The 71,592-nt window shown below is 50.4% G+C and overlaps 2 protein-coding genes and 1 long non-coding RNA gene across 3 annotated transcripts; all 3 read right to left on the bottom strand.

The window, feature by feature from the left end:
- Window positions 1-25,511: 25,511 nt before the first annotated feature.
- Window positions 25,512-27,734, bottom strand: LOC122391311. The gene is made up of 4 exons (XR_006258326.1): window positions 27,475-27,734; window positions 26,427-26,752; window positions 25,885-26,024; window positions 25,512-25,531 (listed from the first exon to the last, which is right to left on the bottom strand). It is a non-coding gene; the product is annotated as an uncharacterized LOC122391311 (long non-coding RNA).
- A 2,297-nt stretch (window positions 27,735-30,031) lies between these two features.
- Window positions 30,032-38,041, bottom strand: LOC122391307 (histone-lysine N-methyltransferase PRDM9-like). The gene is made up of 6 exons (XM_043385105.1): window positions 37,985-38,041; window positions 33,656-33,749; window positions 33,261-33,367; window positions 32,588-32,730; window positions 32,079-32,215; window positions 30,032-31,779 (listed from the first exon to the last, which is right to left on the bottom strand). The coding sequence occupies exons 1-6, from the start codon at window positions 38,039-38,041 to the stop codon at window positions 31,082-31,084; spliced, it is 1,236 nt and encodes a 411-aa protein (XP_043241040.1). The 3' UTR covers window positions 30,032-31,081.
- On the bottom strand, window positions 36,809-48,953 carry LOC122391310. Its single transcript, XM_043385108.1, has 6 exons — window positions 48,555-48,953; window positions 39,524-39,765; window positions 39,066-39,226; window positions 38,700-38,776; window positions 38,398-38,484; window positions 36,809-38,224 (listed from the first exon to the last, which is right to left on the bottom strand). The coding sequence occupies exons 1-6, from the start codon at window positions 48,685-48,687 to the stop codon at window positions 38,121-38,123; spliced, it is 804 nt and encodes a 267-aa protein (XP_043241043.1). The 5' UTR covers window positions 48,688-48,953; the 3' UTR covers window positions 36,809-38,120.
- Window positions 48,954-71,592: the final 22,639 nt, after the last annotated feature.

The following is a 71,592-nucleotide window of genomic DNA, read 5'->3' as shown; positions in this document are numbered from 1 at the left end:
TACATAGGTATCAAACTGCATGTAACTGTGGTATATTTGGAGACAATAAAGACAACCATGAATGGAGACAACCTGAATGGAGACAACCATGACTTTTCAATATCACTAGAGTTAAACAACACTTTTTGACTAATAGCAAAACCAACGACGATTGGCTGTCCAAAGGTGAGGTACAACATGTTGTCCCGCCCGTCGTTAAAGTGCCACCTTTTTACGGTTTTCGGTTTAAAACGGTTTTCAGTAGACACCTATGACCTACCTGAAGTTCGTTTCCCGAAATTCGTCCTAGTTTTCGAGATATCCGCATTCGAACTTCACATTGATGCCATCACAAAAAGTGTGGGAGATGGGATTTTAACATGGTAATGTTACATTCCCATATTCCACACATTTGTGATGACTTTAATCTGAAGTCCAATCGCGGATATCTTGAAAACTAGGCCGAATTTCGGGAAACAGACTTCAGGGTAGGTCATAGGTGGGTTAGGTCTAGTGAAAACCGTTTTGTGTAAAAAATGTGGCAGTCTTCCTTTAAGCCAAAAAAAAAAATCATCAAGAAAATAAACAGTTGTCCTGCCCTCTGCTATTAATGTATTACGCCATTGGGATAGTGAAACGTCATTTCTCCATCGTGCAGGAAGAAGCATGCGTGGGAAATACCTTCCTACACTTGGCCTTGGCTAATGTTTTGGCCTGACCTCGTATTTATCAAAAATACCTCGGGCCTAACTTTACATTCGCTAAAAAAATCAGTCAGATCTAAACATTATTCCAGCCCTGGCCAGGAATATATTGTCTACGATGATCGGCTCGAGCCCAGTTATATAGAAGAAGAGTATCCCCCCCCCCGGCACGATGTGTTGCTAGCGGAACACCTCATCCGAAAAGGTGTGCTTGTGCCCGTTCAAAACTCACCGTCTTTGTCGGCCGACTCCACGTTTATCATCGTCTGGGCATACGAGTACTTCTTCGCGGTATGTCTGATTTTGTGCAGGACATGCTCCTTCACGTCCTCCTCGAGCCCCATGATCATTCCCAAATCAGTCCACACCTGGAAACATCGCAAAATTAATGAATGGAATTAGCATCAAGCAGCATCAAGTGAACATTATATCATTGTGGAAGGTCAGGTCAGGTCAGGTTAGGTCAGGTCAGACAAGGGAGCCCAGTTCTGACTCTCGGGCGGGCGCAGACTCAGAGCCGACTGCAGCGCGTGGGGTAACCGGTCAGATGACCCCGCGGGCGGCGACGGCGGCGACGGCAGGAGGCAGAAAGTTGTGCTATCATGCCATACCTAGGTATTTGGAGCATTTTCATACAGTGTCCCTGAGTGAGATGCTTATATTGTTACTTACACTGTGAGTTGCATGGTTTAAAAAATATCACAAAATCTATAACTTATTAGCTCTACATAACAATCTTGATCACAACTTGACCTAAATTAGGGTAATTGACATGGCTGTTTCCCCTGGTTTCAATGGCCTTGAGCATGTCATGGGTGACAATTTGTCTTCCAGAATTTCATCATCGCGGAAATCTTCGTCCGCAAATCTACGTCAACGCATTTCTTGGATTGTATGCTCATACTACGGATTACTGTAAAGTCATTACGGAGCGAGCGAAGCGAGCGTAGTCTTTCCTTAGATTAACAGAAATTTCTGAGTATGAGCGGCCGGCCGGCCGACCGGCCGGCCGGCCGTGCGGACGCTTTTGCGAGGCTTATATCTCAGCAACCACTTGGCCGATTTACACGCGGTAATTTTTGCAGGGTAGCTTCATTCCTTCTACCAAGTATTGGACTATTCCCGATGCATGTGGGTGACCCCTTATGCACGTGCCACGTGCAAAACGAAGAGGTGTCAGTTTTGTAATTGTTGCAATATCTCGGTAACTACTTGGCCGATTGCGCTGAAAGTTGGCATGTAGGTAGGCACCCACTAGGCACTGCATATCCATGTGCCAGAGTTGGGGTGCTGCTGCACGTGCGCACGTGCAGGGGTCGTTTCCAGATCTCGAGAACGGCTGGACCGATTGCGCTCAAATTTGGTACACGGTTAGGGACCGGTTAGTAGGGTGCCGTGCACAAGTCAGTCGGGACCCATTTTGCACGTGCGCACGTGCAGGGTGCCGCTTCCAGATCTCGAGAACGGCTGGGCCGATTGTGCTCAAATTTGGCACATCGCTAGAGACCGGTTAGTAGGGTGCCGTGCACAAGTCAGTTGGAGGTACCCCCTCGAAATTTCGCACGTGCAAGACCCACTCTCTCGCTCGCTCCGTTAGTCGCCCCAAAAGGCGTTATACTGGTACTAAAAAACACAAAGTATACAGTAATTTCAGCTTACCTTCGAGGACTGGGACGCTTGCTCGGTTCTCTGACAGAAGGCCTTGGTTCTGACGACTTGAGCACAATGGCGGTCGCAAATGGTCGCGAACTGCTGAGACATTCCGAAAATATTATTCTTGGAATAATACTGTGCTGGACGAATAGATTAATCACTTTTAGATTAGTTATGTCACAACAGAATAGGATTATCAAGAATGTGATACAGTATTGCTTGAAATACGCTCCCGAATACTCCCGAAGAATAATGTTAGTAATGCTACCACATAATATTACTCCATGGTTATAAAATTATTGTCCGGACATGATAGTTTTATCACGAAGGACGTAATTTTTACACCTACATGAGAATAGTTTTATTCTGTCGCGTCAATTTATCAGCCGTAATGGAGTATAAAAATTACCCTAAATACTCCACAGCGGTTTATTTTTATGCAGTTTTGATAAAAGTACTCTAGCTGTCAATTTTATTACCATCTAATGGGAGTTCAGCACAAATATATTCCAGTGACCTTGTTTATCACTGTGAAATAAGCTAAAATTACCCCATGCCTCTTTGAGACTGATATAAATTTATAACCCGAAAGAATAAAAAGGACGCGTGATAAAATTAGAAGATAAAATTAGCACTTGCTAAAACACAAAAGAGATGATTATAGTACCAGGTTTAAGAATAACTTTCAAAAACGCCCTTAATGCAATGCAGAGAGTAAGAATACGCTACAAAACATAATCATTATATGCCATTGGTGCGTGATTATTCGCCAAACTGGAGTGGAAAAACTCCAAAAATAACTCTCTAGGTGTAAGTTTTTTTCAGTGCAGTATGGTTATCTTGTTCCATGTTGATGTTAGGTTCTGACTCTGGTGAAGGCACTGCTCCAGCCTCCATGGATCCCCAGTTCACATCATTTTTAGCAGCTGTAGTAAAAGTGGCTTAGGTTAGCATGAAATTCATTGGTCTACTTACTTCTTATATTCTTAAATATGACCTGAATCTGGTTCTAAAATACAAACTGTGAAGCGAAGTGAAATGACCATGGCATGAGTTTTTTACTTTGCAACACAAGTAGGTATGCCCAATTGGAAAGAAACTATTTTCTTCTTGCTATACCTACAACTGTACACAATTTTCATAATGAATTTCGGGAACGGGTCCATCTGGTTCCAACGCTGACTTAGACCGGGTCTGACCGGTTCCGGAAATGTGCCAGTCAGACCGGGTCCGGGTCCCAAAATTTTCCAGTTTTGCCACCTCTAGTCAGTCGCCTCGTCGGCTGACTCCGGGATGTCGCTAATGATTAGGCAGTTGCGTCGGCTGTACGCGTCGGCGTCCTCGATCCGCCGTTCCGTCTGCTCCAGCTTGGTTTTGGTGGCTGTCAGCTCGTTCTCCAGTGCCACAATCCTCGCTTCCGTCGCCTCGTTTACACGGTTGGCTGCTCAGCCTCTGTCACGATATCCAGTAATCGTGCCGTGAAGGATTCCTCTTTCAGAATGTTCATCACAGCCGCGTGGAGATCGTGGTCACTCTGTCCTTTGTTAGCCATAGTCGATTTTGAGTCAACACTATATGGTATGGCCACCCGCCGCCGGCCGCACCGTTCATTCGCAGTCGTTCACTGTCTCTGACGCGCTCACAAAGGGTGGTACCTGGCGCGGAGGGGAGGGGACAGGTCCACTCCGGACGGCGATCGGGGGTCGACTGATAAAAGATCTCGTCTGCCATACCGGTAGGCTGAAGTTTAGCTCTTCGGGCAATGGAGTCGCCCAGAGCTAGGTGCATTTTACTAACTTCTCGAGAACGTAGGGGACTCTGATGGCAATTGGATTTCAGGCACAGCTTCTGCGAACCCAGCAGCTATCTTTAATATGGCAGCAGTTGGGCACACTGTAAGCTGCTCCAAGAACCCCGCCATTTTTTCGCAGAAGGGCTTGGTAGAGGATCAGGAGCAGAGCTGAACACTTACCGCTTTCCAGCTTTGTGAGAGGACTGTTGAAATCCGTCTCAGCTAGTCGCTGTCCTTTTCGCTTTGACCCAGGTGCCAGCCATGAACAGGGTAGAGATGTCCCTGCAGTTCCCTGGACCTTCTCCCAGCTGGTGCACACGAGCTGTGCGTACCTGTTTGGGAGGAGGGTCTGAAGAGTTTGTTTCTTTCACATTCTGGGCATACAAGGTCTTTGGGTGACTTGGGCTATGCATCTCCCGTGTATCTTTGAACGACAGATTTCTGGTAGTATTGATGATGCCTATCTCTTTCTCCTCGGCTTATGTAGGGGAGGACCAATCAGTCGCGGAGTGAGGCCCCCCCCCCCCCCCGCCTCTCTGCAGTTAATGCATCGAGGGGCCCGAGCGACTGTCCTGGTTGGGAGTCATTTTGGGACGCACACTAGCTTTCCTTGGCTGTTGCCCTCGCTGTGGCCGAACCTTTGGCAACGGAAGCAGCGCGTGGCATCGGAGACACGCGCACAGTTACAATAAACCTCAGACAGTTCTTCCTCTTGGTCCGAAGCAGGATCATCGGCTGCATTTGGGAAAGGACAGTGCATCTGAGAGGTCTGTGGTGCCTGATCGTCTGATACCGCATAGAGTTCTTCCTCTTGGTCCGAAGCAGGATCATCGGCTGCATTTGGGAAAGGACAGTGCATCTGAGAGGTATGTGGTGCCTGCTCGTCTGATACCGCATAGAGTTCTTCCTCTTGGTTCGAAGCAGGATCATCGGCTGCATTTGGGAAAGGACAGTGCATCTGAGAGGTCTGTGGTGCCTGCTCGTCTGTTACCGCATAGAGTTCTTCCTCTTGGTCCGAAGCAGGATCATCGGCTGCATTTGGGAAAGCACAGTGCATCTGAGAGGTTCGTGGTGCCTGCTCGTCTGATACCGCATAGAGTTCTTCCTCTTGGTCCGAAGCAGGATCATCGGCTGCATTTGGGAAAGGACAGTGTATCTGAGAGGTCTGTGGTGCCTGCTCGTCTGATACCGCTTAGAATTCTTCCTCTTGGTCCGAAGCAGGATCATCGGCTGCATTTGGGAGAGTACAGTGCATCTGAGAGGTCTGTTGGACCTGATCGTCTGATACCGCAGGCAGTTCTTCCTCTTGGTCCGAAGCAGGATCATCGGCTGTATTTGGGAAAGGACAGTGCATCTTAGAGGTCTGTGGTGCCTGCTCGTCTGATACCGCATAGAGTTCTTCCTCTTGGTCCGAAGCAGGATCATCGGCTGCATTTGGGAAAGGACAGTGTATCTGAGAGGTTTGTTGGACCTGATCGTCTGATACCGCATAGAGTTCTTCCTCTTGGTCCGAAGCAGGATCATCGGCTGCATTTGGGAAAGGACAGTGCATCTGAGAGGTCTGTTGGGCCTGATCGTCTGATACCGCAGGCAGTTCTTCCTCTTGGTCCGAAGCAGGATCATCGGCTGCATTGGCGATTTCCACAAGACACGATGGGCTGGGCGTTGTGGTTTCAGGGCCCTCACTACTGCACCGGACTGGTAAATGCAAGAATAGTGTTAAAACAAGTAATCAAAGCAAAGTTTACGTCACCAATGCATCCACTGCTGTTTCTTCGACAGCGCCATTAGACGGAATTTTTCGGAGCCGTGATATAGCTGGGAGAGACTGGTGGCCTTCTGCATTTTGGCGAAGAGCCACATGTAGCCGCCCAATCCATCAACTGTGTTTTGGATGGCTCATAAGTATCAAATAAATAGATAAATAAATACATCAAGCCTCTGTGCTTAACTCCAAAAATGATAAGCAAAAAGGTTGGTAAAAATACACTTCATCCAACTCCCTTGAGGTCGTCAACACCTTGCTGACGGTGTGACCAATTTTCAACGTCAAAGAGGGATCGCCGTGCCGCGTATTGTCAGACCAGAACACAAAGTAGCATATTTGAGGTATGCGATTAGGAAACAACAAGAGCTGCGAGCGACACGCAGGTGCAGCGAGACACACACAAAAAGCATCACGTATGCTGGCCCTGGGGACGGACATGTGAGAAAGTCTGGCGATTTGCGCGTTGCGGGACATGTTGGTCATCGCCTTCGCCAGGGCCTGCCATCCCGCAGCTGGCGGCTGCACGCCGTCGGGGCCAAGGAAGTCATCTGCAAACACAAATAGCCCGAACGTGACTTCAGGGTTGGCGCTGGGGCGGGAGAACTGCCGTCGCAGCACCTGGTTCGACAGTCGCCGCCTGCGCCGGTACACCGCAACCGACACATCACGGGCCCGAAGGCGAGAACGCAGCGGGAGCGGCATCACGACCACTCGGCCAGCACCGGCTGCCAGCATGCCCAATGGTCAGCCCTTAATGCAGCACAACCTCCGCGGTACAACCCCTCGACAGTTTTGTTAACCCCTCCCGGCACCGCTGGTAGGTGATCAGTGGTCCGAAGTTCCCCTCCCAGTTCTACTTCTCCTTCCGGTACCTCTCTCGCCACCAGTCCATCTTCCGCGGCACGGCCTCACTGAGGGCCCGCAGTAGCAGCTCGGACCGCAGCAGTAGCTCGGCCCGGCCCGCGGCTCCGCCGGCAGCCGCAGCAGCCGCCGGCACCACCAGGCGGCCACCGCAGCCGGGTCACCCAGCAGGGACTCCAGGTCAGAGTCGTTGAGGAACCGGGTGAGCGGCGTCACGTCGAGCGTGACGGCGTCACCGACCGGTGACATCATCGGCTCGCCGCCCACCAGATCCGCCGGGTTCACCACGCTCCAGGCCATGTACAGGTAGCACTGCTGTTGGTGTGTCCCCGAGTACATGTGGTGGTACCACTGGAGCAGGCGGGGGACGTGCGGGCCAGGCGGGGGATGGCGTAACTCCACCAGCTCTCCCAGCAGGGAGCCTCGGGGCGGAAACGGATGCCTTCAAACACAGCCAGCCGGAGGAGCAGCCGTACCAGACGGAGTCGCAGCTGGCGCTCTGAGGACGGCTCCGTCTCGCCTTCCAGCAGGATGTCCAGGTCCCAAAGCTCCTCACAGGAGGCCATCAGGAGGGATGTTAGGTGCTCCCTCACCAGTCGGAGGGAGCCGGTGATGGTCCGCCGTTGGTCCGAGAGCGCAGCGCTGCGCCGCCCAGAAGGCGAAGCTGTCGCCGATGAGCAGCTACATGAGCGCTGCACTGACTGGGACTGCGCTGACTGCACATTTCAGTGTGCTGATGCTCAAGCCCATTTGCAGTTCGATCGCCCCAGTTTCGTTCTTCAACCAAGCTGTCCACCCAGGAACGGTTGGGAAGCCTGTCCGACAAGCCACCACTTCGGTAACCGAGGCCAGTGCTGGTAAAGCCGACGGCCGGACCGCCACCGGTGAGATCTGCTGAAGGGCGAAACGGTACTAGAAATGAAACAATATAGACATAATATGGCATAGGAGGCCCAAGTATGCAAGTTGCACGAAAAGCAGAGGGCAAATATTGAGAAAACAGTACTTTTTTCTTGTTTACTTTGTCTTGAGGGTGCCTTAATGGCAAGGTCACTCTGCAGCCAATAGTACTGTCTCATCATTCTGTCAATAAGAACTCAAAGTTTATATAAAAGTACTGACCAGGGGTAATGGTCTCTTCGCCCACATCCACACCACCTTGTGCCGGAGGTCCAATTCCCGGTAGAGTTCGTATAGCACACTTCGCATGACAGTCGAAAACGTATTGTTCACTTCGCCTCCTTTGTGTAGGCGTCCAACGGAGCACAGTCGATCGCTTGCAGTACCCTAGGTCAAGGAGCACAACCATAAAAACGCACACGTGTGTCTGACTATCTCTACATACCTACGTACACAGCATATAACCCGAACAACTCGCGGGATTCCATCCCTTCCACGAATGAGAGCTAATACACGAGCCAGTGGCCAACGACTTCTGCTCCCTTCCCCGTGCACTAGGACGATTTCTCCAACTTGGGGGCTGCGGACTGGACATCCGCGGGGATTGTGCTCCAAGATGCATCTTCTTTTGAGCATATCTCACTGCTTTTTGGGACGCTCCTCTGAAAAACGCCCGCGATCGCGAGCACACTTCCCCAAGTGACGCCGTAGCACTTTCCCGGCGAGCGGGGCCGGGCTGCCACTGTTCGTGGCGCGGCCCAGCTGCAGTCTTGCCACGACTGCTCCGATAAGCTGGTCAGCACTGCACAGATCAGGGTTGTTCCAACGAATGGCCGGCTCCATGGCTGCATTTGCGTGGGTTAACTGCCGGCGCATGCCGAACACTTCTTTGACTGCGCTGACCATGCTTCCACTTTCGGGCGGACTTATGAGCCAGATACGGATGGCTAGGTCCAGGTACGGCTTTGAGACAGCAGTTTGGCGCAGTAAAAGATGTTTCAGGAGCTCCTGATTCGTTTTCATGCCTTTGCATGCATCGGAATTCGGAGCGCAGTTCATTAAAAGATGCTTGACGCTCTCCATAGAGTAGGTGATGGGGACGAGACCTAACCTGTGGACAGACAGACATCGTGACTGACATACCCATTTCTGTGAGGCGCCGGTCCTCTTGTTCAATCATAAACTCCATTGTAGTTGTTCAATCATAAACTCCATTGTAGAGCTCAATGGTACCTGAGAGAAGGGGACGGTCGTGGCGGAACGTGTGGAGCACCTCAACGGCATGCTGCAAACCACGTCTCTGGCCACATCATGGGCCGGAGGGTTTTTTTGTTTGATCGTATCTCCGCAGGACATAAGATCCATCACTTTCCGTAGGAGGACCGTTTGGTAACCGCCGTCATAACCTTTATTGTCTATTGAAGTTCGGTCTGTAGCTATCATCATTCGAGAATAATTGATGTTTCTCTGCATGGGGGGAGGCCGACTCGCTCGCCACAGCACTGAACACACGTTTGCCCTCCTGACCCAAACAGTGAAGGAACAGCGCCTTCTTCCCGTGAACATCCCTTGTCGTCCACCCAATGGTGACTGCATACAGCTCAAAATCATAATACCATACCGACCATGGCACTCCTAGTGACGCTGTAGCCAGATACGCTGCTGGAGGTCTGGTGCCGAGGACCCTGAATACACAATGGCGGTGACTATGGAGCTGTTAATTATTTACGTGTGCCCATATGGCCGGAAGGGTGAGTCCAAATGAATGGAAAAGGAATACCTTCGTTCCGCGGCCGCAGCAACTGTCTCAGCGACCCGGCGGCGGCGGCGACCTATGGGGGGGGGGAGGGGGATGTGCTGAGCTCAGTCACCAGGCCGAGGAACGGCCGTAGGTCGGTGATGCTGCCCGGCCTGGGGAAGTTCTGGATGGCACAAACCTTCTTGCCTTCGGCGGTGCAGCCTGTTGAATTGATGTGGAAACCGCAGAATTCAACCTCGTCTTCCGTGAACTGACATTTGTCCGGGTTAAGCGTGATGCCTTGCTGGTCACACCTCTGCAGAATCTGCTGGACCTGCTGCAGATGAGAGGCGCAGTCAGAACAGGCACCTAAATACATTGGTCAGATTTTAAAACTCCAAACTGACACATAGATACAGTGAAATGCATTATCGGTCAGGGTCATAAATGACTAGAACCAACTACCATGTTCTGTCGTCTTTGCGGATGCAATTAACTAGTTCAAAAGCTGACTCGACACTCACTGGGCACACCTCCACTGCATCCTGCTTCTACCCAATGATCAATCATGGACATAGACAAGCAGCTTGGCTGGATTAGGCACTGCAGGCCTTTGACCTCTCTTAATTTCTGTTCATCTAAGGTAGGCTGCTTGAGCTAAAGAGAAATTAAGTATTTGTTTCATTCCACATAAAACAAGGAAAACTTTAAGTTCTGTGGTAAATCATGATTGCAGTGTCCATTGCAATATCATCCGTAGTCGAATTTCCAGCATAAGCTGACATTTTAACGAAGTTTTAATATGATTTATGAACATTTTCTATGAACATTTTTATCGTGGCCCATGTGTTTAATCATTTACGATACGCTTGGAGTATTTTACCCTTCTTTGCTCTTTTTAACCAGCTTTTAGGCTTTTTTAAGCCTTTTATTACGTCGGTTTTCTTGTGACACACTTGCTTTACTTGTATATAGTTATGGGCGCAAAATGACCTTGTAGTCGGCGCACCCTTAAGCCCCAATAAACAAACAAACAAACATGTGTTTAATCAAATCCTCGAAGTACGAGTCCGACAGGGCCAACATTACAAAGGTCGTGCCGCAGTATTTTCGGAGGCGCGTGACAGTGAAGAGTTTGGGCTGATCGAGCTTCAGCTCCTCAACGACAGCCTTGAGGACCACGCCTCCGTCGTAGTGGCCACTCTTGTTGCTTGGCCAAGCCAGTATACGACAGCCTTGAGGACTACGCCTCCGTCGTAGTGGCCACTCTTGTTGCTTGGCCAAGCCAGTATACGACAGCCTTGAGGACTACGCCTCCGTCGTAGTGGCCACTCTTGTTGCTTGGCCAAGCCAGTATACGACAGCCTTGAGGACTACGCCTCCGTCGTAGTGGCCACTCTTGTTGCTTGGCGAAGCCAGTAGATACTTGTTTCCAGCTGGGATGCACTTTTCACGGACTTGCATCAACCTCGATATAGCCTGCGCCGCAACCTGCGATAGCTTGAGTATTATTCCTTTGAGAGAGAGAGAGAGAGAGAGAGAGAGAGAGAGAGAGAGAGGGGGGGAGAGGGGGAGAGAGAGAAACATTGGTTTTGGGTTGAACAATGAACAGCCCTTGTTGTTGTTCCGACAGCCCAGGTTGTCAGTTGAGCAGCCTAGGTTGTTGGTTGGTTAGCCTAGGTTGTTGCTTCAGCTTAGGTTGTTGGTTGGACAGCCTATGTAGTTGCTTGGGCAGCCTAGGTTGTTGGTTGGACAGCATAGGTTGTTGTTTGGACAGCCTAGGTTGTTGCTTAAACAATGAACAGCCAACTAATTTTCCTCTTCACTTCTATCTTCATTTGTCTCAAAGTCCGTAAAAACAGAGTCGTCAGCAACTGTTTACCTATTGAAAAAAAAAAAACAGAAACCGCTTCACGAATCTACAAAAGGGTACCGCTGCATCTGCTCTTTGGTCCTTGCCGTTGCCCACCTTAACCCAGGCCTAGATCCACACCTCCGCATCAGCAATCGTTTTGACGACCTTGCCATTTACGGTACTGTCCCGCTGAAGGTGAGACATCTTTTCTCGCAAGAACCAGTTGAGGTTGTTGGCAGCTTTTCCGCTGCATATGTTAAACACATTACAGGCGACCCCCCGCCCCAGCACAATTTCTTGTTGCCACACAGCACTGGGCTCCAACGAAGCCACTCCCACACCCTCCACGGCTAGTATAACGGCCGGTGACGGTGTGGGTCGCCAGCACCTCCTGCCCACAAGCCTTGTGATCAGAGTACACACCGCCAGGTGCTGCTCTTTCATAGGTCGGTTAACATTGATGGCCTTGAGCTGGGCCTTTTCAATATAGGTGTGGTTGCCGAGCAGCACCTGAGGGCAAGATGCATGAATATTGCATCAGTAGAAATATGTAGAGCTTGAAACATGACCTATGCTCGTCTTGTTTAGCTTTCTGGCAAAATTATGACACCCAGGTAGTTAGGTACCTATATCACTGCATCATACTCCAATGATGTTTATGATTGTATATGAATCTGAATTTGGTCAGCATGCAGCCCGGGATATAGTATTATATCCCTGGCAATATAGCACGTTGTAAAACAGTTTGGGGATAATACTGAGTAAAATACTCCGGCACTCAGCAATCATCAGTACACTTGTTTTAAATAATTAACAGCACTTGGGTAGCGGCAACCCATTAAGCAAAGCCAAGACAAAAGACACATTTTAAGCTGTTATAGCTGTTCAGGAAATAATTAATAGCTCACCACTGGCTCGGAGCTCCTCATTAGCTCACTACTGGTTCATAGCTCCGCTAATGTTTACCGATGGCTCGTAGCTCATAGCTCACTGCTGTGCTGTATCACCAAGGTTGACCGGATCCATTGTGACAAGCTCTTGTATGACAGAAAACAGATACAGCTGATATGAGGTGCAGTGATGACCTGATGGGAATGGTGACCTGATGTATGGGGAACTGATGTGACCTGACCTGATGTGACCTGACCTTGTGTCACACTGTGCGATCGACGCCAGCACCTGGTGCTGGTTCGTGTTGTTTGTGTGTGTGTCTGCTGGTGTGTGTTTGCTTTTCTGAAAGGTTTAAGACTCGCCGGTCGCAGTATTCATATCCTGTGTATTGACAGTGTTTTATTGGCGGCGACAAACAATACAAACAATGTTTGTTACCGTTTGATGTCGATGGCCTGTTGACGCATTGTGATTGATTTCGTACCAAACTCGATCATGTCGTACACGGTCGTCCATAAACAGCTTGGTTTGCGGTCGCCCTTATGGAAATAGAAGTTGCACAATGCTACGTAGTTGAACTGTGGGTTGAATAGGTACAAGGTATGCCTTGTGTATTGTACTAATGACGTCGGTTGTTCATGCTGTGTACTTACCTATATTTTCATGTTGATGATGTTAATACAATGATTCAGAACATTGGACAGCGGCGTCTCTTTACCTCTCGAATGTTCAGCTTTATTTAGTCAGGCGTGCTGTCCTGTAAGGGCCAAATATTCAGAGGATGACAGAGGTACACTTCAAATATAGGTTACCAGTATAACGCCTTTTGGGGCGACTAACGGAGCGAGCGAGAGGGTGAGCCTTGCACGTGCGAAATTTCGAGTGGGTACCTCCAGCTGACTTGTGCACGGCACCCTACTAACCGGTCTCTAACGATGTGCCAAATTTGAGCACAATCGGCCCAGCCGTTCTCGAGATCTGGAAGCGGCACCCTGCACGTGCGCACGTGCAAAATGGGTCCCGACTGACTTTTGCACGGCACCCTACTAACCGGTCCCTAACTGTGTACCAAATTTGAGCGCAATCGGTCCAGCCGTTCTCGAGATCTGGAATCGACCCCTGCACGTGCGCACGTGCAGCAGCACCCCAACTCTGGCACATGGATATGCAGTGCCTAGTGGGTGCCTACCTACATGCCAACTTTCAGCGCAATCGGCCAAGTAGTTACCGAGATATTGCAACAATTACCAAACTGACACCTCTTCGTTTTGCACGTGGCACGTGCATAAGGGGTCACCCACATGCATCGGGAATAGTCCAATACTTGGTAGAAGGAATGAAGCTACCCTACAAAAATTACCGCATGTAAATCGGTCAAGTGGTTGCTGAGATATAAGCCTCGCAAAAGCGTCCGCACGGCCGGCCGGCCGGCCGGCCGGCCGCTCATACTCAGAATTTTCTGTTAATATAAGGAAAGACTACGCTCGCTTCGCTCGCTCCGTAATCAGGAACTTTGATTGTTAAAGCGTAGTTTTTCCGTTCATGGCAATAAAACGATTTCTTATTTAACGTGTTAATAATTGATCTAACTTAAACTATACATATTCTGTAATGCTACTCGTTCATATCACACATTGCCCGTTCGCCAAGCCGTCTATTCAATTTTAGGACTGAGGCACTTATTCTGCAGCCGGGAAATCACATTTCCTGACTAGTGAAAGAGTCTGCCCTTGGGAACTGGGGACACGTGCTACGAAATCTATACTAGATAGTTTTATAATATACATGTAACATTGTAACACACACACCAGGATGCCGCACAACGCACCAACAGAGCAACGAACTCGGAACTCACGCCCTCGTGAATATACCGGTGTGCCGAGCATAGCTAGTTGATATGGGTGATTGTGTCATGCTGAATTTTCTGGTCGTATTCATGCGCACCCGCGAGGCTGTTTGGACCGACTGTGCAGCAGGTGGCTTAGTTCATGATCTGACCAACGAGGCACCGAGGTACCGTAGCTGACTGTCCAATGTCCATGGTAAGTCACCATTGCCAGGGAAGTAGGTATCTGTGGAGTGACCTGTAGTAAACGGATGGGCACTCCATTGCACACATACGAGTATAGGCACAGATATCTATTTGTTGGGAATATTCAACCCAGCTCACTGAAGTGGCTGGCTTATCCACCTTGGACAGGAATGAACTATAAATCACGTGTCAGTCAAAATGAAATGCATGTCAGCTAGCCTTATCATCAATGTCTTCAAGGGATGGTTCTGAATGGTATAACGAGTAGGTAGAGTACATCCAATTTCGGGAATTTAGTTTAGCTCGACATGCTTCGCAGCATAGTTCAGCTTGGCATGCCCCATGGCCCATACAATGTATGTGGCGACTTTATACCTAGTCAGGCAGTGTCGTCTACAAGGGAACGGCCGTATAATGACAATGCTGATAAAATTCGTATCTCTGTGCTATGAGCGGGTCCCATCTAATCCGTCATGTAATTCTATGTGATCAAGATATCAGACCAATGCAGGCCATGTGGTTATGTGCAGAGGACTGATGTCGAGCTGCGTAACGTCTTTACGTCTGCAGATAGTCAAATGTCGAGCATTGACAATGATTTATCCGTCGCTCTCGTGCTCGCAAAAACCGGACTGTGATTTTGGGACTGTATTTATCCAGGCCGGTTTTTGGTGAGGTGACCCATGCCCACAGTCCGACAGGCACTATGCACATTGACATTGGATGACGACACATTACATGTCCAGTGTCCATGACTACGCAATGTAGATGTACAGACATATATATGACGGTATGTTGACAACAACCCGTGACGAGGCGGCGACTGGGGTTGGCGGTGGGATTGTGCAATGTGCAGATGTGCGCGTCTCAGTCGACGGCTGCACACTGCGATACTTGGAACCATAGGGCACCCGCACCGAGTTGATGACGTCACCTCCTTCGCTGACGTCACACTCTCACTCCTTTGTACCTCCTTAGCCTGGTGCGGGTCGACGACCGAACTTGTGCGTGACCGAGGCGACCGATAAAGGACTTCAGACAACGTGGTCGTCTGAATTGTCATTTACTAGCCGTTAGGGACAGGGACAAAATGCAATTCAAGGAATTGCTCGCTCCGTAGTTGGTTAGCATCCAGTCTTAGGGTTATGTTCCCTGTTTAGGGGAAAAGCATTTAATGAAAGTTTGTTGTCCGTTGACAAGCAGATTATTTCTCTGGCAACAAAAATTCCTGAGTGCAAATTATAAGCAGGTGCCATGTGACATAGGAAACCACAGGGGCCTCCCCATATCGAATTATTTGCCTCCTGGCCCCTACGATCCTGGCCCCTACCGACCGAGTCTCACAGTACTCGCTCTGTCTTGATGTCTTCAACCAAACTGACCGGGTCGCCAGCGCTCGCCGTTTGTAACCCGATGCCTGTCGTCCCAGCCCAACTATCCCAATTCCCAGCACACAAGCTCGGTACCTGTCGGTGTGGACTAGTGATGTCAATCGGTTACCGAAAATTTCGGTTACCGAAAAGATATGCTGACCGATTCGGTAATCGGTCGGTCAGGCCCCCCAAAAATCGGACACTTTCGGTCACCCTGCCAGTGAAGCCATTTTCAAAAAGAAAAAGTATTCCATTTTTGCCTAGTTAAAATGAAATTTATTGGGATGTTAATGATAAAGAGTTGCAAAATTTCCCCCAAAAGCTACAAGAGATGCCACATTTTGGCAACTTCAGTAGGGGAGAGTGGGGAAAGATGCCCAGGGTTTTACTATGTCATATATTATTCGAAAATGACGATCGGAAAGCAAAAATTTGGAGTTTCAACGGAAGCCGACATCATTTTTCTCCAAAAATATCACACTTTCGTGCCTGAAATATGATAACTTTTTTTGCTATTAAGCATTTTCCTGAAGAAGTGAAAGGGGGCATCTTACCCCACAGGGTGGGAAAGACGCCCCCTGGCGTTGGGTAAGATGCCCCCTGCACTATAAATGACATAAATGGGCGCGTGAATCGCCTGAACGAATCAGTAGTCCCTTCGGGCCTGCAGTAGACACCAAACGTCATCGTAAGGGCCCTCAAAAGTAGTCGTAAGGGGCTTCAGAGGTCATCGTTAGGGCCATCATAGTCCAGCGCGGCCAAACAAGCCTCCGTGGTGGCGTTCGGAGACCACTGTGGGGCCCTTATAGGTCTTCATGATGCTTGAGGGCCCTCGAGCCCATCGTGGGGACCTCAGATGCCAGCGCGGCCCGTGGAGCCAACGTGGGAGCCCTCAAAGGATGTCGTGAGGGGCCCTGGAGCCAATAATGGGGCCCACAGAGGCCGTCGTGAGGGCTCTCAGAGTCAGATGCCGCCCAAAAAGTCGCTGTGTGGGCCGAGAGACCGGCAGGGGGAGCACCCGACCGTACTGGACTCTCAATAGCCCCAGATCGGCTTTTGTCTCTCATCACAAGTATGTAATAAATGATTTGACGGGCTGCTTGAAGGACAGCCTAGTGATTTAGGGGGGCGTCTTTCCCCATCAGGACAGGGGGCATCTTACCCAAAGGTACCGAAGTAACATTAAATCAGTACAATTTGTTAGCCATAAAACTACACCCTGAAACAAACTGTTTGGGACACAGTACACGCATGTTTATGTATCACGACTATAGCAAGGGACGCAAAAATTATCTACCTTCTTTCATATTTACAATGTTTTGACACCAAAATATTTTTTGAAAGCAGCAAATAAAAAACATGCAATCACCAGCCAGCCGTTGCCCAACTGAGCTTCGCAAATTTTTGTGCAGTTAACAAGGCAGGCTTCCGCTTTACGCTAAGAACATTAATTTCCAGATTCGATTCTTTGTTTCGCCGCCAGAGGGGGTGGGGCGTCTTTCCCACCCTGGGCATCTTACCCCACTCTCCCCTACCCATCCTGATCCCACCCAGCAGGCAGCAGCCACCCATTGTGCAACCACAACTACAAGCAGGCTTATTTTGACTCAGTTGGCCCCACAATTACACACAATTTCGAAACTCAATCCCAGTCTAACTGTTAAGATATCACCTGTAATCAAAGAAGTATTGCCTACAAAAATCATTATACAGTGATCAAAAATGCAAGGACAAAAAGAACTTGAATTACTGAAATGTGTTTCTGAAGACTGGACAGTTAGCACTAAGCACTTAGCAGTGATCACATTTCAATTTACATTTCACAGGTGTTCTAGGTACCTACTATTCCACATTCTCCTTAAATATTGCAGGTACCAACCAAATGTTTGAAATCTAGATGACCACAACATAAAAATTAAAAACATAGGAATCTTGATAAAAACTACAGAGGGCCATGTCCGCTTTCTGGAATCTTCCACATCATCTCCAAACACAAGGGATTTTGAAACAGATGCGCCATAACAGAGACTTTAAACCAGCTGATTAAGTTGCTGCAAAAAAAGGTTTTGGATTGTTACATGCTGCATCGTGAATGATTTTATTGATGTAAATGTTCCAACACGATTTTGATTTGAAGTCTAATGAAATCAACATTGTAAGTGTAATTCACTTCAAGAAAATTAGTTTCACTTCAATAATTCAACCAAAAGGGCATATAAATAAATATTACGTCATCGTCTTACATCCTTTAGTTAGGGAAGAGAGGATCTTAAAAGTCAATCCTTGGCTCTACTTGGGTTCTACTGGGTTCTACTATTGTTTTGCGCCACTTGTATTAATTTTGTCTGCATATTGTGTTTTCTTGTAAAGATAAGACAAAGTGCCAGTTTAACCCGCGCCCCAGTGGCGGTCTCGGCCAACTTCGCCCTAGTGAGGGGGGGCATATGTTACCACCCACCTCTAACTCAAAAACTAAAAGGGCTAGAAAGACGCGGTAAAAAGCAGTCGATAGCTCGCAATACGTGCGTTTGAAAGTATTTCGGTCATTTTTCACCTTAGAGCAATATTGGGGTCACCAGAGGTCATCAAAGGACAAAATTTGCCAATTGTCATTATATTTTTCAGAAAACATGCCGCTATCTCAGGAACTATGGTAGCTAGAAAAACGCATGAAAATGCAATCGATAGCTTTTGAACTCTTCTTTTGAAAAGGTCATTATCAATATTGTCCTCAGGTCAACGGTTTAGCCTCCAGAGGGCAAAAACTCCAAAAATAGCTGTTTTTACGAAAAGTGTTTTTCGACAATAACTTTCGACTACAAAAAGCCACGACATTTCTATTGCCAGAATCGTGTTCCCCTCACCGAGACGCGTCGAATGAACTATAATTTGACCTTGAAAGGTCAACTTAAAAATTTGACCTCAGGTCAAGGTCATGACCTGACCGGAAAAGGTCATGTTGCATATCAGTCGATGCGTCTCAACAAGACAAACACAATGAGACCATCCCCAGCGTTCTATCTTTTTCCAATCGCGAGTTATTGGCAAAAAACTGTTTGTAGCCTCAAATGACCTCGGATGACCTTTCTAGAGGCTATCAGCAAAAATGACACCTTGGTCATCACGAGTGGACTAAATCATTGTGATTCTGAAATATTTGGACTGTTCCTATGCGTACACACGGATCTAGAGGCATTTTCATTTTTCTCCATTGACTTGTAATGGAAAGGTCATGCCACTGACCTGACCTTAGGTCACGGATATAAAAAATCCGAGCTATACAAATTGTAGGCTCCCATAACAGCATGCAATCCACCAAGTTTAAAACCTTTCTGACAAACACTGCAGGCTGGACATGATTGCAAACTTTTTTTAAGGCTTGGTCAGTTAACTTGACCTGGTGACCTGACCTGACATGACCTGGGGTCAAAAATTTCACACATTGTCCAAAATTGATGTACCAAAAGCTACCCCAAGCGGCGCGGCGCTACGCGCCGCGGTTTTTTATTCACACGCGAAAAACGCGACAGGGTGGTAACATATGCCCCCCCCCACTGGGGCGAAGGTTAATGAATTTTCATTTCATTTTTGGGACGAAATTCAGGCTCAGAGCTACCTAATACCTGCCTTGTCAGCTGGATTTTCAGTGTCAAATTCTTCGTAGAGTGTCTCAGACCACATCTCAAGACTCAAGGCCAGTTCCCAAGCAGTGTTGATGTGTTTTGTGGTGTTTTGATTCTGCCTTTTCTCCTAGGGAATGTTGTCATGAACATACCTATTACCAACCTTTGGACTTACTAATTGATCGTGCTTTTGCACCATGAATGAGTATTCTTCCTTACACAGACCACAGCAGATTCTTGACAATTCTAATTAACCAAATCTGTGAAATGCTGAGGTCCATGTGTTCCTAGTCTACCCTTAGCAATGTAACTTCTACCACAAAATGTATTTTGCAGTGGCTAGGAATTGACTGAATTTGGACTGAAATGCCATTTCCCATTATTTTCCATCAGAATTTACCAATTATTTTAATTTTGGGGTATTTCGGTCAAATTTCGGTCAAACTTTGGCTTGGGATGTTATCGGTCGGTATTCAGTCGGAAATTTTTTCCCAAATTTTGGTTTCGGTCGGTATCGGTCAGACATTTTTTGGAAAATGACACCACTAGTGTGGACCGTAGGGCCCCAACTACGAACACCCCGGCTTATGACACCCAGCCAGCTGACACAGATAGTAATACGTTCTTGTGCACTCCGCATCCGCCCACGGCCTACTCCCTCCCGTCATGACGCAATTCTCTCCACCAGTGACGTCACTCGGCTCACCCGGCTGCCACCAGTTGGTGGGGATAGTCATCACCCCTAGACCATCCTCACCAACATAAGCACCCTCTGTAGCCTCATCAGTGGCACCCACCCAGCCGTACTTGGAGCCCAGGGTACACTGGTGTTCGGCCTCGGACCGAGCGGTCGCCAGGTGAGCGCCCATCTGCTGGCACCCGGACCGCGCGGAGGAGAAACTAGCGGACGTTGTTCGCCAGGAGATACAGCGGCCGGCACAGAGGAGCCAGCCGTCCGGACAGGCGCAGGGGTCGGTGAGTGTGCCTGAAAACGGGAGCGGGACGTAAGCAGAGGTCAGAGTGGAGCCTGTGACGATGTAGGAGCACAGCTAGGAACAGACGTGAACACGGGTCGAAAAGGGGCCCTAAACTGTGATGCAGATGACGTAATGGTAAAACATCGGGTCGAAAATGGAGTCTGGAACGACATGGGACTATGGGAGCTTTTTGGCGGAGAGACATCAGCACGGGACGAAAGGAACCCTGAAATATTAAATATATGATATACAGCATGCGAGAGAAGACTGGCACTCTCGTCAGCCCAAAGTATCCCAGGGATGCGCATGGCGTAACCAGGGCGTAAGTTCTTTACCTGGACAAGACGAAGGCGTCGTGGTGGTCGACTCCGCTGTTGTAGAAGTTGTCGGTTGTGACGTCGTAGTCATTGCTGTTACTATAATAGGCTTTGCTGACAGATAGCTCCGAACTTCACCAGCAGCGGTTTCCAAAGGCCTTACGCGCTGCGGTACAGTATACCATTCAGGCGACGACGTCTCCTGCCATCTAGCGGGCGGAGGTGAAAATACTCTTGGTGAGCGCTGCGGTACAGCATACTATTCAGGCGACGACGTCTCCTGCCATCTAGCGGGCGGAGGTGAAAATACTCTTGGTGAGCGCTGCGGTACAGTATACCATTCAGGCGACGCGTCTACTGCCATCTAGCGGGCGGAGGTGAAAATACTCTTGGTGAGCGCTGCGGTACAGCATACTATTCAGGCGACGACGTCTCCTGCCATCTAGCGGGCGGAGGTGAAAATACTCTTGGTGAGCGCTGCGGTACAGTATACCATTCAGGCGACGCGTCTACTGCCATCTAGCGGGCGGAGGTGAAAATACTCTTGGTGAGCGCTGCGGTACAGTATACCATTCAGGCGACGTCTCCTGCCATCTAGCGGGCGGAGGTGGAAATACTCTTGGTGAGCGCTGCGGTACAGTATACCATTCAGGCGACGCGTCTACTGCCATCTAGCGGGTGGTAGTGAAAATACTCTTGGTGAGCGCCGCGGTACAGTATACCTATCAGGCGACGCTTCTACTGCCATCTAGCGGGCGGAGGTGTAAATACTCATGGTGAGCGCTGCGGTACAGTAGCATACGGTTGGTTGGTTTGGGTTAAAGGGACTATCCCACCTTTACATTAGGTTTGAGTTGAGATAGCCAAGTTTTCGGCGAGGTTCAGAAACCACTATTTATCTAGGTTGCAACCCCCGCGGCCTCGTGGTGTTGAAGAAATTCGTTCCCTTCATTTGAAAATGGGCCTTGTACAAGGCCCAATCTCTTAACCATTAACGGCATTCTGATGACGTCATTTGCCCTTTGAACGCCTCTTACGCATTCGAGTAGAGTATCACTTGATTTACGAATAAGCTGGCGTTGGCTGACTCGGCGCCCCGGCGGCACCCAGCGGCGGCCTCGGCGATAATAATTGGGTTCGGACTTGGGTTTGGATAAATTTACCGTTTGTTTTATTTTTTCAATTTGTTTCCATTTCCGGAAATGGAAACAAGTTGAAGATTTGCTTGTCTAAGGCAGCAAGATTTATAAACATCGCCAAATTTATCATATGCAATTGGAGCTTGTTTCAGTTTTTATAGCAGGGTCATGAATATGATACAATTTTCTTTCAATGGTAGATTCGTCATGGTACAGTACAATTTCAATGGTTATTTCGAGTAATTTATGTCATTGAATTGAAACTGCAAGTACATCCCACAAAAGAGCTTATCCTCTTCAAGTTTCAGTCTTGATCCGACTGATTTGTCAAGAGTGCGAAAAGTGAGGTGACAAAAGAGAGCTACAGGTTTTTCAAGATTTAAGTGTTCTTGAATAGCAGGTTATACAACATTGTGCTGTGACATAACCACTGGGCCTTGTGCCGAGCCCCTGCATCAGCTGGTCTGACACGGCTGGGCTCGCAAGTCGCAAAGAACGTCTTGGTGCTCTTAAAGGAAATAGTTCACTTTCACGAAATTATTTTTTTTTGCAACGATTTATTATTTTTTATGTTCAAAATAATCAGCAAAGAAAATAAAACCCTTTTATAACAAAATATTTTTTTTCTATATTTTGAAATAGGAAGAACTTTTCAGTTTCTGTAAGGCACACGCGATCCAGTATGAAAAGAGCATGGGTCCCGAAAATTCTTCAGAAACAGATAAATTATCGCAGCCACCGACATTTGGGCGATCTGCTCGATCTGATAATGTTCCCCTGAATGTCCTAATTGATCAGTACGAGAATTTCTCTAGAGTTCTCGTAGATAATTTCTCTAGTTTCTGAAGAATTTTCGGGACCCATGCTCTTTTCATACTGGATGGAAATATATGCAAGGCACACATCCTCAACGCAAGACACCTTTTTCGGGACGAGAAATAGAATATCTTTGCCTAGGGTGATCGTTGGGCTGTAAAAGCTCCTGATTTATGCTCGTCTCAGCCCAAGCTACGGAACTGCTATTCCAGTTCAAAACCCATGTTAAAAAGTGAACTATTTCCTTTAATTATGATTGATGCTTGTGCTGTAAAAGAAGGGTACCTACATGGCAAAATACATTTGTATGTAATTTCTTGCCACAGCACCCACCTACATGTACATTTTTGTTGTCTTTGTGTGAAAAATGAATATATTTTAAGGAAATTAAGGCATTTCTGTTTAAAGCATGCAGAAATTCATGTGTGATGCTGTCCCGGTAACTCATGTGGAACAGAACAGGCTGCAGACTCAGATCGTGCTTGAACAGAGACAATCATCAGTTATCTACATATGCGCATGCTTTGTAAGTTCCCTGCCTTTTCCCAGATTCTACTTGCTAGTTGTGAAAAGGATCGGACAAGGCAAGGTACTTATGCTCATGGTGCCACCATATGCAATTACTGACAGGTGAATTCGGTGACTAAAATCCTTAACGCTCTATGGATAATTATTCTGCTCTTATGTTCAGTATGTTGATATCAGAAACTCACCGAGGTAACCTGCCCTGTGGCATTTCTTAGTTCAAAAATGTAAGCATTACACTCATCAGTCATGTAACTTGTATTTACATCCATGAACAAACAATGTGCAAAGGAGCTACCCAACCAGGTACAAGCAGTAGTGTCCACAGCGTAGCGCGTACCGCCTCCGCAAGGGGCGCGCCCCTCTACAATGGGCATGCGCGAACCCCTTCTCTGCAATGGGCGCGCCGGCGAACGTACGCGAGCGATCACGGGTCGCCACCACCAGCTGGCGAGTGACGGCGCAAGGCCATAAAACTACGACGGCGGGCCCGGCAGCAGCCGGCGCTCGGCAGGCGCTACAGCGCGCGTTGGGGGGGGGGGGGGAGGCGTTGGACGCGGGATGGGCGCACAGTCGCGCACCACGACCGACGGCGACATCACCTGCTGCGTCTGGCTCGGCAAGCGCAGCTGGGAGCCCGCTGGAACAGACAGAGCGGCGTCACCCGGCGGAGAGACACGCGGGGGACGGGATAGACAGACACACGGGCCGACAAAATGGGAGAGATTCGAACGCCCGCACGGCAGCAGGGCAGGGAGCAAACATGCCCGCTATATTCACGTGTCGATTTTCATGACGTCAGTCTTGAGCACAAGCTGACTTCATCCCTACATCCCGTTTTACTTATAATCATAATTGAGGTCCTGGATCGGTACACCGGCTCAGTCACCTGTTGACGGCGGCGCACAGCGTGACCTACCCGCCCTTCAGCCGGCCCCAGCAGGGTGAGTAGTGAGTACTAATACCCGCCCCCATGCCAATGCCAAAATCACTAGCACTGAGAGTTTTATGGAAAAGCCCTCCTCAGCGGCCGGTATGAGCTGGCCGTGCGGCGGCCGCGACTGACCTGCGGCCGCTGAAGGTCTGGTGAGTCGGACGGGCACCTCCGGCACTGTCGGCAGGGCGGCCGATTTGAGCGCAGCGCTGTCCAGTCGGACTGACGGCAGCACAGAGACCAGCTGTCCGTGCAGGCAGTACCGGTGGCCCGAGTCGCTACTGCTGCGGACCCGGCCCGGTACCGGCGCCGGGTGGTGGCCGGCCGCGGCGGGGAGCGGGTCCGCCGTCCGCTCCGCGTCCCCGGCCGCCCCGCCGCCGCTCTCTGGACCGGCCGGAACGGTGACGGTGACCGCGCTGATCTGAAGGCACACCTCCAGACGCTCCAGGGCCGGCAGCCAGGCCAAAGTCGGAGCGGCGGGCGGCGCCGGCGGAGTGGGGGAGACGGCCGCCGCAGCGGGGGTGTTGGGTGACACTGCAGGTAGGACGCCGCCGCCCGGTCCTCCGCTGGCGGCGGCGGCGGCGGCGGCGGCGGCTGGGGCAGTGGCGGCGGCGCCGGGCCACTCAGCTGCTGGCCAGCTGAGTGGCCAGGGACAGCCAGAGCAGCAGTGCCGGCTCGGAGACGACCACCAGCAGCGGGCAGCTGTCCGCGGCGGCGGCAGCTGTCGGCAGCTGCAGCAGCGCCCGTACCGCCCGCTCGCCGCCGGGAGCCGGCGCGTCGGCCGCCTGGGGCGCGGCCAGCACGGGCCGGCCGTCCAGCTGACAGCGCACCGGGCGGCGCCGGCCCAGCACCAGCCGGTCTGACACAGCCGCACGTCCAGGTCCCACAGGTCCGTCTCTAGTGGCAGGTCCAACTGCGAGCCGGCCGGCTCGGCGCCGGCGGTCCCCCGGCCGGGCGCCAGCAGGCTCCGGTGCAGCCGAAGCAGGCGGCCGCCCTGGCGCACGCTCAGCTCGCAGTAGTGGCACACCTGCTGTGAGCGGGTGCTGGGAGCCGGCCCACAGGGCCGGCGCCAGCAGCGCCTTTCAGTAGACCCAGGCTGAGGAGAGCGAGGCGACCTGGTGCTCCTGGGCGGGCTGGCCGTCGGTCGCGGCCGAGACCAGCACCGCCTGGTCAGCCGTCACCTGTAGGGCGCACGGGGAAAAGGGATACAGTCAGGAGCCGCGGCCGTAGTTATTCATTTCCAATCGACAATAGGGCATTGGAGCAGTGTTCCCGCCACTTCTAATGAGTAGTTATGTCGAGCCTACCACAGTGTACTTCACAACTAGAAAACGCACTCAACATTAATCACACAACAACGGCACACTCAGGGCCATTCTAACAAAACACCCGCGGTTATAATTAGCATTACTCGGTATAATGACTGACCGTGCATCGTGTGTGGACGTGGCAGTTGTAGAGCAGCGCAGCGGTCGGCCGGCGCCGCTCAAGCTGGGAGACACACCGGCACAGCCGGGACGGGTACATGGGCTGCTGCTCGTTCCACTGGATCGTCTGACAGCGCAGCTGGAGACGCACCTCACCGGCCTGAGGACGGGGGAACCGGGACAGATAAACAATACACCAGCAATGCTGGGAGACGCACCTCACCGGCCTGGGGACGGGGGAAGACTGGGTGATACAACCGGGACAGACAAATAACACAGCTGCTGTAGACGTATATACCTCCCCGGCCTGGTGACCGCGCGCGGGTGATGCGACCTCATAGATCAACAGCGATCAGCCGGATCATCGGAGCAAAAAAGCACGCATCTCAGGAGCCCATCTCCTTGCAAGTCTGCGATCATATCTCAACGCCTAACTGCAGCAGCTCTTCAAACAATGCAGCTGATGCTGCCTTTTCGAACATCCCCGCTATGCACGGGCCACGGACCCACGCCGCCCAGCTCCCCGTTGGCGGCCACCACTGTCAGCCGCCGCCCCTTCCTCCGCTGCGCGGAGAACCACCTTTTCCAAGTCTCCATGGCCAGCCACCACGGTGACTCGCGGCTCCAGCACCGTCAGCTACAGGCCGCGAGCCGGGGTGTTGGCCTCCAGCGCCGCCGCCTCTCCGTGCGGCACTGGGCCCGGGCGGGCCTCTCCGTCCGCTGCGGGAGAGGGCAGAGGGTAGAGGAGAAGGTCAGGGCGGGCCTCCCCGCCTGCAGCAAAACAGGGGGAAGGAGCGGTCAGGTGGGTCTCCCCGGCCGCTGCAGGAGAGGGCAGAGGGGCGTTAGTGATAGTGGGCAGATGAAACGGAATGTTTATTTCAAAGATATACGCTTTTTCACTAGTACGGCAACTACACTTCTCAGAGGTGAAAATCGCTGATATAATTGGGACGCACTGCCGAAAAAGAAGGAACTTGCAAGTCACAAGTAGCGATGGGGACGACTCATGAAGAACAGTGCATCATGTTAAACAACTTCAAGCTAACTCTGAGCGCTACTCAGTACACACTACTCACCCTGCTGGGGCCGGCTGCAGGGCGGGTATTGGTACTCACTACTCACCCTGCTGGGCCGGCTGTAGGGCGGGTAGGTGACGCTGTGCGCCGCCGTCAACAGGTGACTGAGCTGTCAGAAAGTCACACGTCAATAAACGAGTCCTTTCTACACGCTGCGTCTAAATCACTCTAATGGACGTTACAAAAACACGCCAGGATTCTACGATCCTTATCCAGTTTCTGCAGCAGCAGCGCGAGTCACTGGCAGCGCTGTTGCTGCCAGACGACGGCCGTCGGCGCCCGGCACACGCGCGCCGCGCACCGGTCGGCGTGTCAGCTGGTAGCGGCTGTGCGCTGCCAACGCCGGCGCAGCAGCTGGCGGAACACGACAACCTGGCGGGACGCATGGCCGGGTCAGAGGGGGAGTGGGAGCCGACAGGGTCAGTCACATCACAGTGGATGCCTACCTCACCCCACACTGACAAAGTGCCACCATGCCAGGAAAATGTTTCACCTCAGAACAGCATGAACCTAGAAAGAAAACAGGATTGCATAGCTCCTGTATAGAATAGTCATAGACATAAAGCATAGACTCAAATTATTGAGCCATAGCCAAGATTTTACTGAGGGAGGGGCCACAGGTCGCGGCCTAGTGTCGTACCCCCTCCAAAAAGGAAAACTCGGATTTGGCCCACTATTTTTGGGGGTATGGTACAGCTGTTTTTATTTATCTTTATTTTATTTTATTTAATTTCTCGCCTTTGGGGTAGACCATGACAGCCGTGGCCACTCCCTTGGCTACATCCCTAGATTGAACGAAGAAGCAAATTGAAGAAGCAGCTTTGACCATAGGCGCAAACATAATATGGAACAGACTACATTTTTATGCAGTATGTTATGAAGTCAACATTGCATGCTCTATATAGGCAATCTAATCTTCACCAATCCATTTTGTTAAGCACTTATCTACTTTTCTAGTTTCAATTGATTGGTCAATGCTCGTATACATAATTATCAGCATTCAAATATATGATGCTGAGACATGTTCAATCTCTGACCAACTCCCTGTATACAAAAGAAATAATTGTAGCATTATGCATAGGGTCATAACTTACTGATCACTTTCTGTCAACAGCCTGCAAGCAGCATTGCGATCTTCCCTCCGCAGTGACGGAGACCTCTGTCATGTGCGCATGGTGTGTTGTGTTGTGTTTGCATTCAAGAAATTTCAACAGCTAAAAAGGAAAAACAAAACATTTCTTTAAATACCTGCATGTTTGCTATAATAGCAAGCTAGGATGCAATGAGTATAAAAGTATACAAAAATCCCAATCAATAGGTTCGGAATGGAATAGGTTGTGAGGTGTTAGGTACTGTAGTAGGCTGATTGAAAGGTTTGTATGTTGTAGACATCTGGCATGGGGGTTTTAGGTTGGTATTAAGGGTATTACAAACTTTTTAGGAAAGTAGGTAAGGTTAGGTCAGGAATGTTGGTTATTTTCATTCAAATTTCACACTTGTTCACTTTAATTGTATTCCAAATTGACACAAATTTTTAAAAGTTATGGTGAAAATATGTTCCTTTCCTATGTGAATTGTGATGTTAGTATTTGAATTTTATATGCAGGAAGTCAAACATACTTACATTGACTATCATACCACCAACTACAAAATGCCCAATCAGAGACACTTTTGTTATTGTATGAGCCGCGTCATATTTGAAAGCAAATATATTTGCTGCCAAGTTTCCCCCTTCATTGGCATGAAGTAAATCCTTCATTACGTCACAGATCCGATCTAAATGACGTCACGATGAAATATAAAAGTCGCAATATTTCAAAAAGTATACAATGAAAACGCGTAAAAACTTGCAGAATTCGTCACAGTGCCCTAAGTAACATTTCCGAATCCTAAACGGGATTTTTTCGAAGGTGGGATAGTCCCTTTAAGCACCACATCCAGTGGACCAAGGTGCTAACCGGAACTCTCACGCTGTTCCAAGCGGTCAGGTAGCGGCAATGCCACGTGCATTGCCCGGGAATCGAACCCGGATGGCCGAATCTAGAGGCAAGTATCTTACCCCTAGACCGGAATGCTCCCCGACAGTACCATACCATTCAGGCGACGCGTCTACTGCCATCTAGCGGGTGAAGGTGTAAATACTCTTGGTGAGGTACGTTCAATTGTCTGAACTTAATGGTTGATTTTTCTGTTCAATCCAATATTGTGAGCTCGGTATAATCACGACCACCACAGAGCCTTGCTGAACTGTCCCATTTCCTCGTCAGTGTAAACCAAAGCCCATCGTCAGGACCCGGATCTCCCGTGATATAACCCGTCTCTGTGTTGGCGGTATGACCACACACAGACTATAGTGCCGCGGGCGGTGTGGCGCCGGCATGGTGCACCGAGACAGGTCACCACGAACGGCCGGACGGTAATGCACCGGCACTGTGCACCACGGCTGTCCAGCCGTATATAAAGAGACTGTATAGGATAGACTGTTTTACCACAGCCAATGGTATGTGAACGGCATGTTTGAAACGGCCGAGATGTGCTAACACCAAATATATTGAACGGACGAAACTGTAAAACATCAACACAACGCTCCATGAGACATACCATTGCAGTATGAGCGAGCCATTTATCGATAGGGCCCAGTAATACAGCGAATAAAACTATAATCACAAGGTTATTTATAGTCACAAGGTTATTATAATCACAAGGTTATTTAATAACGTAGCGCAATGTCATTGAGTCGTGTGCGTGCGACTAAGTCCAAAATTGATCAAGCAGCATGCACCAACGCCCCTAATCAACGATCACAGCCAACAGTCACATTGTCACAATAAGATGATCCACCGGCAATATCATGCAATATAAAATCACAACAGGCTCGTAACAACATATACACTGTGGTAACAACCAGCTGCCGGACATTGGTCACGTGACCATATTTTCCGTTTGACCTTGAGTTGGCACCAGATTTTGTCGACAGATGTGGCGCAGCTTATTTTACTGCATTATTTTAGATAATAAATATTTAGACGTGTGGTAGCAAATGATACCGTGCAAATAATATTGAATCATCGGTGACAGAGTTACCATTGAAACTCGAATAGCATCAATAAAATACAATTCAACTATTATTACTCTTCCATTGAGTTTATTGTGTTTGCTGGTATAGGTAGAAACTGTAGAGCTGAGCCTGCAGCTTACAGTTGTTCTAATTTCTATGACTCTTAAATGCATAAATCAAGGCTACTGAGGGCTGCAAATTTGTTTCACTTATCTCTAATAACTTATACCCTACTTTCATCAACCATTATCTGTAAGAATCTTGCATCAATCATCCCCACTTATTAGTTTTTTTTACATACCTACGCCCCGGCCGCAAGAGTGGGCGGGTACGACTCCCTCGCCCTAATTGATCTAGCCTCGCGGGAAAAACAAGCATGTGTGCCGTTACGGGACAGGGGACGCAGCGATTGATGCACGGTTTAAAAGTCTCAGGTCAACTGGTGGCCTCTGAAGGTCAGGTCAAGTGCCCCGGGCCAAAATACGATTTCGGGTTTTGAGAAATAACTGCCAAAAAACGGCGCAGAGTCGCGATTTTAGTGCCATCATGTTTGTCATGCTCCGGTGCGTCAAATGGTACACTTTTTGGGGGTGTTTTTTTTTTTTTGTTTGGGTGGGGTCAACATAAGGTGTTCACATCGAGTCAAAGTCAGGTCAGAGGCACTCAGATCACGAAGTTGGTCGGAGGAGGTTATATCGTATATCATTCGATTCGGTAGGTCTTCGCGAGTCCAACGGTGACTTTTCCGACTTGCCAATTCAATTTTATCAGGAGTTATTGACGAAAAAACTTGTGACCTATGACGTCACGCTAGGTTAAATATGCAAAAGTGAAGCATTGGGCATTGCAAGAAGTGCATGAAATTGCGAGATTCCATGTGCTTGAGCTAGGTTTAGATCATTCTCGGCGTCAAAATTATAGTTTCCATATTTTCCCCATTGACTTGTAATGGTGACGTCACGCGATCGGCCTGACCTCATGTGACCTCTAGGAAAAATCCGAGATATACAAGTTTTGTGACTTCTAGAGGATACTAGGTCCTGTAAGTATCATCTCGCTGTGACAGCTCCTCTGGCACCGAGGGCATTGCGAAGTTTCGGTATTTTGGGACTATTGCAGAGGTTCACGTGTGACGTCATAAGTCAGTGATCTGACCTGAGACGGAAATGCAATTGGTTTCCAAAGATGCGTATGGAAGCAAAGATAAGGTGTGCCAGATAGCAGCCCTCTAGCTGTAAGGTGTTTTGAGCTATCGCCAAAAGTCGTAAGTGGAGCGCTACTGACTCCTCCGGTCGGCCGCCGGGGGTTAGGAGGCGTGCAGCGTATCGGAAAACCACCTGGTACTTAGCGAATTTTGCCGATAAAAATACGTTTCTTATGCCGACTTATAGCCAAAAGACGACTGAATCTCAAACCAGTCGTATCCTTGCACTAAATGGCTTGGTTTGGACACGATAGGTCTGAAAAGAAAAGGCCCCATGTATTCTCTATGGGCGCCGCGAGGCCGTTGGCACCAGAGTTTCGGGAAGTGCCCTCGCCACAACCGCACGTGCAGATTTGGTCACGTGACCAAGCGCATTTGCCGCCACTGAATTTATATACACTGTGGTAACAACCACCCCGCCAGCACAGCTACACACACATCAGCTGGTCACCGTGCACCTCTCACTGTGTTTCCTCATTTCATTGAGTCTAACAAATCCCTTACCACACCGCTCACACCTGTGTCGGTAGTCGTGTGTGTGCCGGGCGGTGACGTGTCTCCTCATGACCGACTGATCCGCGAACCGTGCCGGGCAGAAGGAGCACCCGTACGGCCGCTCCCCCGTGTGAGTCCGCATGTGTGTGGTGAGGTTCGCCTGTTTGACGAACCGGGACGAGCACACCTGGCACCGGTGCGGCTTCACTCCGTTGTGTGACTGAATGTGTCTGGTGTAGTCGGACAGCTGGTTAAACTCGGCGCCACACTGCTCACACTGACGCACCTTCTCCCCGGTGTGGATCCGTCTGTGTCTCGTTAGGTTACCGTTCTCTGTGAACGCCTTCCCACAGACGTCACACACGTACGGTCTCTGGCTGGTGTGTGTACGGCGGTGAGTGGTCAGTTGACTGAGCTGAGTAAACGTCCTGCCGCACTCGTCACAGCGGTGTGGCCGCTCCCCCGTGTGGGTGAGGCGATGGCGACTCAAATTACGCACATCGTTCGTCGAGTACTCACACCACTCACACTTGTACCGTCCGTTCCTGCCGATGTGACCGTGCCGTGTCTTCACATGCCTGTCCAGCCGCTCCTGTCCCAGACAGGCGTAGTCGCAGTGGACGCAGCGGACCGTGGAGCCACCTGGCGAATGACGCTGATTACCATATACCAACATACATGGATGTGCGTGCTATCAACATGTGACATCATGTGCATTTTGTTGAAGCTCATAGTTGCGCTTGTCTACTAAATCTATTAGATGAGGCGGCCAGTAATATAGATGTCGCTCTAGTCAGTCTGCCTTTGGGGATGGCAGTCAGCCATGAGTCATGCCTCGCGGAAAAAATGATATTTTTCATGTGTTTTACTGATTGGCCAATTACTACTGAGCATTTTGTAATATATCTATTCTATCGGAGATGCTATATTCGGTTGCCCACCTGACACGAAGGCTGCTGGCGGCGGGGCGGCGGCCGGAGCCTTCCTGAACGTCTGCACGTTGATGTTGAGCTCCCGGGCGTAGGCGTCTCCGTAGTAGACCAGCAGCTCGGAGCCCTTCACAATCGGCTTGTACGTCCTGTGGCCATGACGAAAGGTGCAATTATGAGTCAGAAAATGACGAGTGATGAATCTTGTGCGCACTCACGCGAACAATCACGTATCGAATAAAATCACTGCTGCCAAAACGGGTAACAACGCAATAAAAAAACGCAATAAAAATTGGCACATCACCAAAGACGACCATGGAGATCAGAGAGCAGTACAGCTAAGCTGCTGTTATTATAACAGAGTAATATTCCAATACTTAACAATTGTTTCTGACCTGCCAAAAACCAGCACACAATGACCATATGAGGCCTATAACTGTATAGATAAATGACAGCTACCGTGAGAAGCAGTGAACAAGTTTCTATAGGGCAAGGTCTGCGCTAGACACGTTCACCGTTACCTGTAGTACATCTGGCCCTTGTACTGGAATGCGATCAGGTTCTGCTCCTGCTCGAAGCGGGCACAGTTGACCAGCCGCAGCCAGTTGCTGGAGCTCGAGTCGCCGGCGTTCACGTAGTGGTGCACGCGGCGACACTTTTTGATCTGAGAAACAGAAGTTTGTATAGTATCACTAGATAAGCACACTCACGTTACATACGCGTTTCACACAACGTAGGCGCACAATGCGTGTGATAAATCACACAACGTAGGCGCACAATGCGTGTGATAAATTACAGAACGACGAGTGTCTCAGATGCGAAAAGCTCGTCTTGCCTTATATGCATTTGGTGTTCGGAAAACATCAGCTGCTGCGGTGACTGGAGAAGAAGAATGCAACCAAACTAGAGAACTCCATCTAAAAGCCTCGTTTGAACGAAATGTATTATGGAGCCGCATATTTAAAGGGCAATTCTAACTTCGAGCTACTGTGGTAGTTGAGCATAGGCGGCGGAACGGGGAGGGCACCGGGGCACCGTACCCCCTTTGATTTTGGCATTTTAACATTAGCCCTATGGGCGTTGCATGGAAAGAATGGGACCAAAAGTCGGCAGTGCTCCCCCCCCTTCATTGAAGGTGTTCTGCCGCTACTGGTAGCAGCTGTTGAACCCACCACAGACCCGCCGCTCTCTCACCTCCCAGCTGTAGCCCGAGTCGGTGGCCTGGCGTCGGTCGGCGGTGACGATACCCTCGTAGGGTCCGAACCTCAGCCGCGCCGGCAGGTCCTTCTCCGTCCAAATGCCTGTGTGGGCCGTGGGAATACACAGGAGTAACGGTGGTGAGCTGTCATAGACTAAACACAGCTGCGGCTCAGTCTGGTGAGGGCCGAATGGAAGCAGTCGGAACGTCATAAAGAATACATGTCAGCAACAGGAATTCAATACGGTGGTACGGAATTGACTGAGAAACTAAGGAAACTGCATGACAGCGACTTATTGACGCTCCATTAGGGCAATATGTATCAAAACAAAGTATCGTTAGGCATAAATCAGGGGATCCAAATGAGTAGGATAAATAATGAGGATTTTACCGGTGTTGGCTCCGGGGATTTTGGACCGGCCCGGGTTGAGGAACTCGGGACGGGTCTTGATGTCTCTCTCAGGATCGCCAGAGTCGAACGGGACCTGTGCAGTGTGCAAGCGTGTTGCGGTGATCACAATGGCCGTTTTCACGACGGAACTTTCGCAGAGGAACTTATTTAATACCTAAAAAGTACCTACCCTTTGAGGCCTTAACATCCCTCAAACTGAAATATTTTATGTTCAAAATAATTTTAGAAGTTTAAATCCGGGCATTTTTAGCCCTCAAATCACTTATTTATTTACAAACACAGCAATTTTTGGTTCTAGTAGCCCACCTTTCGACTATGAGGTATCAAATCAGCGTGGCAACTTTACTCCCTCGGGTATCTAATTCCGGAATTCTTAAAAACAAGGAAAGTATATATCGAGTTCTCTTTTATACCTATTCACTTATGTTTTAATGGTGATTAAAATATGACAAATTTTTTAATTACATTTCATATAAGAAAACACGCAAAACAATGAAACAAAAATAACTACGGCAGATAATTACCTTCAGGTATCTAATTCCGACCAATCAGCACCTCAGTAGGATATGACGTCATACAAGAATGGTGGTGAAGGCCGTTTGCAGTCCCGGCCGGTAGGTCACGTGACCGCCGGGCGCCTCGGGTCACGCGGCGGTCGGGAGTCGGACGCGGGGCGTGGTCGCGGGCGGACGCGCGGGGCATCATGCTTTGCTTTGCTTGCTTTGTCAACTTCATATAACTTACTATCGCATTCGTGTGAAAGCCAAACACTGCTCAGTGCCCTTAGAAATTGAGTTTTGGAAAGCTAAAGTCCCTATAGCTCCTCAGGTCGGCAACAGTTGAAGCCTCATCTGAACCCATGTGAAAAAACGAGGGTAAGGAACCTTGTGTTGCTTTTTCTTTTACCGTCATAATTATCTCAAACCATCACAATTTTGAGTTGCCACATTGTCTGCTTCACTACATTCGTGTAAAACTTGGGTGAAGGCTGGTGGCTCAAAGAAAGGTGAAGATATTTCTTTAAGTGCCTAATCCGTGAAATTGAAATATCCCGGCTTTACAAATCTACACTTTTCATTTTCTCCACGATACATTTTTTAAAATTGTTTAAATTTTATCTACATTTGTTAAAATCGGGCCTTTGGTTTTGTGTAAACTAGATCATAAAGTTTATTATGGTTTTGTGTAACCTGATGGCTGAAGAAAATAGTAATTTTGCTAAAATGATGTGCGGAAATTTGTTGCTTTCCAAATCAAATTACTCATACCTATATTTCATTCAAAATTAGGAGGCATTATTACTGTTTTTTCTTGTAACATGAACTGAGTTTGGGTACGGTGCTCCGGAAACGTTGTGGAACTTTAAGCTAGCTAGAGCAGTTTCCATAAAAATTGTTTAGATAGTTGACATGGCTTGTTGACAACTCTTGCTGTTTCTAAAAAAGTGAAAAAAATATTTTCCTGCATTAAGCACACAAGGCATGTTATTCTCATAAGCTATCGAATGTGTGTGTGTGTGTTTTTAAGCTGTTTTTTTAAGCTTTTAAGCTGTAACTTCAGTTACTTCACTTTAGAACATATTGCCCAGAATGCGTCACTGATCATGAGCTGGTATATCATATCATATGTAGCAAATACATAAATGAGAATAGTGTGTCATGAATTTTTGTGCATGCTTCTGGATCACCTGTAATTACATCAAAGGCTCGGCTCAAGAGTGTCCTGCCGACCAGCTTATGCCCAACCCTTTCTGTCCGCAGAACGTCGCCTGCGACTCCCGCACGCCGTTTGCCCCGGCCGTCCGTACTGGTCTTCGCGCTGCGAGCCGCGCTGGAGTTCGCGGCGGCGTCGTGGAGCTCCCATCGGGACGGCGTGTGATGCCCGCGTCGAGCTTATAAGCCGTGAGCTTCGATTGGCGGCTCACGCGGTCACCAGCTGTATGTACAGCCTCGGCCCCGACGACCCCGCTAATGGCCGAGACCGGCATACCCCCGGCATGGGTCCGCTGTCCGGCGCAGCGCTGGCCGCCCGCATGCTATGCTACTTTTGGCTGTATCGCTGCCCAGCGGGAGCGCGCTCCACGCTGCGGAAGAGGTACACGTTGCGACCCGACTGAGGACTGCAACCGGATGGTGACACGTCGGCCTCTGCGCCCTGGCCGGGGCAGGCGTGACCGACGTCACAGTGGAGGAACGCCCAAACAAGACCAGCCCACCGTCGGAGCAGCATGGAAATATCATGTTCTGCCTGGACGTCGGACCCGGCGGCCGCAGTGCACCTGCACACGTGCGGAGAGGGGCGCTGGAGGCTACTCTGGAGCTTCTGCCATTCCGCGGCGCGACTGCTGGCAAAACGGCGGCGATTGAGGCGGTTGGGAACAGCTGCAGCAATGGTGATGGCGGTGATGGCGACATGGCGGTTTGGGACTTCATCTCAGCGCGGCCGCCGCCCAGGCGCCGCTGCGCCCGGCTGCTCAGCCACCTACCGGATGGCGGGGTGGCCCTTACGGCCCTCACGCCCGTTCGGTCTGCGGCCACGTTGTGTGGTGGCGGTCGCGGGGTTAGCGGCGTTGGACTTCGTCCTTTATCCAGACTGCACCGTACCATCTGAACGGATGGATCTGCCAAGAAAGATGACATCCAAGGCGGCTATGAGGCGATCACAAAGCTTCACCGAGAGCTTCTCCTTCATGGGGCCGGCCGGCCGTTAAGTCGCAACACCGGCTGCCGAGTGCCAACAGCTGCGTGCGCTGGCGCCGACGCGTTGTGGGCCGCGCTGCTGACGCCCAAGCTGCGATATCAACCATCTATGAATAAGTGGCAGCGGTGGCGGCTTGTCAGTTGTTAACGTGCCTTAACAGACGTTGCGAATAGCCCGCGTTGGAATCGCATGGTTGGGAACACAACGCAAGTAAAAATGGGCTTCCTTGATGAACCTACTTTTTAAGCATTGTAGCCTTTGTAATTTTGGATGTTTTGCTGTAGATATTATTTTCTACATATATACTATATAGGCACTCACGTGCTTTAAATCGCGCAATGCAATTTAACCATGGTAAAGACAATGATAAATGAACTGAGAGCTGACATGCCCCATGCTTTGTGTGTGTATGTGTGTGTGTGTGTGTGTGTGTTTTTTTTTTTGTTTTTGTTTTTTTGGCGAGTCGATAAAAGTGGTTTTGGACACTGGATGAGTTTTTAGGGGTGTGGTGAGGGGGGATGTAATTCCACAGACCTTCTGTCAGATTCACTAATGCAGTAGGTCTGTGCGGTGTTTAGTTATCGGAGCATTCTTTGAAAGTCGTGAATAGGGCCACCGAGTACCTAAAGCCGTGATATTCCCCCACAAAAAAAAACTTCTTTTAAATAACCGGGGATAGGTACATGAGCAGAGTAAATGCTATTACGAACGCCTATCACAATGCTGAGCGAATAGGAAAATCCATAGATGGAGAATTGTGCCGCGTTACGGGTGCTCGGGCGCAGCCAATCCACCGTTACCCCAGCGGTGACCTTGACCCGCATAGTCTGTCTCGGCTCCAAAGCCAAACCGGCGTGGAATTGGGAGCGTTCGAGCACTCATGGTCCAGCGCAATTCTCCACCTAAATCCATTCCTGATACACATTTGCTTGCTCATAGTCATGTAACCCCGGTAAATTCACCCAACTTTCATATTGGTCGCTCCATAGACAGATGGCCACAGAGATCAACTTAAAAGGCCATTGTTGCATTCATTTAGTGGAGATCATTAAAGAGCCGTGACAGGCCACAAGTCGCGTGACATCATACGTGTAACGACCAATGACGTCGGCCTGCAAAACCCAATGGAAGCGGCTAGCAGCGTGCAGTAAAACAGGGCGCTGCTTTCTAAATGTCTGTCGTGCGCCATAAATGAATATATTCTTTGTAGCCTGGCAACTCAGTATCTTTTTTTAACTATTGTACTAGTATTTAATAATTTCATAATTTTATAATTGTGCTTATGCTTTATGTTGATATTAGTGATAAATCCTTAGATAAAGTAAATCGATGTGATATTTAATAGAAAAATAGCAAACTAACGCACCATTCATTCGAAAGCTGGGGAACCTACTAAAAAGAACTACTAAAATTCCTGAGGAACTAAAGGATCAAATGGGGATTAAATAGATGCCTGCTATTCCGTCGTGAAAACGGCCAATAAGTAGTTAACCGCTGAATTGCTCAATGATTGCGTAAAGAATGATACGGAACACTTTTCAATTGAAATAGTTTAGCGGCCATTGGAGCATGACAAAAAGAGTAACTACCACTCGAACCACTTTTTACGGCAAGATGAGAGAAAATAATGAACGGTAGCTCGAGCTGTAGCTTACTTAAAAACATATCGCATGATTTATGAAGTGATCGGGAGTACAAAGCTACACAAACAATGCCATTAGACGTACAAACGGAGCGAGGGCAATTAGCGGTCCCCTTCCGAGTTCCATACCTTGTTGTCGGGTACGACTTTCAGCGGCCCGTGCACAGGACAGTCGCCCTCCCACTCGCGGTCACACTCGTCACAGACTGGAACAACACGAAATAGAGGTTATCTCTGTCTGTAAAAAAAGACTGAAGACTCGGAAAACAAGGAACACGTATTGCGACCCATGTGACCGTATGTTACAGAAAACAGCAGAATGTGGTGACTTCGACAGGTTGAGTGTTGTTTGTTTATGAGACGGTAGCTGGTTACTCACAGATGTAGTCGTCGTCGTCCAGATCCTCCTCCTCCCGGTAGTTGACCGTGTTCCGGCGGCGTTTGAACACCTCCCGCTCGGGAGGCTCTGTGAAATTTGACATTACATCACGTCATGCCCGCACACTCAATGTAACATACGTAGCCACAACAGCACCAGCTGGAATAACATCCAGTTGGTTTTGCGTAAAGTAACGGGCAAAACGTTTGGTCTCACGATAAACGCCAAAACCGATCGTGACGGTAAAGTGGTGTCTAGGACATGCTATTCATACCAATGACAATGGTGATGACAATCCTTACCTTCTCCCAAGTCCTTGAACTCGGCGATGATGTGGTTCCACAGCAGTTCAGCTTTCGTGTCCACAGCGTGCCGGGCCCTGAAAGTCGCGTCAAACCATACATGAAATGGTCTTGGAGGTTCATTTATTTGACGATAAAAAGGCTCTTGAATCATGCCTTGCAGAAGGTGCGCGGAAAGTAAATCGGCCGCCAAACAAACAGTAGATATCCGACCACAAAAAATACGCTAAAATGCAAACCGAAAGTGCCAGTCGTGATTACGGCAAAATATCGCTAGTTTTATAGGTATCGCTAGATATAGATAGGTATCTTGAAATTTTCACAATAACACTCGCTGTATAGAAGATCTCTATGGTCGTCACTTACTTGAACTGATCCTCGAGCGTAAAGCCGATGAAATCGTACGGCGGCGACGGTGGCCTGTGCGGAGACCGGTCCGCCTCCTTTGCTGCCTCCTCTGTGTTGACCGGCCGCCGCTCCTGCGAATGGACGTCACCGGACACGGCCGAGGAAGCAGCGGGCGCCGTCTGAAATATAGTGACAGGTGCTGATAAGATAGGTACTCCAAGAAAGCCAAGCGATGACCTTCCAGCCTCGGGTATATTGTTTAACGAGAAAAGACTTGATAACTAGCAAGCATGGGTGTAAATTACTACCTAATTAAATACTACCAAGTAATTACTACCTTGTCCTACAATAAACACAACTCTGAAATTCAAAATGCTGTGTAAAATGTAAAAATGTTAAGTGTTATTCTACCTCTCCGGATAAAATGTTACATGTCCCGTGGTTTGCAGAAAAGATAGCCACCGTTCCCCACCAACCTCAGCCGATGTCACCGTCGCCGTCCTCTTCACCGGCGGCTGGAACCTGCTCTTGGCGGCGCCACGTCGCACGGTGGAACGCGACCGCCGCTGGGCCGGCCGGACGCATCGCGACGGACTCCAGTCATCGTCGCCGTCATCGGCTGACTTCGCTGGTCGAGGACGCTTCGGTCGGGCCGGTCGGGGCGGCGGCGGCGGCGGCGGTGGGGCGCGCATGAACGATGGCGGCTGGCCCGCGATGCCTGTGTGGGGACCGACACAAGCACTCAGCCGACAATGGAACATTTAACTGCTTCTCCTGGATTTCTGGCGGAGTCGTCAACCATTCTTAAATGGAGGGCTGAAGCCGTGCTCTAACCAAATGACAGCAGTCTTCGTGTGTATGGGCGTGGGGGGGGGGGGGGGGGTGGGGGGTTACAGGGCGCGTTAACACTTTTACTGCGTGGCGGACATAGTGCCTGTTTTCCTCCCTCATAGCTACGACTGCCGTACCGTTCCAGTGGCAACGCCGATGAACAGTTTGGCTAATCGGGGCTTAATTGGCATCAACTCCTAGGCACGCTTATCTTGGTGGTGTAACCATGCCTAACCAAAGGCCGAATCACATCACCACGGTGGTCAAATAGAGCCGGTAAATCGAACCAAATCCTGATCCTGTTACACAGCCAGTCCCGGACCGACACAACAGCAAACTATCATGCCTGAGATATGCATAAAATAGGCGATTATAATCTTACTCTCGCTTGCCTAGACGTTTTCACAGCCGCTGACGCATAGGCGGTCGATTGGCCGCCGGCACCCACCCTCACTTAAAGCAATTTAACCCTTGCCGGATGGGGGGGGGGGGTCAAACGGACCCCCTCTCGGTTTTCGCGAATAACTCGCGTAAAGAACGGCCGATCACGACACAACTTCTAGTACCCTCGCGTTAAACAATTTCACCCCTACCCTGAAAATTTCATGACCCTGACCCAAATGACCTGTGTCCGACGGTTTTTTTCTATTTGATTTTATCAGACTCACTTAGCAGTCTATTGGCTTCACGGCGGTTTAATCCTATTGACCCGATTGTTCAGGACATTTTAACTCCGGTAACTTCGGTGGAGCAGTCCGGAAAAACTACCCGTTTTTGCTGGATTCCCAGTCATGCTGAAATCCAAGGCAATGAGCTTGCTGACGCCACCGCGAGACGCGCTGCCGCAGCGCCCTACACTCGGCGATTTCCTCTGCCTGCCCGGGATTACTATCCCGTCGTACGATCTTCCATGCTCTCGCAGTGGCAGGCAAAGTGGGACTCACGCGCGAGCAGTAAGCTGAGAGATATCAAGCCAACTCTCGAGCCTTGGTCGTCATGCATGCAAAGGAACAGACATAACGAAGTCGTCCTATGTAGGCTGCGCATCGGCCATACGTATGCCACGCATGGTCATCTCCTCCGCGGAGAAGAGCAGCCCACCTGTCGCAGGTGTACCGTGCCTCTCACTGTCTCTCACGTGCTTTTATCTTGTCCTCTCGCTGAACCGAACCGAACACGCTATATCGGGCGCATCGCTCCGGGTACCACTATCCGCCGCCTGCTGGGTGACGAGTCACCCTGGGTTTTATCCGGCAATATTTTTTTCCTTTATCCATTCGATCAACTTCCAAGTGATTTACTCGACCTGACCTCAATCCAACTAGCCCTCTTTAGTCCTTACATCTAGTCAGTTGTCTTGGACGACACTTTTGCGCTGTTTTTTCTTACGTTGCTCTTTTATATCTAGTCTTTTACTTTTTAGTCTTCGTATCTAGAAGGTTCTTTCATTTGACACACTTGTTTTATTAGTACGACGTTATGGGCGCAAAATGACATTAGAAGTCCGCGCTCCCTTAAGCCTCAATTAACAACAAAAAGACCCAAATGACCTGTGACCTACTTTTCGAGACCATGTTGCCGGAATCGCGATTCGGCGTATGTCGGGCCGACATACGTCGCATTAGCCGCGCGTTTGCAGTCTTTTCGTGGTTTCAAGCATTCAAACATGATGTATGATGCTGCTCCCATGCATTAGGGTGGGTGTCAAGGTCACCTGAAGGTCAGGTCAGGTCATTGACCTTTGATGACCAAGGTCCACTTTTTCGAGTTTTACATGTTTTTAGGCTAGATTTGGGAGCTGAATTCGAATTCAACCATTTGAACCATATGAAGTACTTTGGTGTCTTCATAATATGTTACGAAGCTGTCAGATGAGGTTGACACCTACTACGAGACTCAGCAGGACCCCTCCTAGTTGAACTGACCTGACCCGACCTGGCCTAAATGCATGAAGACATCATCTGTGATCAAAACAAACATGACATTCGTGATAAGCACCCCGAAAAACCCTTAGCAGCCACACTTAACGACGCTTTAACAGGTCCCGATTTTCCCTGCTGTTGGGTCACTTCGTTAATGTTCAATTCAAATGGTTGCTTAATTCAAATTCAGCTCCTAAAACTAGCTTAGAAACATGTCAAACTGGAAAAAAGAACCGAGGTAATCAAAGATCAGTGACCTGACCTGACCTTCAGGCGACCTTGACACCCACCCTAATAAATGTCACAGCATCATATCAAATGTCTGAACGCGTGAAACCACGAAAAGACTGCAAACGCGCGGCTATGAGAACCGACATCCACCGAATCGCGATTCCGGCCAAACATGGTCTCGAAAAATAGGTCATAGGTCAAAGGTCATTGGGGTGGTCAGCCGGGTCATGACATTTAAAGAGTAAGTGCAAAATTGATTAACGCGAGGGTATTGAAAGTTTCATGGCAATCGGCCGCTTTTTACATGAGTTATCCGCGCAAACCAGGGGGGAGGGTTCGTTCGACGTCCCCCCCCCTATATACGGGCGAGGATAAACTTGGGTTCTCCAAATAGCCGTTCCGTATGGATTACACTTTAAAGCAGCTCCATCCTCCCGTCATCATCATCATTCATCATTTATTTCTTAAAGACTTCCACTCACCGTAGCTCTTACGTCTTTGCGTCAGTACACAGGAACACAGACGATTGAACTATGTATAGTTAAAACATGGTCAAGTTAAAACCAAGCGACATTAAAAACTCTAAAAAGATATAGAGATACAAACTACCGAATAATGCACGTTTAATTCATACCATAATTACGGAGCGAGCGTAGTCTTTCCTTAGATTAACGGAAATTTCTGAGTATGAGCGGCCGGCCGGCCGGCCGGCCGTGGTCACGATTCTGCGACGCTTATATCTCAGCAACCGCTTGACCGATTTACACGCGGTAATTTTTTGTAGGGTAGCTTCGTTCCTTCTACCAAGTATTGGACTATTCCCGATGCATGTGGGTGACCCCTTATGCACGTGCCACGTGCAAAACGAAGAGGTGTCAGTTTTGTAATTGTTGCAATATCTCGGTAACTACTTGGCCGATTGCGCTGAAAGTTGGCATGTAGGTAGGCACCCACTAGGTAATGGATATCCATGTGCCGTAGTTGGGGTGCTGCTGCACGTGCGCACGTGCAGGGGTCGATTCCAGATCTCGAGAACGGCTGGACCGATGACACTCAAATTTGGCACATGGTTAGGGACCGGTTAGTAGGGTGCCGTGCAAAAGTCAGTTGGGACCCATTTTGCACGTGCGCACGTGCAGGGTGCCGCTTCCAGATCTCGAGAACGGCTGGGCCGATTGTGCCCAAATTTGGCACATCGCTAGAGACCGGTTAGTAGGGTGCCGTGCACAAGTCAGCTGGAGGTACCCCGTCGAAATTTCGCACGTGCAAGGCCCACCCTCTCGCTCGCTCCGTTAGTCGCCCCAAAAGGCGTTATACTGGTTTAATTCATGCTGAATACGGGCAACATGTTTACAGCTTGCTTTTCCGTAATCCTAGCACACCTTTTCCGTGGATTAACCCTCGCCCGTATTGGTGTTTTTTCCAGCCGTGAACGTATAAGGGGGGGGGGGGCGTTGGACCCTCCTTGCCGTTTCGCCCCTGATCGAGCTAGAGCTTCGCGGTAAAAACGAGCGTGTTGCCCATGACGAGAAGCCGATGATACCCAATTTTAAGGTCCTAGGTCATTGGTTGACCTTCCAGGTCAGGTCAATGACCCAAAAGTCGGGAAAATCGGGACCTGTTAGAACGCCGTAGTGTGGCTGCTGTGGGGTTTTTCGGGGCGCTGATCACGAATATCATGTTGGTTTTGATGATCACATGCATTTAGGCCAGGTCGGGTCAGGTCAGGTCAGGTCAACCAGTAGGGGTCCTGCCGGGTATTCGTAGTAAGTGTCGACCGCCTCTGACAGCTTCGTAACATGTTACAAAGACACCAAAACTACTTCGTAAATGTTCATATGGTTGCTAAATTCGAATTCAGCTCCAAAAACTAGCCTAGAAACATGTAAAACTCGAAAAAGTGAAACGAGGTCATCCAAAGGTCAATGACCTTGACTTGACCTTCACGTGACCTTGACACCCACCATAATGCGTGGCACCAACATCATTTCACATATTTGAACGTTTAAAACCACAAAAAGACTGGAAACCGCGGATAATGTGAGCTGGCATGCGCCGAATCGCGATTCCGGCCAAACATGGTCTCGAGAAACATGCCACAGGTCAAAGGTCAGTTGGGTCAGAGTCATGAAATTTTTAGGTTAGATGTAAAATTAACCCGCGCCCTGCTGGATGGGGGGGGGGGGGTGTTTGAACACCCCCCTTGTGGTTTTTCGCGAATATCTCAAAAACTTTTGGTACACCTTATCATGCATCAATTCTACACATGCTGTGAAAATTTCAGACCAAGGTCATTCAAGGTCAGGTCACCAGGTCACTTGAAGTGACCTCACCTCATAAAAATTGTTTCAATGTCTGTCATAGCTACACCGAGTGACCGATCGCTTTAAAACTTTCAGCGATTGCTAAGAGCAATAGCATGTACAAAATGTATATCTCAGAATTTTGATATCGATGACCTAAGGTCAGGTCAATTTTCCGACCTGCCCATTATAAATCAATGGGAGAAAATTGAAATGCGCCTCTTTTGGACGAAAGACATTATAAACACTCCCAAACACCGAATTACAAGTGGTTTAGACACACTGAACATGAAAATGGTGTCCGTGACCCTTGTTTATGCCCTGAGGTCATCTTAGGTCACGAATGGTATCTAACAGTTTTTCGCAAATAACTTTTGATAGAGGCATGCTAGAGCGATGAAAATGCCTTAGATGTGTTCAGCTCGACGATACGGATCGACTGATATGCAACATGACCCTTTCCGGTCAGGTCATCACCTTTTCACAGACAAACAAAGCGGGTATAGTCTCTCTTGAAAGTATCGCGACTCGGAGGGGAGGGCGCTACCTGTGCCAGCCGCGGTTCAGCGGAAAAGTATGAGAGCCACTGGTAGCACTGACCAGTGACCAAGCCTGGCACGCGGCGGCAGCCGCGGGCCGAGGGGAGTGGTTACGGAGGGAAAGGGGATGAGCCGGAGCGGGCGGTTGCCGCCCGGTAACTTGTGATGGCAGTAAGCGTGTGGTCAACGGAAGCTACCCTACTCGCAGAGGATTTGTTGAGATTTGTTTCATTACAAAGCTGGAAATCTGAGTTCTGACCCGTCATCGGTACGACTACCGCAGGTTTTTGGTGTAATCCGGAAACCCGTGCAAGAATACGAAAAAAAACATCAGTTGCACCCGATAATAAAATGCATCTGTGGCTGCAGGAGCACCCGCCCGCTAGCGGATTCCAATCACAAAAATGTCTGCTCTCTAGCCACTTAGTCCTGTATTTGAGCGTTCTCTCTTTCTCTCTCTTTCTCACACTGAGTTAACAGTGATTGGCGCCCACTAAGGCAGACCAATGAGCGCCCGGCTGGAGAACCCAAGCGGCGCAGGTATTCGCCTGGGGCGGTGGACGGGGTCAAGGGAAAGCGATACGAGCATGACCTCTGGCCGGCCTCCACCTGTTTCGACCCAGCTGACAGCCGCTGGTGCCTGCGTCATACAGTAGTTTTCCTTCTAACGCTGGCGTAGGATCGTGTTACAGCGTACATTTTATGATACAGGCCATGACCTCACTGCTGGGGTCCTCAAACTGAATGGAATAGTTCGCCGAGCCGCCGCAGCCCATGACGCGATACTTTCAAGAGAGACTATACAGACCGGGCCACAGTACTCAACTCCAGCTCGTTTATCTGACGCACAACTTATACCAAACACTTGACGCAGGCGACGACTTCACAGCAATCTACTTAGACATTTCCAAATACTTCGACAAAATTTGGCACAAAGGACTTCTACACAAGTGTAAAACAGACTTTGGACTGACAGGGACTCTCTTGACATGGTTACAATCTTATTTGACGGACAGAACACACCGTGTAGTAATACAAAATTCGTTTTCCTCACTTCAAACCACAAATGCGGGATGCCCCCAAGGGTCCGTGCTCGGCCCTCTACTAGCCCTTATTTACCTAGACGGACTTTCGACCAAGACTTCAAATGACACACTCTTTTTTGCAGACGACACTTCGCTCTACGCTTCACACAACAATGACAGTTTCGCCTTGACACAAACCTCGTTACAGCGCGACCTCGACAACATTCAGCAGTACGGCCATGATTGGATGATCACCTTTAATGCATCAAAAACGATACAACAAACATTCTCACTCAAAAACGCCCCAAACATTCCCAAACTAGTTTTTGACGGTCAAACTATCCCCGTCCACGAGAACCACAAACATCTTGGCATCTCCCTGTCTTCTGATCTCAAATTTAAAACACACATAAACGAGATAATAAAGAAAGTAACCAAAGCTCTAGGCCCTCTCTATCCTATCGCAAAACACGTACCAAGAAATATCCTCCTCCAAATATACATAACCTACATACGGCCCTTTTTCGACTATTGCGACATAGTATATGACGGACTGATAACTAGGAACGACACTAACAGACTTGAACGACTTCAAAATCGCGCAGCCCGACTTATTACAGGAACAATGACAAGAACACCGACGAACAGACTGAGGGAGGAATTGGGCTGGACTTCCATGAAAAACATGCGCAAAGTTCACAGGCTTCTACTTTACCATCACCTAAAAACAGCTGATCCTCAAATACCATCATATGTTCTTTCAATTATTCCTGACACACGAGCAAACCAGACAGGTAGAAATTTACGAAATTCCAGCACTCTCACACAATCCTTTACTAGAACTACTCTCTTCAGGAAGTCATTCTTACCAAGCACAACCCGGCTCTGGAACGACCTTCCCCCCTCTCTTCACCATCCAAATCTTTTTTCCTTCAAACGACTAATTCACGAACATTTTGGCCCTCCACGACCGCCTGAGTACTTTACCTTCGGCTCCAAGCGCGGCAATCTCCTGCACACCAGACTACGCGTCGGAGCATCTAAACTCAACGCACACCTTCATAAATTACTCCTTTCAGATTCACCCTCCTGTCCATGCGGCCATCCACTTGAAACTGCGGAACACTACATCTTTCATTGCACTTCATACAACAATATTCGACAAACGCTTTTCGAAGAACTATCCACAATTCTCAATCTTGACTTCCGAACTTTGCCAACATCCAAGCAACTTAAGACGCTACTTCATGGCGAGTTACTCAACCCGGGTAGCGGACGAGAGGTGGCAAGCTGTTTCCAGAAATATTTAATTAATTCCCACATATTTTGACTGAGAGAAATCCACGACCCCGAGGCGGGTTAACCCGCGCCCGGCTGGGGGTCCTGGATTTCCACGCCCTGCTGGGGGGGGGGGGGTGTTTGAACACCCCCCCTTGTAACTCGGCTCCTGGGCCACGTAGCGATACGCGGAAGGCGGCGTTCGAAAGAGCGTCAAAAATAATGACGAAATCACTTCGGTCAATTTTTTGGTCAGGTCAAAGGTCAGGTGACCAGAGGTCATTGAAGGCAAAATTTCGCCGATTTCCAGGTCGAATGTCGAAAATTTCCAAGAAGCCAACGCATAACTCGAGAACTAATAGAGCTACAGCGCCGCGGAAAAGCGCATTCGATAGCCCTATTAAAGCCCTTTCTGAGTAATTCTCTCAGATTTGACCTAACGTCAACGGTTTTGCCTGCAGGGGGCAAAAACTGCAAAAATAGCCGATTTTTTTCGGAAATAGTTTTTCTGCAATAACTTTTGACCCAAGCCTTGTACGAGCTTACTTTTACCGGCATTGTGTTCCTCTTGTCAAGACGCATCGAAAGAACTATAACTTGACCTTGAAAGGTCAACTTGAAAATTTGACCTCAGGTCAAGGTCATGACCTGACCGGAAAGGGTCATGTTGCATATTAGTCGATCCGTATCGTCGAGCTGAACACATCTAAGGCGTTTTCATCGCTCTAGCATGCCTCTATCAAAAGTCATTTGCGAAAAACTGTTAGATACCATTCGTGACCTAAGATGACCTCAGGGCATAAACAAGGGTCACGGACACCATTTTCATGTTCAATGTGTCTAAACCACTTGTAATTCGGTGTTTGGGAGTGTTTATAATGTCTTTCGTTCGAAAGAGGCGCACTTCAATTTTCTCCCATTGACTTATAATGGGGAGGTCGCAAAATTGACCTGACCTTAGGTCATCGATATCAAAATTCTGAGATAGACATTTTGTACATGCTATTGCTCTTAGCAATCGCTGAAAGTTTCAAAGCGATCGGTCACTCGGGTCTCGGTGTAGCTATGGCAGACATTGAAACTTTTTATGAGGTGAGGTCACTTCAAGTGACCTGGTGACCTGACCTTGAATGACCTTGGTCTTAAATTTTCACAACATGTGTAGAATTGATGTATGGTAAGGTGTACCAAAAACGGCGGCGCTCCGCGCCGCCGTTTTTGAAATATTCGCGAAAAACCACAAGGGGGGGGGGTGTTCAAACACCCCCCCTCCCCCCAGCAGGGCGCGGGTTAAGGCTGCGCGTATACAGCATACGCAGCCTTCAATCTTCATTAATTAATCATATAAAAACGTAAAAAATGGGTAGCTCTGACTCACCGAGTTCAGATAACTTGTCATAGTTGGACTTCATGTTACAATAAACTTGCTTCTCGAGATCACTTAGGGCTTCCCAGGCGTCCTCGGCAAAAAACTGTCGTATGTGTCTAAACTTCCCATCTTCGACTTCCATCTTGATCTTACGATATAATCAACGGTCGCAGCAGCCAGCAAGGGCGAAAACAACACAATCGCGATTTTGTAGGAGCTTAAATATCAATCTGTTGCTTTCCAATATAGATCCAAGCGACCTAATTTAATTATACCCTATGTTTCAAAAGCCTCTTCTTGGATCCCTGCAAGATCCCTGCCATTCCCAAGGCCGTATAAGTTATATTCGAACTTATAAATAATAAGTTATATTATTTATAAGTTCCTGCCACTTCCTGCTTCTTGTTTGTCTGTTGCTATTTACATTCATCTTCTGCTTGGGACCGGAAGATACATCAAGGTTTCATAGAAATAAATCAAATATTTATTGAGGCAAGATTTCTTTTCTACTCCATTAAGTAAATATTTTATTTATTATCCTGTAATTTTCTCAAGATGACGTAGTAAAATTTAAAATAAGGATGAAAAAATTTACAAGGAATATCACAAGAAAGATTGTAAATTTGCCATGAATAATGTTATCAAAATTTTTTACGACAAAATTGCACATGCTATTACAACTTTTGCAATTTTTAAAAGAGCATGTGTACTTTAAAGTAGTTTTTCTCATATTAACTGGCTGCTTATTGACTTGAAGTATGCATCAAATGGCATCAAATCATAAAAAAATCTTGCATAGTCTTTAATGACGTCATTTATGTTTGACAAATTCAATGGGCATTTCACGCAAATTTCACGCTAGGGTTGATGCCAAGTTGATGATGATAACAGCGCGTTTTGAGTGGTTTGCGGCGCGTGACGATTGTTGTATGTGGGTATAGTGGGTGTTTCTCGATTATTGTTGTGAATGGCAAGAGTCTTTTTATTCCTCAGTTCGTATTTCCGAGCCGTATGTTAATTTTTACCAGCTAAAATTCAAAGGTAACCCATGGAGCATCCGTCAAATTGCGCTGCAAATGTCGCGGTTGCGTCATATCTGAGGGCTGTTCACGGGTTCCTGTGTGCGGTCCATAGATATCTATGGTGCGGTCGGACCGTACACAGCCTCCAAGCTCCGCCCACTGCGTCCCTATGTCAGCCTTCCGTCACCGCTCATGGCCGGTTGGGACCGGCCACAGCGGACTGTCCACCGCATGCAGCAGTGACGTCAGAACCGCCTACCCATCCCCTACCCCCACGCCTGCCGCCCACAACGCACACACCGCACTCAGCAGTTTGTGGTGCCCGTGAACACCCCTCTGGTACCTAATACCTATGCTAGCTCAGTTGTTTTGCTTTTTAGTTTTTACATAAAAATATAAGCACACCCAGCACAATCTTTTGAACCTTGCCCTTACACCCACATAACATCAAAAAACTCTTTTTTTTGCTTTACTTCGTACTTCAGGTACCTTACCAGTACAGGAATTTTGATGGCATTGGCCACCATGGCCATTGGCCTCAGGCCTGTAGGGTCCATATTGCATCGAGCTCCTGAACTGAGGACTCTGGTGGAAGCTAATCTAGGATGGAGTGTCTGATTTGGTTCCAGTGATCATCCAGTCTGGTCTTGAATTGGCTGAGAGTGGATACCAGGATCACGCAAGGAACTAAATCAGAACCAAACTGAACAAACCAGAATGGAACAAATCGCCTCTCATGAACTAACCAATCGCTGTCTTGCCCCTGATCTTCAGCCCTCCAGGATGGACTTTCAGAAGTTCTGCCTCAAGTGGGACGGGTTCCAGGGCAGCGTCACGTTCGTGTTTGACCAGCTCTGCTGTGGAGGGGAGCTGCTGGACGTCACGCTCTGCTGTGAGGGACAGCGCGTCCGGGCCCACAGGATGATGCTGTCTGCCTGCAGTCTGTACTTCAGGGAACTGCTCAAGGTGGGTGATGGGGCAATGTACCTACTAGAATCCTGGAGGCTGGAGAGTCATATCGGGCTGATGACACTGACACTTGACTTGAAAACTTTGAATGTAATGATTATTGTCATTCGAATATGATAGCAGTGGCATTAAGTTATAATACTGACTAAATACCTAAAAGGCTTTGAACTTTGAAGTGTAATTGTAGTTTACCGTGCAGTCGGCCCGCTCCTAACCCCCAGCAAACAAAGAAATGTAATTGTAGTTTTGCTTTAAAGAGTAAAAGACATGCTTTAAATCTAGCAGAGGAATGCATTTTCTTCACAGGCATCCTGAATAACTTAAATAGCGATTTGGGATGTCAAAATAACAAATATTATGCTTGTTTAGAGAGCCGAACGTTCCTTCTGTGGGCGGGCAGGCGGGCCGAGAGTGCCGGGTCTGCAAGCCAATAAGGGTCATTTCACGCTTCTCTGGGTGGCTGCCTATGTTCTTGCAGGTAGTGGTCTTGTACCTGCAGCTCAGTGCTCACCCATAATGATACTCTATCAAGTAGTACCTATAGCCGTAAAAACACTGACGCTCATTCCCCTTCCCTCTCAGGCTCGGCGGCTAATGCTCCGGGATCCTTACCGATGACGGAGGAGAGTCCTCTCCGCCGCTGCGGGAACTCACTGAACTAACCCCTCGCCCCGCGCCATCTGCGCCGTCCTCACCGCCGGCCGATCCGACCAACGAGAACGACACTGACGCCCTCCGGCACTGCTGGCAGAGGAAACTGAAGGAGAGCGTCGCTGCCAGACTACCCGGTGAGTGCGGGTTCGAATCTCGAGAGGAGCGGAATTTTTAGGAGTAATTTTGGAGTAGGGCGTAGCTCGCCACCGGTCTAGATAGATAGGTGGCCGGCTGGGTAGTGTTGGTAGAAAAAGCAGTCTATTTTCAATCAACTGAAACTGGACACACCATGGTCCTGGATTTGATTAGTTTTTTTTTCTGTGTCACTGTGCTAAGATTTTACCATCGCGATTGAAATCGAGAGACTCTAGACTGTGTGAATTCCCAGCAATGTGGATAGTTGATAGCAGTTTTGTTCGTAATGCTACTGGTGTTTGTGTTTCGAGTGAACCATTTTAATTGACGTGTGATTTGCGAGAGTGATTTATCAGATTAATGGCTGTTACTGGCGTCTTCAACCGCCCGTAGTCGGGCGCCTGGCGCCGCCTATGGCGCCTCCCGGTGGGGTGTGCCTGGCACCGCCCCTGCCGCGTGGCCCGGGGCGGGGTCAGCGGCCGGCGGTCGAGGCACGGGCGTGTGGAAGCCGGCCGTGGTTAACGGCTCGCTCCCCCGTGCTCTTGGTTCGTCCCGTCAGAAATAAATTCACCGGATTGATGGCAGGTGTCATTGGCTCCCACTATCCACATCTTTTAATTTGTATGTGTGTGCCGTGTAACATGGTGGTACGTGATTTCCTCGCTACGTGTTTTCCTGATGGACGCATTTTATGTTGAATGATATGGAGGGTTTCTTTGAAAATTGTGTTGAACCCCATTATGATTAAAAAATAAGGAAGTAATAGCCTTTGGCTCATTGTATAATTGACAATGAGGACGCCTTTTCTCTTCAACAGAGGGCACCTACCTGCACCAGCCGCCGTCCCGGTACATTTTCCCCGGAGCGGAGGTGCTGGTCGATCCTGACGACTCGGACAGTGACAGAGACTCGCTGGACTCGGAGCGCGGCAGTGGCGATGAGGTGAGTCAGTGCGAGGGGGTGGGTCCGATTCCAGCCACTTGATATTGTATTTTGAGTTTTTTATACTTTTTTTTATAAATTTTGTCCGAACCTTTTGATGGGAAGGATTCACAAGTTCAGAGCCACCGCTAAGCGAAGCTTGTTGCGATGACCCTGCCCTCTACCCTCCAATCGCGCAAATCCGATTCTATGGCAGAATTTAGAGTCCAAAGTTTACCTGCGCACAAAGCCGCGCACGGCCGGTCCCCTCGCTGACTTCGCCTGGCTACGGCCTGCCACCAACCGCAACCATACCTGTCAGGAGGCCCATAAATGTCGAGCGCCCGTCGCGATTCGAACCCGGACTGTTATAACCGGGAACGCGTGCTCTCACCACGCGGAGTCCAACGCTCTAACCAACTGAGCTACGGGACCGGCTTTAAGCGTTTTATTAAAGTTGCATGAATCATCGTTGTTAATTGTTTTTATTAATATCGAATTTCGACCTTAAATTTCTGAGCTGCTACAAAATTGCTTTCTTTCGGCACATTGTGTTGCAACTTAGCAATAGATCTCTTCGCATCTCATAAGTCATATATTACAGGTTTCCTATAAATATTTTCTATTTATAAACATCAGGGCATATCATGGTAACTAATCATCCTAGTGCGTGTCACCACACATCATCTCGGAGCACGTCAGGGCACTAACACCGCGCCCCTTCTCTTTCTCCAGTCTCCGACCGCTGAGGGCGACCATTTGAACAACTCCACGGATACTTCAGAGACGGCAGTTACTCCTACACACACCGACTCCTGTCCTCCGACGCCTCCTGGACGAACTACAACCTCTGGAGCATCATCAGGAGCACCGGGAACGTGTTCTACAACTACTGCTGAAGAGGAGACTTCATCTACACCGACGGTGAACCCTTCTTCGACATCGGATATCGGGTTGGAGCCAGAAACGGTGGGTTCGCCGGGCTCAGCCCTGAAAAGGCCGATCAGTGAAACACTAGGTGGAGAGGAGGGGAGCGGTGTGAAGAGACCGGCGTTTGGTGGCGGGGGTGAGCCTGGCGTGTCTCCCGCCACCGCCAAAACCACCCCCGCCCCCGCCGCCGCTGGAGACAGTGGTGGCGCGCAGAGCGCGTCGGAAAATGCCACCGGCGCAGCTGAGGCGATCAGCTAATCTACCGCTTCGGGATTCGGTAGAACACACCGAAGTTGGGTTCAGATTAGTGAGTTTTCACGTGAATACCTACACTGGATGGTGAACATAAAGATCTATTTTCATACAGTGTCTATCAGTGTGCGTTAACTAGCGTTGTGTCCTATGACTAGTGCAGTTAGACGGAGTTTTGAGCCAGGAAGTGGAAATCATGAATCCGACCGATTCGGTTTGAAATCAATCATGTGAACTGTTGTGGAGCTATGAGCCAATGCCCAATGGTGAGCTAATTTAGGGTTACGAGCTCTATGGAGCTATGAGCCAGTGGTTAGGTTCATTGATATTTCAGCCAGTGGTGAGCTAATTTGTAGCTCGGGATGAGCTAATTGGAGAATCTGTTGACAAGGGATGAGCTATATGAACCAGTGGTGAGCTATCCTGGAGCCCTGAGCCAGTGTTGAGCTGATAATTAATTCCCTTTGTCGTTATGTAGCCGAACACGCACCCACCAGATAGCAAATTTTATTCGTGACATCATGAAAAACCGGAAGTTTATTTTTTCTTCAGTACTTCTCTTCAGTTTAATCATGTGTTTCAGAATAAAAAGAGCAATTTCATCTATCGTTATTGGTGATCGCTTTTATTTTTCCACTTATAACTGTTCATTTTTCAAATAATGGCATGTTTAGATACATGCATGCGGAACTTTCAATTCAGATTATATTTGATCAGAAATGCGATCATTTGATCGCGCCAGATGCAGCCGAACCTACAATTTTCTCTTTATCAAAGGTCAGGAAAATATGATTATGAAGATATAAATGAATGTATAATAGGATGAACACCGCATAACCGTGCATGCGCGTCGTGCATTTATAATATTTTATACATATATCGCCATTGGAAGCGAAATGGCGACACTATTGATGTACCCTGAGAACCCAACAAACAAACAGTAATATCTTATACACTCAGAGAACTCTTTCTGCGCCATTGCCTGGCGTCTGACGCAATAAGGCGAAGGCCAGCACTGTTTGGTGCTTGTGGTAATACCGGAAATAACTTATAACTAGATGGATGCTACTTTTCTGTGCCAGGCTCAAGGCTGTATGCTGGCACCAGGGCCTCTTTTTCTATTAGCTGGTGCGAGTGCTGCCTCAGTCATTGTCTGCTCTGAGAGGACTTGGCTGAGTCTGTCTCTTGAGGTGGCTCGTACGTTGACTTGTCTTTACCCCGACCGTCCGTCATTGTACTTGCGGTTCGTCGGATTTACATATTTAGTGTTGGACGGTGAGCTGAAGTCCTCGTCATGTCATCTGACACACGAGTCACCAGACGTTGTGGTGGTATTTCAACTAGAACATTCAGTGTCGGCACTCTTGTAGAGAATATGTGGCTCGCTGGAGTCTCGGGTAACTTGGCCGATCAATTGTGATTTCATTACAGTACAAGTGAATTGGCGGATCAGCGGAACAAACCGTACGCTCCTGGGTACCCCGAACCTACGGGCTGTCATCCCGTTCCGCCGCTGGTGGAAAATCCCCCTCCAGGTGACAGCCGTCGAGCTGGTCTTCTGCCGGCCACCACCCGCGCACAAGAATACAAGGCACGTGGTCAGTACCGCCGTCTCTAACATCACGAGATGACTTGACGTTGACCGCCGGTCCGGCGATGCTGATTTGTCCGTCTATAATAACCCGACAAAATTCCAGCATGAGCTTGCGCATTGTGTGGGTTGGTAGTGCCTCCAGTAAGGTGTAGTGCCTGTAGTAAGAATGGGTACTATTTGAGGTGGGTGCCCATGCTGTCTGTTACCGAGGTCCCGACATGGTGACACTTTGCGTGAACCACAGGCCAGACCGCCGCACCTACTCGGTCTCACTCCCACTCATTACGTCCCATCGCCTCAGGCGGTCACGTGATGGCGCACAGCGCAATGGCGGCGCCAGGTACGCCGCAGCGGGGCGCTGGGTCAACGCGCAAGGGCGGCACCAGGCAAACTACCACGGCCCCAGTGATGTTTCCGGGAAACCCCATTCCGGATAGGATGGTATTGGATCTTATATGCGGTCATTGGATCGCAACAGGTGTTTGCCAAGGCTGCTCTTTCGCTGATAAATGAGCTCCAAGGTTGAGCAATGAGCATAAATACGAAAAATGTCAATGGTTTCATAATAACAAATATCACAACCCAACTGTGTTTACACTATGTACCAAATATCGTACCCTTACGAAGGTATACCGAAGGGATGGGAAGGAAGGGATGCCCATGCAGGGATAGCCGAAAGGTCGCAGGGACTGGCCGTATCTGGAAGGGGGCGAGTACCATGGTATACCATGGTACCATGTACCATACCATGATACCATGTACCATACCATGTGGCATGCACCATGGTATACCACTCGTCGGGACGGTCCCGTTCCCGATCTGTCACGACCAGCTGCGCTCCTTGCTCTACCGACGGCAGTGGCCGGACCAAGTTCACGTATATAAATGAACATATGCTGAGCCGCGGCGCCCTTTTGTCCGCACAGCAGCTATTTGTAGCAGCGTATCTGTTCCCGTCTTGAACGCTGCCGCAAAGGGAAGAAGCCAAGTTGCATGAGACAACTCTGACTTATGTGCATTGATGAATCTGTTTGGGATTGGTCTTGCTCCCAATGCACTTCAATATATCTACAATATCTAAAACCTTGTTTCATGCAGCACTAGCTTCACCATTATCATCTAATATTTCATATGATACAATATACATAAATAGCTTACCATTGTCCAATCCCGCAGGGCTGGCCAACTTGTGGGGGTTGGTTCGGTTTCAATCCGACTTGTCTAAGGCAAGGACAGCGGAGTCGAAGCAGGGCCAGCGGACTACAGGCGGATAATACCAATATTTATTATTTTGCTCTTCTAGAGCAAGCTGATATATCTTAGAGTTTGTGTACCTGATCTTGCATTTGAAAAAAGGTTATTGCAGTGAAACTCTGACGGTATATTGTATAAGTCATTCGACTGTCTCAGGGCCCTTATAACCAATGAGAAGCATGCACTGCTGTTTTACTGTTATCATGTCAACAGCATCTTCAGGTCAGGTCAGCAGCATCTTCATCAAAACGGTCTCATGATGGAGCTCGCGTTTATTCAATGCGGCCAGCAACACAACTGAGACATTTTGATACAAAATGGAAATGTCCCAGACCGCCTCGGGCCGCCCCTCGGTCTACCCCTCGGTCTACTCCTCAGGCGGCGCGGCGCGTGCCGCTTCTCCGCTGAGGATGCCGGTTGTGTCGCTTTTGCCGCCACAAACGACACAAATAACACTTCAAGAAGACTTACTGTTGACGGAAGCGTTCGACTTTGTGCCGCCTCGGCAGGGTTGGCGTCAAGGCGGCTAGTTTTGCATACTTTCGCATCGAAATGCCTGAACTGTCCAGGACTTCAGAGATACAGCGCTTACAGACGGCGATGGAGACGAATCATCTGACGTAGGAAGGGTTATCCCGTAGTGGGCTGCCTCGTCTTGAAGTCTCCTCTTAACCCGTCTTCTATGCCGCTCGCTGTAAGCGGATATGAAGCCTTAACGGCACGCTTTGAAGAAGGTCCATCGGCCGGAGCTGCGGCGGGGCGCCCCGGTGCGGCATTTTCGCTTTCGAATCCGCTCAAACTAATGTCCACAAATGAGTTCGCTATAGACTCAAAAAGTAGCCAGTAAAGTTATGGCACGAGAGTGCACCAGTTGGGTTCACTTGGACCAACAGGGCTCATTAGTCCTCTTTACCTGCACATCAAGTACATCCAAATGGCGTTGGGTAAACAAATGATACAAAATGACGCACGCGAGACATAAGTGTGTTCAGCGTGAGGTATCGATAACCTAGCATGAACACAAGGAAAACAAAGGACACAAAGTGACGCACATGTAACATGAGGTGGTGTTCGGCTATTTATATCGGCCAGGACGAACTAACGGGGTTGTTATATTTTAAGTTCCAAAACGAAGTAAAAAAAAGCGAAACAACGAATCATGCAGTGGAGAGACGAAAAGACGTGAAGAATAATCCAAGTTTGCCAAGTATGCCCTGCCTAATCTAAAAGTTCTAAGTACCGAACAGAACGGCCTCTGTTTGTCGGAGACCGGGACGTGGTGCCCGGTGGCATGGTCCGCGGCGCTTCCACCGTTCTTCAGTAGTTGGTCAATGCCACCTCTGTTTCTGGGAGGTCGGGCTGGGTTGCTTGGTCCGCGGCGCTTCCACCGTTCTTCAGTAGTTGGTCAATGCCACCACTGTTTCTGGGAGGCCGGGACGTGGTGCTGGATGGCTGTTCGACACCCTTTTGTCCCTCGGCGGTGCGCCACCAGCGGTCACCATGGCATTGGCAACCATCTCCTTCATCTCCTCGGCGGAGCACGGTGAGGCCAGCCTGGACAAGCAGTCCGCAATATGCATGTCTTCTGACTTCCGTAGTTCCACGCTGTATGAGTAGGTTGCTAGCTGTAATGCGTAGCGTTGCAATCTAGCCGCAGCAAGACTTGGCAGTCCCTTCGTAGGTCCTAGAATCCTCGAGAGAGCTCTGTTATCCGTCAATAGAGTGAACCTTTTTCCATACAGAAAATGGTGAAATCTGCTCACACCATATGATACAGCAGCTGCCTCCTTTTCTACTTGAGCATATTTTCGCTCAGTCACGGTAAGTGATCTCGACGCGTATCCTATGGGCCTCTCTGTTCCGTCTGGTAGAAGTAGCGCCGCACCGACTCCTACGCTACTGGCATCCGTTATCAACTTGACTGGTAGGTCCGGATCGTACGTCATTAGCACTCGGGGTCCTGACAGCATCTTCTTCACAGTGTTGACCGTTTCACGGCACTCCTTCGTCCATCTCCATGTCGCGCCCTTCTTCGTCAGTGCATACAATGGTTCCAGTACGGTTGAGAGGTCTGGAAGCAGTTTTGCGAAGTAGTTGATTGATCCCAACAGTGATCTCAGTTGACTGACATCTCGCGGCTCTGGCGCTTCCACTATTGCTTCCACTCCCTTGTCTCTTGGACTGATACCTCGTCCGCTGATCTTCCATCCCAAATACATCACTTCCTTTTTCAGGAACTGGCACTTTTCTTTTTTCTTCAAATACCCCGTGTCGCGGGGTATTTGAATAATCTGGTAACAAGCTGGTGCATTTTTTGTTCTGTCAAAAGGCTGATATACTTTTCTAGCAATGTTTTAGTCTTCATGCTACGATGCAGCAATGAAAATATTGTAAATACCTATACCTGCCTTTGTGTCGTTACGTAGAGCTCCATCATTATGTTTGGCAAATTATATTTGTTTTGTTTTTTTACCATTCTCCTCAGCCAAGCTAGAATAGCATCATCCTGTAAACATCTAAACCTGAAAGTAATATGTAATGATGGTTCCAGAGCACCATTACAAATACGAGTCATATATGCATGCAAGAAATCTGGCATCTAAGTATTTGATAAACTACTTTCTGTTGACTTATGAGTTGACATCCAAGCTGATTCGCTGTCACCCTGTATTCACGAACGAGATCACGGCCGCCGCCGGATGCAACCCGGAGTCGGTTCCGACGACAACCATCCCGCGCAGAGGCGGGCTGGCATTTTATTGTTGGCCATACCACGCGCTCTCACGGAAGTGTCACGGACAAAGGAACACATCGCGCTGTTTAAAGCGGAGCTCGTCCTCAGACTTGCGATTCTGTGTATCATGCGTCTGGCACATAATTCTGTCGCCATCACTGAGACTCATAACCGTCGTCCGGAACAACGCTACCAGCTTCTTCACAGCCTCAGCGTTCATCTTGTTGGTTGGTTTGCCGGCTGCTGCTGATGCACCCACCACGCTGGTAAAGTCGTCACTAGAATAAGACTATCCTGGGTCACCTGTCTTAGGTGCCACCTCTTCTTTTACCTCTGATGGCTCTGGCTCCTGAGAGATGTCTTTCGCCCTCTCAGAGAATTCAGCAAAAAGAGAAAAAAAAAACAGGGGAGAAGCGGTCCCGTGGCCGAGCGCCACAGACGCCAGCCAGTGACGAGTCTCCTTTGACCCCGCGGCGCACTTTGGCGGCGCACAGAGCGATATTGGCGCCCAGGCTGGCCTTGGCGCGCCATATACGCCCCGATACGCCTGCCACCCCCATCCTTCCCCTATCCCTGCCCCTTCCTTCACCCTTCTCGTACCAATCTATTTTTGACACGGACACATACACGCACGAGTAAACACCGATTTTAGAAATGGTGGCCAATTTCGCTGCATGGTTGTTCACAGCATCTCTGTCATGTGTCCCCTTGTGGTAAGATGCCGCCATCCGACTGTCGTCATATGACGGATAGCGGGACAGCTTGAAGTTGTCTGAGACTGAGATTGTCCAACGCACAAACCGCCGAAAGCACACCCTGCCGCGCAGTCGGGCCTTCAGCGACACGCCGTCTCGCAGGTCGGGCAAGTTACTCTCTTATTACTCTCTGATTTACTCTCTGATTACTCTCTGTATTTACTCTCTGAGCGCCGAGATGCCAGAGATCACAGCGATCAGAGCAGATCGGAAACGGAGCTCCTTCCACATGACGAGTACGATCTTCGTACCGTGAACATTTGGACGGGTGACGTCACAAAATAGCCGCAGCCGCTGGTCGCCATAACGGAAATAATTTTAATTCGTTACGCCACATGTTTTATGCGTGTTATGCTGCCAAAAGGCTTATATGCTATGCTAGCAATGCTATTCGTGCTATCAATCTTGCTGTAAAAATATGTAATCAATATGCCTACTTTTGTTTGTGTAGGTAGAGCTCAATCATCCAGGTTCCTCTATTTCTTGGCTCTGCACCCTTTTCCATAGTTGTCATCATCTGAAGGAGAAGGATCGTCATTATCTCGTTGGCTTCCGAAAATACTCCTGTTTTTGTGCTCCCAACCCCCACTTCTCCGCGATGACTAAAGTGCAGATTGTAAATGCTGTCAGCAGGTTCTTAATGCGATCCACCCGACCGTCTCGGTGGTGCTGAACAAAATCGTGAACGCCTTGCGGCTCCCCTGGCATCGGGACAAGGCTCTGAGTGTCTGTTCTTCTCGACGCACCAGCTCAAGGTGCCTCCAGGGGGTGCCTGAGTGGAGACTCGGTCAGAGTCGGGCACACAACACCCTCGATTGTGGTCACACCGGGTGCGCTGGCGTGAGCAGGTCCTCCCCATCACCCTGGGCGAGTTCAGGGGACGCAGATTGTCAAAGAATGCCAACTCATATAGAACGACAGACAGTTGTTCAAAGGAGAGATGACAGAGGTGCAACGATGCACGCAGAGCCTTCTTCGTCACACCGACCATGCGCTCCCAAAAGCCTCCCTACCATGGGGTCGACTCAGGGATGAACCGCCAGGTGACGCACCTTGGGAGCTGACCCAACAGCGCGCGAAAGGTCCTCGCGTTATCGCTGCAGATCAGCACAGGTGTTCTACGAAGCGCGAAGAACCGCCTCAGGGCCAGGACGAGGCCGGCTGTGGACTGGGAAAGAACCAGCCCGAGGTGACCGAGATGACGAGAAGTACCCATACCTATGTGACATATTATAGTGCATGTATGGCCTAAACTTTTGAATTCATTTTAAAGGGACCCTCCCACCTTCAAAAAAGTCAATGAATTGACATGAAAGTGATGTCGCTCGGTTCAAAAAGAGCAAAAACAAATATCTACCAAATTTCATCGAAAAATATTCACCGGTTTTCAAGATATTAGACTTTTACTTTTGTTTACTTTTTGGGATCTCCGCTGTTCCTGTCGACTTCATTTGAAAGTGCGGCATTTGTTGCGCGCAAAGCAGCATATACCACCGCGTGCTACAAAACGTTTTAGTCAAACATTTAAAAATCGTTAGATATCTGCGCTGACGTCACACATTCAGAGGGGTATTCCTATGCATTAGCCCCTCTGAATCAAAATGCTGCAATTTTGAAATTCAATATTTCCGATTTAAGGCATTTCTCGGTGTTGTGAGTGCCGAAACCGGTAATTGTGAGCCAGGGACCCCATTTTGGCTATCTCAACTCAAATTTAATGTTAAGGTGGGAGGGTCCCTTTAAAAGGGGAAAAAAACGCAAGAAATTACCCAACGTTTCGCATTTATTGCTTAGTCATGGGTCTTAGAGTGCGATTGTCTACCCATTGCGATTGTCTACCCATACCTAGTTTGCGCTGCCGTCCACGTACATACTCAGAAACGGAGCCAACCGGCTAATCATATTCCATGAACTGAGGATCATCAGGCGCGTCAGGGTCCGGAGAGTCGTATGCTCTCGCCTTCCTACCTAAACACTAACCTACCTACCTACAAACTAGCCAGATCGTTCGGCGCTTGCCGCCACCGGTCCTGTAATTGTTGCCCTTATTGACTCTGGCCTGCGGCCGAGCGCTGCAAGCTTCCCTTCAAGCCGTTTGAGGAACCCCTAAAGGTCATTTGTCTTCGTTGAATTGGGTATCGTTGAACTCAGTAACGAGAATCGCACCACATGAGCCATGAGCCCGTATACTTTTCCAAAACTCGTTTTTTTTTAAACAACCCTACTATACATACTGCGCCATCCGCGGCTACTTCTTTGGGGGATTGGTGTTATGTGTAGTACCTTTACGCAGATGAGGTACCCAGTGATACTGATGCATGGCCTTGTGTAGAATTGGGCGAAATGGTAAAATATGCCCCCCAGATCAAAAGTTCGCAGACGGCCGAGGTCAGCTCTTTGAACTTGACAACCGCCTCATTCTCGACGTAGAGTGTGCCATCTGGAAGGTGCGGCCAGGCTCTGGGGATGACTGGGAACACAGCTCCGTACTCTCGGTACAGCAGGTGGTCGACTGCATCGTCTGCAACGAGAACGAATATTTCCGATATTATAAATGATTACATCCCGAGCATGTTGCCTCGGGTGGATTAACGCATATTTTACTCTCGAGTGATGTAACGGTTTTATCCTGACCCGTCAGGTAAAAAAAAAAAACTAGGTCGGCCACTGGCGACATAGGCTGCCTTCTGGATGTACCAGGCGCTCGCCGACTGATAGAGGCAGGCTGGCACTAGATTTTGCCCCACTACGCGCTCTCACGGAAGTGTCACGACCAAATGAACACATCGCGCTGTTTAAAGCGGATCTCGTCTTCAGACCCACCATCCTGTGCATCATGCGTCTGGCACATAATTCTGTCTCGCCATCACTGAGACTCCTCTACCATTGGATGCATTAGGATGCAACAGATCCGAAAAGGATCGTTGCAGACCGTTTGCTTCGCTGTTCATTTCCAGGAGCGCTGCGTCAAGCTCCTTCACGTTTACTTGGGGCATGCTCTCAGAGGTGGCATTGTCAGCGGCGTCTACGTTATTGCGTCTTATTTCAGAGGCGAGTCGTTCCAGAGACGTTTGAGCAGCAGTCAAATCACGAGCTTGTCTTCTGAACGGTTTAATGTTAACCGACACGGTTGTAGCCCAGGAGCTATAGCTGGGGTACTTCTTACCTACGGGAATAAAAAGATGTCCGAGGCCCATAGGGGTAGCGTCCATTGCCCAGATTACGGTGGCGAGCCAGTCGAGAAACACGATCATTGCCACGAGCTTCATGGTTGCGCTTGTCCTCTGCTGACGTAGCGAAGTCCTCCTCGCCAGTCGTCCTCTTCCAGCTGGTCGGGTGTTGGCTGCGGCAGGACGAGTGGCGGTGGCTGGGTTCGTAGCCGGTTCCTGTGCGCCCCTGCAGTTGGTTGGGCCGGCCGGCGCGGTGGTGTGGCTCGTTGATGGCCAACGGGATTTGAGTTGGCTGCGTGCTGTTGGCAGCGTCAGAAACCTACGGAGCTGTCGCTCTTGACGTGAGTTGCGTCATCCCAGCGGGTCCTTGATTTGGCTGGGCAGGGGTCGCAGTTGTTGAGTTCGGGCAGCTGACCCTCGCCTGCGCCCCTTTCAGGATGATATGTCGGCGCTCCTGGATGAACATTTGTTGGCAGGTGTGTCTTGAGGCTGTATGGACAGATGTTGTGCAGCACCTGGCAAGAAATTACGTGCAGGAGCAGCGGTGCTGAAATACGATTTCTATGAAACTTAAAAACATCACAACCGGCCTCACACCGTACAGCTGCAACAGCTGCTTGCGGCACCGCACGCAACGGTACTGGGGCCTAGGGCCGTTCGCAAACACACGCATGATTGTCGTGACATTACCTCTGCAGTTAGGGCGGTCCGGATTAAAGCCGATTTCCCCACAGACCCCGCAGAGCTCGTCCATCCTACTGTGGGCCGCTCGGCCGGGAGCCGGAAGTAGCCCGGAATATGTCCTCGGTGCTGAAGCTAGTGACGATAGAGCTTGCTGTCCCAGTGCCCGCGGCGCTGGAGCCTGTGGCGCTGGAGCCTGCTGTCCCAGTGTCCGCGGCGCTGGTGCTCGCTGCGCTGGAGCCTGTGGCGCTGGAACTCGCGTTGCTGGAGGCTGCTGTCCCAGTGTCCGCTGTGCTGGAGCCTGCTGTCCCAGTGTCCCAGTGCTGGTGCTCGCTGCGCTGAAGCCTGTGGCGCTTCCCGTCTTGCGAAGGGACACACCGAGTTACACCAGGCGGTAGGCGCGGAAGCGCCGGCAGCAGGCCGGGAGGCGCCGGCGGCAGGCGGGGAAGCGCCGGCAGCAGGCCGGCGGCAGGCGGGGAAGGCCAGGCGGCAGGCGGGGAAGCGCCGGCGGCAGGCCGGGAAGGCCAGGCGGTAGGCGCGGAAGCGCCGGCAGCAGGCCGGGAGGCGCGGGTGGCAGGCGGGGAAGGCCAGGCGGCAGGCGGGGAAGCGCTGGCAGCAGGCCGGGAGGCGCCGGCGGCAGGCGGGGAAGGCCAGGCGGCAGGCGGGGAAGCGCCGGCGGCAGGCCGGGAGGCGCCGGCGGCAGGCCGGGAGGCGCCGGCGGCAGGCGGGGAAGGCCAGGCGGCAGGCGGGGAAGCGCCGGCAGCAGGCCGGGAGGCGCCGGCGGCAGGCGGGGAAGGCCAGGCGGCAGGCGGGGAAGCGCCGGCGGCAGGCCGGGAGGCGCCGGCGGTAGGCGCGAAAGCGCCGGCAGCAGGCCGGGAGTCGCCGGCGGCAGGCCGGAAGGCCAGGCGGTAGGCGCGGAAGCGCCGGCAGCAGGCCGGGAGGCGCCGGCGGTAGGCGCGGAAGCGGCAGGCCGGGAGGCGCCGGCGGCAGGCGGGGAAGCGCTGGCGGCAGGCGGGGAAGCGCCGGCGGCAGGCGGGGAAGCGCCGGCGGCAGGCGGGGAAGCGCCGGCGGCAGGCCGGGAAGGCCAGGCGGTAGGCGCGGAAGCGCCGGCAGCAGGCCGGTAGGCGCGGAAGCGCCGGCAGCAGGCCGGGAGGCGCCGGCGGCAGGCGGGGAATCGCCGGCGGCAGGCGGGGCAGAGGTTGCGACAGGCGTGGAAACGATGGCGGCAGCCGAGGTAGAGCTGGTGGCGACAGACGGGACCACAGCCGCGGCCGCCCAGATGCACAATGTCCATGGCTACATAATATGATAATGTCACATTCTCCCCACCAAATGTGCGTTCGACAACCACATTTTCTAATCCTGTTGCACCACAAGAAACAAAAATGCACTTCGCAAGATCACTAATCTACTGCGCTCACATAGAGTCCTCGTTTGACAGGTCCACTGTCCAGCTTACGCGCCATCGCGGAACCGGATCCATGACGGCAGGCCCTCGGCGGCCGCCATCTTCCTGAAGCCCTCCGGGTTGATGTGGATCTGGTCGAGCTCGTACCACTGTTTGCAGTCCGAGACACAGTGGGCGCGTTTCCACAGCTTCTTCGTCAGCTGTCTGCCGACCGGAACGAAGTCTACCTCGCGTGGCAGTGTGTGCTTCAGGTGTCGCTCCGCCGCGTACGCCGCTGTGTCCTCCCATTGGACGGGCAGGATCTCTCCGTCTAGACGCACAACAGGTCCTAGAACTATCACCGCCTCCGCGATGCCGAGCAGAGCGTCAGTGACTTCCGTGGCGTTACCCGACATCCGGAGCAGAGTCTTGTCAGAGGCGCTGGGGAGACCAGTCAGTCTGCTGTAAATATCATTCCCGGTCATCCAGACGATGGCGCTGCCCAGGCGCCGACCGGCCTCTCCAGCGTCCCGCCTCCAGTCGGCGACCACCTCCAGCAAGTCGTCGTTCAAGCTTGACCATGTGGCTCCGCCCCGTGGTCAGACCCCCAAAACTCGTCCATCCTACCGTGGGCCGCTTGGCCGGGCGCTGGAATCAGCCCGGAATTTGTCCTCGGTGCTGGAGCTCGTGACGATAGAGCTTGCTGTCCCAGTGCCCGCGGCGCTGGAGCTCGCTGCGCTGGAGCCTGTGGCGCTGGAGCCTGCTGTTCCAGTGTCCGAGGCGCTGGAGGCTGCTGTCCCAGTGTCCGCGGCGCTGCTGCTCGCTGCGCTGAAGCCTGTGGCGTTGGAGCACGCGGCGCTGGAGCCTGCTGTCCCAGTGTCCGCTGTGCTGGAACCTGCTGTCCCAGTGTCCGCGGCGCTGGTGCTCGCTGCGCTGAAGCCTGTGGCGTTGGAGCACGCGGCGCTGGAGCCTGCTGTCCCAGTGTCCGCGGCGCTGTTGCTCGCTGCGCTGAAGCCTGTGGCGCTTCCCGTCTTGCGAAGGGGCACAGCGAGCCAGTGAGCTGGGAGGCGTTATGCGCGCGTACAAGGAGGGCGGCTGAGCGTGACGATTACTCTTCGCCAAGAATTCTTCCTGGACTCCCAACGCCGGTGGTTCTCTCCGCTTGCGTCTTGGAGCCGGGCGACTTGGGATAATCCACACCTTACTTCTTTCCGAGGAGGGCAGCATCGCGACGCTCATTCAGAGTCTCGAGGTTGAGGAGCTGGCAGGCAGGGGCGTAGTCTCTGTCGTATTCTGGCAGGATTTTACGTGCTCTTTTCTGGACTTGTTCGTGCCAGTCAAAGCTGACAGGAAATGTTGGTGTCGGCGCATAAGGCGCCTCGTAACGCTCCCCAGCAGTGTGTTCAGGGACCACTGCTTCTCACAGCAGCTGCCGTCAGCTGCTGCTGTGACCTAGTCAGGACTCAGCCCCTGCATTCACTGCTCGCACCCAAGAGCTGATGGGTACGAGTGGTCTAGCGCCTTTAGCAAGGCAGACAGGCGGGCAGTCATTTGACGACCCGCCAGTTTGTCTGTTTTGAGCACGACACAGCACATCAGGGTCGCGGAACTTTTACAGCGATGAAAGGACAGACGCTGCGCGAACAACTGTGCGCATCTTTGACAGTCAGAAAACAGCAAATGCGACTCCAGAATAAAACACCAGATCCGTCATGTAGGCATTGGTGACATCATCCGACCGTGCGCACTGCGCAGCTCTCCAAAGGCGCCAGGCTTTCCAGAGAAAGCTGTGCGCCAACTCGGAAGGACGCTGTGGTCCACGGCCCTAGTACCGGTAGCGGTGGTACTCGCGGCGCCGGAACCTGCTGTTCCAGTGTCCGTGACGCTGGAGCCTGCTGTTCCAGTGTCCGCTGTGCTGGAGCCTGCTGTCCCAGTGTCCGCTGTGCTGGAGCCTGCTGTCCCAGTGTCCGCGCGCTGAAACAGCGCTTGAGCTGGCGGTGCTGGAGCCTACTGTCCCAGTGTCCGCGGCGCTGTTGCTCGCTGCTCTGGAGCCTGTGGCGCTGGAACTCGCTGCGCTGGAGGCTGTTGTCCCAGTGTCAGCGGCGGTGGAGGCTGTTGTCGCAGTGTCCGCGGCGCTGTTGCTCGCTGCGCTGGAGCCTGTGGCGCTGGAGCCTGCTGTCCTAGTTTCCGCGGCGCTGTTGCTCGCTGCGCTGAAGCCTGAATGCGGCTGTCTTTATAAAGTACGACTTAAAGTCTTCGATGGCCATCGGCCGTCTCCTGGGCCATCCAGAGCGCCGCCGTCTTGATAAAGTACGACTTTAAGTCTTCGATGGCCATCGGGCGTCTCCTGGGCCATCCAGAGCGCCGCCGTCTTGATGAAGTACGACTTTAAGTCTTCGATGACCATCGGCCGTCTCTTGGGCCAGCCAGAGCGCCGCCGTCTTGATGAAGAACGACTTCAAGTCTTCGATGGCCATCGGGCGTCTCTTGGGCCATCAAGAGCGCCGCCGTCTTGATGAAGTACGACTTTAAGTCTTCGATGGCCATCGGCCGTCTCCTGGGTTAGCCAGAGTGCCGCCGTCTTGATGAAGTACGACTTTAAGTCTTCGATGGCCATCGGCCGTCTCCTGGGCTAGCCAGAGTGCCGCCGTCTTGATGAAGTACGACTTTAAGTCTTCGATGGCCATCGGCTGTCTCCTGGGCCATCCAGAGCGCCGCCGTTTTGATGAAGTACGAGTTTAAGTCTTCGATGGCCATCGGGCGTCTCCTGGGCCATCCAGAGCGCCGCCGTCTTGATAAAGTACGACTTTAAGTTGTCGATGGTCATTGGGCGTTTCCTGGGCCATCCAGAGCGCCGCCGTTTTGATAAAGTACGACTTTAACCCTATTCCTGGCGGGCTCCGCCGGGACAAGAAACTGGCGGGGGGGGGGGGGCCGATTCGGCCCCCCTTCAGATCTCAAAAACTACACATCGCAGCGACAAACGGTAAACGGCATCGGATACGCACGGTCAAGATCTACAATTTTTACTGAGGTCATTTTCAGGTCAGGTCAAAGATGACGTCACAGGGGTCGAAAAAGTCAAAATGGCGGCGCTAGATATGGAGAGAGTTTTTTCTCGAATAACTTTCGAATTAGTCAAGATAGGAACAAACTAAGGGCATCATCGTGATCCTCTCGTCAATCCGCATCGAATGATATATATATATATATATATATATATATATATATATATATATATATATATATATGTTGACCTCGAAAGGTCAAGGTCAAAGGTTGACCTCAGGTCACGTGACCTCGAGGTCATCATGTATATCATTCGATGCGTCTTGACGAGCTGAACACAATGAGACCATCCACGCGTCTGTATCTTGTTCCTGTACGGAGTTATTGGCCAAAAACCTTTGGTGACCTTTGATGACGTCACATGACCTCACAGCTGCCCAACAGCAAAACAGACCTCAAGGTAGTGAAGGTTGATCGTATATGAAGTCATGTATGGTATATGGGGCCATTCCGACCCGTTTTAGTGGTAAAAACAGGGAGTTGATTTTTCCCCCATTGACTTATAATGGGGAGGTCGCGAAACTGACCTGACCTTAGGTCACCGATATCAAAATTCCGAGATATACAAATTGCACATACTGGTACCCTAACTAAAGCCTGAAGAGAAGAAATTGATCGGTCAAAAACTCTAGCTCTGGCGTGATTGCAAACTTTTCTGAGGTAGGGTCACCAAACCGCCTCTGGTGACCTGACCTGAGGTCAGATCAACTCAAAATTTTCAGACATGTTGCGTAGAAGCCTTTTAGGAAAAGTCAGAAAATTTGAGCTTCCTAGCTCAACGCGTTTGGGAGAAATAACCAAAAAACCTCAGGGGGGGGGGGGGGGGGGGCTCCTGAGGCCCCCCCCCGCCAGGAATAGGGTTAAGTTGTCGATGGCCATCGGGCGTCTCCTGGGCCATTTAGAGCGCCGCCGTCTTGATAAAGTACTACTTAAAGTCTTCGATGGCCATCGGCCGTCTCCTGGGCCATCCAGAGTACCGCCGTCTTGATGAAGTACGACTTTAAGTCTTCGATGGCCATCGGGCGTCTCCTGAGCCATCCAGAGCGCCGCCGTCTTGATGAAGTACGACTTTAAGTCTTCGATGGCCATCGGGCGTCTCCTGGGCCAGCCAGAGCGCCGCCGTCTTGATGAAGTACGACTTTAAGTCTTCGATGGCCATCGGCCGTCTCCTGGGCCAGCCAGAGCGCCGCCGTCTTGATGAAGTACGACTTTAAGTCTTCGATGGCCATCGGGCGTCTCCTGAGCCATCCAGAGCGCCGCCGTCTTGATGAGGTACGACTTTAAGTCTTCGATGGCCATCGGCCGTCTCCTGGGCCATCCAGAGCGCCGCCGTCTTGATGAAGTACGACTTTAAGTCTTCGATGGCCATCGGCCGTCTCCTGGGCCATCCAGAGCGCCGCCGTCTTAATGAAGTACGACTTTAAGTCTTCGATGGCCATCGGGCGTCTCCTGGGCCATCCAGAGCGCCGCCGTCTTGATAAAGTACGACTTCAAGTCGTCGATGGCCATCGGTCGTCTCCTGGGCCATCCACAGCGCCGCCGTCTTGATGAAGTACGACTTTAAGTCTTCGATGGCCATCGGCCGTCTCCTGGGCCATCCAGAGCGCCGCCGTCTTGATGAATTACGACTTTAAGCCTTCGATGGCCATCGGCCGTCTCCTGGGCTAGCCAGAGCGCCGCCGTCTTGATAAAGTACGACTTGAAGTCTTCGATGGCCATCGGCCGTCTCCTGGGCCATCCAGAGCGCCGTCATCTTAATGAAGTACGACTTTAAGTCTTCGATGGCCATCGGGCGTCTCCTGGGCCATCCAGAGCGCCGCCGTCTTGATAAAGTACGACTTCAAGTCGTCGATCGTCATCGGCCGTCTCCTGGGCCATCCAGAGCGCCGCCGTCTTGATGAAGTACGACTTTAAGTCTTCGATTGCCATCGGGCGTCTCCTGGGCCATCCAGAGCGCCGCCGTCTTGATGAAGTACGACTTTAAGTTTTCGATGGCCATCGGCCGTCTCCTGGGCCATCCAGAGCGCCGCCGTCTCGATGAAGTACGACTTTAAGTCTTCGATGGCCATCGGCCGTCTCCTGGGCTAGCCAGAGTGCCGCCGTCTTGATGAAGTACGACTTTAAGTCTTCGATATGGCCATCGGCCGTCTCTTGAGTCATCCAGAGCGCCGCGGCTAACAGCCGTCGCAGCTGCCGCGGAAAGGCGATGACGGCCGCCTCCGCCATGGCCCGGTGCCAGTGCTGGCCGTCTTCCAGCAGGCCCAGCGCCGAGCAGGCCTCCTGAAAGGTGGCGCAAAGGCGGCCGTCCACTGTCCGTAGATCCGCGTAGGACCGTGGCCCAGGCACCTGGTGAAGCAGCACGCGCAAAAAGAAAGATTGTCCAGCGCGCGGGCTCACACCGTGAAGACGCGCCGAATGGCTTGCGCGACAAAAATGCCGGTTGTCTCTGGGCGAGGTGCGCTGCTGCCGCCAGCTGCTCGTCGGCTGCTGCCAGGTGAAGTAGCGGGGCACCTGGTGGTAGAGCAGAGTGGCTGTGAAATCATCTTCAGCACATAGCTTGAAGAAGCTGGTTAGCTTTGTGTCCGCCCCGCGCTGCACCACCTCGTCCAGCCTGTCGCCGGCGGCGAAGCGCAGCGGCTGGTCCTCGCCGCCCAGATGCACCGGCAGCTGCTCCACCGTCGGCGCGTGGTCGTGGACCGGGTAGGCCAGCAGACGCCAGGCCGCCTCCATGGCGCTGAGGTAGCGACTTTGCTGGTAGGTGGCGATCTCGTCCACCACTTCCTCCCCATCCCCAACCCTGAACATCACCTGATCGGCGCCCTTAGTGACATATTTTATCACATATTTTATGCACGTGAAGGCGTGAGTTATTATTTCGACATTCACGTGGCAGTCCAGGGCGCGGCTGAGGAGGGGGTTATAGGGGACGACCCAGCGGTTGTCAATGACAACCTGGCGGCCCTGCCTGTCGAGCACGACGGTGCGTCCACCGTCCGCTGGGCTCCGGCGGCGGTTCTGGGGGTACCCATTGTCGGTCACCGCGGTGACAGCGGCGAACGACTTGGGGTACCCATTGTCGGTCACCGCGGTGACAGCGGCGAACGACTTGGGGTACCGTTTGCTGCAGACGCCGTCCGTCATGCAGGAGGCTGCCGGCCGGTGGGCGCCGCACGGGCCGTGCGCCATCTTGGTGGTCACGGTGGCGTGCAGCTCTGGCTCCGCCACCGGGTCGGGGATCTCGGCCGACACGAACTGGTCGATTGTGTCCGGCCGCGGCTTATCTTCGGGGTCGAGCCAGAGAATAATGTGCGCGTGTGGCAGGCCGTCTCCTGGGCCAACAAGTTATTACGTGCGCATACCGTAATACGTCGTGATCTATTTCACACAAGAAATAATGAGATCCGCATTCCAGGTCATTCCAGATCTGTACCTGTAGTGTATTGATTGTCCGCCGTGTCTTTTCGTTAACCTGCGTATCTGTTAGTCTTTTTGACACACACGCGGGTCGTCCGAAAAGACA

Source organism: Amphibalanus amphitrite, unplaced genomic scaffold, assembly GCF_019059575.1.
Source record: "Amphibalanus amphitrite isolate SeventyFive unplaced genomic scaffold, NRLGWU_Aamphi_draft 000431F_arrow, whole genome shotgun sequence".
NCBI classification, from domain to species: Eukaryota; Metazoa; Arthropoda; class Thecostraca; order Balanomorpha; family Balanidae; genus Amphibalanus; species Amphibalanus amphitrite.
Note: the sequence above shows the minus strand (reverse complement) of the source record. Positions and strands in the feature narration are given on the sequence as shown.

Bases quoted from the DNA above. Each gene is read 5' to 3' on its own strand.
- LOC122391307 (XM_043385105.1), bottom strand. From the start codon at position 38,041: ATGTTTTTAAGTAAGCTACAGCTCGAGCTACCGTTCATTATTTTCTCT. The intron at 33,368-33,655 runs GTAAAATCCTCA...CGGCCCACACAG, and splicing joins AATCCCCGGAGCCAACACCG to GCATTTGGACGGAGAAGGAC. The intron at 32,216-32,587 runs GTAACGGTGAAC...TCATGGCCACAG, and splicing joins AAGGGCCAGATGTACTACAG to GACGTACAAGCCGATTGTGA.
- LOC122391310 (XM_043385108.1), bottom strand. From the start codon at position 48,687: ATGGAAGTCGAAGATGGGAAGTTTAGACACATACGACAGTTTTTTGCC. The intron at 39,227-39,523 runs GTTGGTGGGGAA...ACTATATTTCAG, and splicing joins CGACGGTGACATCGGCTGAG to ACGGCGCCCGCTGCTTCCTC. The intron at 38,777-39,065 runs GTAAGTGACGAC...CGCGACTTTCAG, and splicing joins ACGCTCGAGGATCAGTTCAA to GGCCCGGCACGCTGTGGACA.